This window comes from Diuraphis noxia, unplaced genomic scaffold (genome assembly GCF_037042655.1).
Source record: "Diuraphis noxia isolate RWA-SAM2 unplaced genomic scaffold, SU_Dnox_SAM2 contig0001, whole genome shotgun sequence".
NCBI classification, from domain to species: Eukaryota; Metazoa; Arthropoda; class Insecta; order Hemiptera; family Aphididae; genus Diuraphis; species Diuraphis noxia.
Window position 1 is genome coordinate 45,209,447 of NW_028301711.1, and position 72,089 is coordinate 45,281,535.

Consider the following 72,089-nt stretch of genomic DNA (forward strand, 5'->3'; position numbering starts at 1 on the left):
GGGAGCTTCGATCTCACACAACTAAAAAGATTTTTTTTTTAGCAGGGGGGTGGAGGTAATGGAATATTTAGAGGTTCTGCAAGCATTCCAATTCCATCCTATGGAAATTATTTACACTTCAATCACTGCAGTAATAAGAGTTATCTTTGAAATCTTCTTGCCGCGTTCCATTTGCCTCTTTTCTGCGTTAAAACTTGAAGTAGAATAATATAAGCACACCATTTTTGCAAAGCGCTTCGATGAGTTACATAATATACATACTTAGGCAGTTAGACCTACGTCTACGATTCATGATTTTAGTTATTGTGATTATTATGACTTATGAGTCATAATTTATGACATATTATATACTATAGTGCCAGTTATGTATTCGTAATTTTTTCTATGATATATTATGAGGAGGGATTTGGAGTCTTAGTCCCACTCTCAAAAACAAAATACATCTCTTACCTGACCTACGGTGAGGTATATCCCCGCTTATATGCTGTGTTAATTAATATAGCTAGTCCGCCTCCAGATTATTAAACATAATTACGTATTTGCATTATAGATGGAGTTTAATTTACTTTTTATTACACAATTCCGATCTATTTGCTAAAATGGTAACTATTATTGTAATAAAACGATCGATATAATCTGATATAGTAGAATTATTTTTTATTTAAATAAAATTTAGTATATTAAACTAAACTGATATAGCATTATAGCCGTATAAGGTAAGTAAAAAAACAACACTCTATTTTATAAAATCTACCATAAACTTTTTTTTATGTAACACTGGAGCTGATAGGTTTAGAATGTTTAGATTGAATTTTGCGATAGGTACTCAACCGTAATAAGTTCATAACATAGATTATAGTACCCATATCCGTGATTTGTGATAATAATCGTAAAATTTTTGATATTGATATGATAAGGTTGATTTTCATTAAATAATTAATGATAATTTTCCACCAATAAATGACCAAAGTAAATTTTTTTTTGTAAGTAATTAATATTATCAGGGCCGGCTCTAGCTTTTTCAGCGCCAAGTGCAAGTATTATTTCGGCGCCTTTCGCCCTGTTTTTAAATATATAAATAGGCAACCGCGCGCACTTGATTTTGGCACCCCTGTGCCGTCGCCCACCTCGTATCTAAATCCGGCCCTGTATGTTATTTTACTTTTGTCTTTGATTAGTTTCGAAGCTTGTATACGTGTGATGTATCACTAATAATTGTATTAATGTTTGAAGTATGAAATATTTCATTTTAAGATAAATTTCATTATGTGATGTAATATTTCACAGAAATGTGAAACATTGAAATATTTTTTAATACGTATGTTATAATATTATGATTATTTATCAATAACCTAACTAAAGAAAACAACCACTAATGAGTTACTATATTCTACAATATTTTATAATTATATACTTATCATAAACACCTCAATATGAAAATTAATACAATTTTATTTGTATAGGCCATAAAATTATACATAATAAATAAAATCCTATAATAATATTATGAACATAACTAGGTATAATATTTACTATTTATCTACATCAAACGTATTCTTCTTGTTTTTATGGCTAATTTATTCAAAACGTTTTCCGGCTGTAATATTATTTCTCTATAAATATTCAAAAGTGCCAAATCATTTAATCTATTTTCGCAAGTCGTGTTCCGCAAATAAGTCTTCAATCGTTTCAATGGAGAAGACCTTTCACTACTGGTAGTAGTAACTGGAAGGGTTGCTATAAGATTTGAAGCAATTTAGTTTTTTTTTTTTATTTAATTTATCATAGTATCACACAACCAAAAATAATAGATAATAATAGTCTCACTTTTGAATATCGTGATATAAATTATAAACAAACAGTTTTATCAAATATTTTCATAATTCACAACCATAAATAATATCTTTAGTCGTGGTCATATCCACACAGTGTTGTTGAAATCCCGTGCAGATAGTATTATTAAAAATATATCATTATTATAATTATTATCAATCAGCTAGGTTTCTGGACGAGGAACGGCGCTAGGATTTGCGGGGCCCCGGGCAAAATAAATAACAGTCACATTACATATTATCCAAACTAACTAATCTCTGAACAGTATAAAATATCATTTAAGAACTGCGGAGCCTTGATTATAATTTTAAAATCGACGGGCCAGGGGCAACTGCCCCGATTGCCACCCCCCTCGCGCCGTCCCTGTTCTGGACGAGTTCTCGGAATATTCAGAAACGTCTTATACTCTTATGTCATATATTTTTTATAGATATTAGGTACTAGAATTAATGAAATATACAATAGTCAATAATATAAATAATAAATTTATTAGATGAGGAAAGGCAATGGGGGAAAGGGGGTTTAAACAACCAAAACCCCCACTGTCTACACCACTGTCCTCGTAACATACTCTACAATTTACAGCAGTAATATACACCTCCAATACACACAATCCGCGGTGCATACACGAACAGTGGCGCCGTACGAATATTTCGTAAAGACGTTTATCATCGACACATATTAGTTTAATATTATTATAGGTACCTACCTATACACCTTTCGCATAGGAAAGCGGAGAAATACACCGAAATATTGTTGTACGAAACGATCGCTCCGGTTCGTGTACATAGTGTTATTATTACGTAGGTATAATATAGGTTTGGCGCCACTGGCTCCCAACGTCATGTGCCACCGTACGGGGGAAGGGGGGGGGGGGTTACGGGTTTGAAATGGTGTAGGTCGTCGTATATAAGTATAATATTATATTGTCCGTTGCGTAGCTGTAAACATAATAATAATAATTGGTATTACCATAGAGAGCGACGGTTATTAAAATTAATACGAGTACGGGAACACGCATATTGGAGGTATGCATCGCGTTCATATTATGTGTAGTGACATTGTAGGAATATTATTCACTGTACATTTTTTATGGTGGGTAAACATACCAGGCACCAGCTATTTAATAGTATGCAATATGCATATATATATATATCTGCATATTACGTACCTATATTACATAAATGAGGAAACGAAATACACGGTAATTAAAACGTCGCATAGAACTGCAAATTGCTGCACTCCGTCACTGCAATATGCAATAATATTATAATATTATGTATTATACACTTACTACATACTGATAAAATAATACACTGAGGTTAGGTTAGGCAGTATAACAGAGCTCCATGGAGTATATAAGTATGTGCCTATAATATGATATTATGATGTCTAGAACTTGTAAATATACGATAATGATAATAATATAATAATAATATGCATTATAATATAATAAATATATATATGATATTGTTGCTGATGTAATTGTAATACAATATAGGTACTATTATTGTTGTTGTATTGAGCGTCCCATCAGCCCACATAGGCACAGAGGAACGACAATAAGTGCATGACGCATGTATATGTATATACGTATAAAAAACAACGTTTTGTTGAAAAAAGTTATTTGAATCATTTTTATTTAATCACAATCACACATTCAATATTTTGGGCATACAAAAAAAAAAAACCATAATAATTAGAATTATGTTAGTGATGTTTCACGACAAAACACTTTAGTTCATTGCCATCTTAGCCCAACCGAGTGAATATATTAACCATAAACAAATTAGGTAATAACTAAGTTATCATAAAATCTGAACAGTCTCTCTTCATTTTAAAAGGGAAACACTGCAAATTTCTTAACATTAATATACCTTAAACTATTTATATAAATTCAACGGTATAACTAAAATTAAATTACAGTTTTGTAGATCAACAAATACAACTAAGAGTATTCAATGTATCGTAATAATATTATATATAATATGTGCGTTTCTTATATAGGTATATCGGATCTCTCAATAATATTATGATCAGTGTTATAAAAAATAAACATTTGTTTCAATATTTTTAGGTCTGTAAAAGAGAGTATGAGGGCCGAGTAACATTTCTTAACTACATAAGAATTCGTATGTATAAACATTTTATAAACGCATGTAGCATGCATAAATTATATATTTTGTCATACATTTATATAATTTTATCATTACAATTATACAAATACAATATAAAAATAATATAACGGCATATTATTAATGCCACATACACTTTTTTTGACCATATTATGCAATACTTCAATGGGAAATCGATAAATACAAGATTTAAGGGGATAATATAAAACGAAAGGAAAAAATACAAATGAAAAATAATGTATAAAATGATAATAATAAAATTGCTCGGCTTCAAGCTAAGCCTCTTCAAAATATTAAATCCGATGATTTTTCTTTTGAAGAGACAGGCAAGTTACCGGACAAAATATACACACATAAATATGAAATAATAATAATCATAATAATAATAAAAATAAAAATAATATAATATTAATAATAATAATGATGATTTCATGTATAAATAATAAACCATTATAATATTACATTATGCACACGGAAGATAATAAAAATAGCGTTTATAAATGCAGAGCGATAGCACGTCCAACAATTACATCATGGAAGATTATTTTTATTTAATATATTTTAAATTTATGTTCGTGCACTTTTGAAATTAAAACAGTTAAGTGTTGTACGTATGGTTTTTTTCGAGAGAGTAAAATATTTATGAATATTATATAGTATAACACATATTATGTATAAGGAACTTTTCTGTGATAAATAAGTCTATAACAAAAGATATGTTATATAGGGGGGGAGGGGAGAAACAATTGTGATAAATTCATAAAATAGAAAATATTATTATATTCGTTCGTTTCGTGATTCTGGAAATAAAAAGAACTTGATCGACTAGCGTCTCTATACACAATTCTTTTTGTTCGTAAAATAGATTATTATTTCACACCACCAACACCCCTGCTAAATGTGAATAGGTCAACATCTCTTTTCCGTATGCAGACATTACACACAACAATGGTAAGCGTGTTTTTGGTAGTTATACCTCATTGTCAGACCGATTTATGTAGCATTATAAATATAATAATATTTGTGCACAATATCTTAATAAATAAAATAGGAGGGACATGATGAGGGGACGAAAAACAAAATATATGATATTCAAGGTGAATATGCCAAACGCTATAAATTCATAAGTTTGAAGTATATGTTATATTCACTTTTATATCGAATAATTTGCATTGAATAAATGGGTGGGAGAGTGGAGGAATTGTTATAAACCGATTGATGTGTTTGTGAGTTTGTCTGTTTACACCGTGTAGGTATATGTGTAAAAACGTATACGATATTTTTTGCTTAAGGTAAACGGCTGATTTGAGTTAAGAGAAATAAAGAGAAGAAGAGCATGATGATGGGGACCGAGCGGGAGGAAAAATGCGGGACTTGTGGAGGCGATGATGGCGGGCTCAGTGGTAGGAGGAGATGGTTGGCGGGGTGTGGGTGGGTTTGGAGGCCTAATGTAGGCCGAGGAATTCCGTAATACCATTTTGAATCCACTGGGAAAACGCCTGTCGCTTGGTCGACGCTCCCGTCTTGTCTAGGCCGGATGCGCAGTCGGCCAAATAATCTTCGTTGCGCACGCAGAAGTAGCTCTTGATCGGACTGCGGCACATCGGGCACGTCTCCAGCTTGCCGAAGCACGATGCGCATATGCACGTGTGACGGCACGGCAACAGGGCTCTGGACAGCGGGTAGAACTGACACACGACGCACAATTGTTCCTGACTGGTGATCAAGCCGCTTCCGCCGCCGTTGTCCAGAACGACAGCCCTCTGTGACGCGTCATCGCTGCAGGCGTCGTCTTGATAACTGAGAGCGTTGCCGGTGGCCAAATAGAGTTGCTGTGAGGACAAAAAAATAAAATCACACACACGCTCGTATTACATTTTAAGTTTAGACAAGCGGAGTAGTGGACAAACATTTTGCGGGGTAACCCCGTACCACTCCACTCTGCCAATCTAAACTTTAAATACCTATAACTCATAAACTACTAGCGCTAAATTCGAAATTTTAAGTATAGGTTACCATTTGAAAATTAAAAGTTGATAGTGGTTTATCTAATAAATATAAGGGTGAAAAATATAAGAAAAATAAACAATTCAAGAAGAGTATAAATCTACAATTTTGAAAAAAAAAATTTGAAAAAAGTCAATACTTTTTTAAATAATGAGTGTTGTTTGATAAAAGAATCACCCTTTATTATATAGGTATCAAAACAATCAAATCGCTCGTTAAATACTTGTTATTGTTTAATACATAATTATATATGCAATTTTTAATCTTATCTATTTAATTAATTAGGGGATACATATGTATTTTCATCTCGCTGATCCGACAAATAGCGCCAACATTGCTAACATCACGTGCGTACTTAACCGCGACATGTACATATCATATATAATATTAAGTAAGTACCAACCTTTAATGATGACAGTTGTCCGTTCGCTTGTTTCAGGTACTGCGCCAAAATGTTCGTAGGCAACGTGCACACGTTATCCTGGATATGTACTACATTTATCAATGCCACCTACGAACCCACAACAAACAATTAAACACATACCAATAATTTATGGACATTAACCTGTCTATTATGTATATAATGTAATAATGTATATATCGAGAATAATAGTAGGTGCCTACTTGCAAATAATATTAGATTTTATTGTAGCTACAGTTATAATAGGTATTATCAGTCGATTTTCGACAACTTGAATTTCAAGGGGAATAAAATTAAAATCAATTAATGTATTTTCGAGTCTTATACCTACCTCAAACATATTTCAAAAACAGTTCAAGGACAAGAAAAAAATCCATATCGAACATATCGAAACTCGTCTGCAGTATTGTAGCTAGGTATACCTACGAATTAAAGTAAGACTGTAACTCACCGTTTCGTCTGGATGTAAAGTGGAATTTTCAGGAATGTCGCGTATAAGGAATATAACCAAAGGGTAGCAATGCCGAGGGGGAGTTCCCAAATCCAATTTTCCCTCTGGCATAAACATCTGAATGGTTTTTTCAGTATGGCTTGTTTCGCTAAACATTAAAGCAGTTAAGGATATTTTCAACTAATTTAATTTCAAATATTAATAGACAGATATTATATTCATATAATCGAAAAGCCGCTAAATCTGTCAAATATGTCAGTGCCAAGATAAATATTGGTATTAATCAGAAGGATACTGCAAAGTTAATCCACAATGTTGGTAATGTCCACGGAGTAATGAATCATCCTTGACGGCTGTTTGAAATGAGCTCCATGCCTTCCACAGGAAATGATGAAGTTCTCGGATGGAAACGCCCCAAAATGCTTGCAATGTATATGGTACTTGGCTTGAGACCGTGCATCGAAGATCTATAAAAATAAATTTAAATAAGACGATTAAGCGAAATTACATACATAACACTACCATATAAATTATGATAACTATAATTATAAATTATGCTTGATTACCATTTACGTTTAGTGAATATTATCAATATTTTAAAATACATCCTTAAGATAACATCATATATCGCATATGTGTGCGATTGTGTGTGTACAGATACTTAAAAAAAATTTTTTTAAATTTTTTAAATGTATTGGTCACCAGTTATCAGTATTTAATCATATATTAGGTATACCTATTAATGCAATAATAGCTTCACGACAATGGTCTCAAGGGCATGTTTGTTGAGACTATTATTAATGGCGAGTGCACAATACAATAACCTCGAACTAATATATAAACTAGAGTAAGAACACACAAATTTGAATACAAATTCAGCATTTCATATCTTTTTAAACGAAAAAAATCTACCTACTCAAATAGTAACCTTTGAAATAAAATAATATTTTAGTAATGTTCTTTCAATAAAAAATTATGAATTTATAAATCGAGAAGATTATTATGTCTGATATTTTATTTTAATAGGTTTATGCATAACCTTCGTTAACATTAAAATATGTTTCATAAATATTAACAACAATAGATCCAATCAATATTTATCATAAAAATTGAATGATTTAATTTGTAAATTATTTATATTTACGGAACACATTATATTCACATATATATATATATATATATGCACTATACATAATTTCAAGCCGAATACTATTAAGTATTTAACCAATTTTTCATTTAAATTTAATTATTACAACAACAGCATAAACAATATGATTATATTTAAGCTATAAATATCTCACAACAATAATTGTAGGTATAATAACAGGAAATCAACATACAATTTGTTTGGCAATTTGTATAGGTGTATAATGTTCCTGGATAAGGTAAACATATTAAATACTTAATACTAAAACTTTGTGTCATGTTGATGTTGTTCTATTGACCATTTAAAATGAACATCTGGCGGAGTATTATTACAATGAAGATGCCAAGAATAACAACTTAAATAGCGATTATTAGCAAAAGTAATTTATCACATCGGATATATGATCTTAAAATCGATTACGTTTTATTCTTGTTGAAAGGTTTGGCTCGAGTTCGGCACTCGTCCAGTTGTATTTTTAATATTGGATAGGTACCATTAGGCAAGATCAACGAACGAAAAACATGTCACACTATTATTATTATTATTGGTTTTTACACTGTCTTCATATAATATGAAACTTTCATCTGAAAAATTTGATGTTAATGAATGTTATGAAAGATTTCGTCGTAAGGTGAGATTATTAGGCACGATTTATAACTTATTTGAATCATAACGGCAACATAAAATATAATGTATCTTATCTAATTAAGGTTATTTAACATATTTCATGTATATATATATATATATATATATATAACCATATAGCACTGCTTTATATTTTGACAGATGTTTGAACCACAGTCAAAACGTATTGATGAATATTTTTAGGAACTTCTCTAAACTCATCAAACAGAAATGTCAAATGGATTTTATACAATGCAATCTGTTAAAGCTGAGAATGTAAATGTAGTACGCGTCAATCAAATAAGCTATTTCTGAAAACATAAAGACAAGCTAAAACTTTAAAGTTTCAGTGTATAGTTAGAAAGCTATTAATATATTATATTTAATCAACTTTGTAATTATTTTACTATGTTCATTATATTCCTTGTAAAAAAACTATACATCTTATACACAATTAATTTGTACTATATACTATCATAATTTTATAAATTTGTCATAAAATTAAAAAGAATAAGACTTGAAAAAAGTTATCCCGATCTGTTTCATAATATATTATACTATTATTGTACATAATATGAAATATAATGGGGGTTTGAGACTTAATGCTCCTAAAATATTCGAAATATTAATTTAAAACACCGAAAAATGCGCACTATAATATGCATATTATTTTTTATTTATTTAACAATTATATGAACAAAAATGTGTGATTTAATTTAAAATAATTATGATTTAAATAAATGAATTTATTTATTTTAAATAATTAGGACTAGCGACTTACTGCACTAGAAATTTTCAAAATAAGCAATTCAAATTACAAACAATTTTCTAAAATATGTGGTTAATTTAGGATGGAAAAACGAATAAACAGCATATTATTATAAATGAAAATATGTTTCAATATGTGGGAGTAATAATTAATAAAATAATGCTTACATTTTGTAAATATACTCTTGTTATATAATGTTATATATATTTTCATATTAATCTATTAGGAAAATGTAATTTTGAAATAGATTGCATTATAAGCTTTGTAAAAATAGTCAACTTTTTTCAAAATTAGTTTGTACCTATATGATATTAATTATTTTCATTAACACATTTCATTGTTACATTACCTACTTAGACATTTGAATAATGCCTTGAATTTAAAATCATAAATTCAGTATTAAAAACGAAACAATTGTTATTTCTTATCTAAACATTTAACGTTATTTAAATTAATTAAAATTAGCTACATTATATAGAACTTAATTATTTATAATAAAGATTAAAACAGATATTAGTGAATTTTATAAGAAATTATGAAGTATACACAATATTTATAAACAAGAATATTGATTGTTTTTTTTAACATTATATCGATGATGTATTGATCAATTAACATTAAGTTGCTGTAGTAAATTCAATTTTTAAATAAATTGATAATTGTATTATTATTATTATTTTTTTTTTTTATCAAAAACTCAATAAATATAAAATTTTTTCAAAATATGACGATGATTTAAAAAAAAAAAGTTATGCCTGACCAAAAAAAATCAAGCCTCGAGGTCACCATGAGTTTTAAGCAAGTGTATTATTTGTATAACTTGTTTATTAGTATTCTTTATTTATTATTTATTATTTTACCGGAAAAACGAATCTTTCGAGGTTATAATACTTATACATATATAACATAAAAAACTATTTTATCAAAACTCTTATATTTGTTGAACTGTAACTAGAATACATTTTATTTATCATAATAATATAAATTAGAAAGTGTTCGATTCCAAGTAGGTACCAACATAAAAAAATTCATGATTTAATGAAGTTTTTTAAAAACAAATAGGTACTTCTAAATATTTATAAATAATTTAAGATATTTATTTTGAACAACGTTATTTTAATTTAATTATAAAACATACTTAAACTTGTTTTAATAAGAGATCAGGGTAAGTTTTTATTCAATTATTTTTAAAAACACTCACAATATACTTTCTTTCATAAATTAATTGATTGATATTAAAAAAAAATAAGTATTTAATTAATGAGTGTCTTTATTCAATTATTTTTCAAAGTAGGTAAATAATATTAATAGCTGAAATGAATCAAATCTAGTTTAAAGTTTCTGTAGTTATTTTACTCAAAGTATAGTAGTATTTACAAATCAAGTACATTTATGATCCTATAAGTATCGTGGTGGTAACAAGATGATGGGGAGTTGTGTAATTATCAAAAAAATTTTTTCAAGAACTTAAATCCTACGTCATTAAACAAAACCGAAATAACATCTATTTACCTACTTAGTTTGATCCAATTAATTATTTGCTCTAGATTACATAAACTAGGCATATATGTATAGTAATTAGTAATTACAAAAATTATTAATTATGCCACCACCAAGTGCTGATATTGAAAAAGATTCTCGAGTTAAAAAAAAAAAAATCCTACAAGAGACTGGATGGTGAGTATAAAATTATAAGAAAGTTGCAGTTCTTTATTGAAAAAAATATAGATTTAATAGATGTACCAAATTAACAAGTTTAACTGCATGCCTGCAACCTGCATGTTAAGTAACTCGAATAACTGCTTTAAACAAATAATAAAATTTAAAAAATAAAAATCGAAAGATCGAAATTAAATCATATTTATTTTAAATACGAGGTACAATTTGATTTACGTAAGTTGGACTTTTTTTAAAGGTGAATGAACCCCAGCTTTTAAGTACATAGAACAATAAAATTAAATAAACTTAAATAAAACAATTAATTTCCCGACTAGGTGTGCTAAAAATGACATGAAAAGTATAATAATAATAATATAGACAAATATCTTGTTTAATGTATTTTCAACTACTTACTAAAGTAGGTATACCTTGCTGAAAAATATTATATTATTTTATTCGCGTTTATTTACTAATCTGTCTAAATAATAGAGTAAAAATGAAGCTTTATGTTAATTTTGTTATGACGAGATTATTAATCATATATTGTATTATAATGTTCAGCATATTATTCATTTGAAAACTTTCCAAAATATGTTATATATATATATGTTTTTTTTTTAAAGCGTGGTAAGAAACAAAATATGAGGGTTATATCATAATAATTATAAATCTATAAATTTAAAACTTAAATTCTTTGAGTTTGAAGTAATATGCATTCTATATGATAATATATTGTATAAATATTAGCTATATTGCATTATTATGTAGGTAATTTTCGCATGATCGGTTGTCGTGAGAAATTATTTTTGAAGGAAAACGTATATAAAATTGTATATAATTTCCTGTTGTCATTAATCAACTTACGCCCGAAACTTATAAGATTTGTTCAAAGACTTGAGTTTTATCACAGTATAATTATAAAGGAAATATTCAAGACAATTTTTAATCTATTCATAGGTACTTAAAAATACGTAAACTGTAAATTAGAATCGTTAAAATAATGAACTTCCCTAGCTACTATTTTATAATAGATACTCGTATCATACATACTACGGTAAATTCTGCTATATAATTTGTCATTTAAGTATCAGTGCTGAGGTCTATCTAAAATATATAAGTATATACAATATACTCTTAAGATAGGCCATTAAGTGTACCTAATATTTTACAAGTAGGAAAATACATTTTAAATTTAAATTTAATGATTATTTTACGATTATTAAAGTATTCATTCTAAATAAATACCAAATATCTTAGAAGAATTAATCAAGGAAAAGTATTTTATTTTGTATTTTTTTATTAGAGAATATACAATCTATACACAAAAGTATAATAAGAATATGTGCTATATTATTTAGAAAAACATGAATAGGGCGAAGGAAGAAACCATCCTGTGATCGCACTTCCTTTTGCTTAAATATATATATTTATTTTTTATTTATAGAAGACCACATTCTACAGCAGTAATACATGTACAGGAAAAGTACAGTAATTTCATAATATTATAATAACAATATTTTCATGATGAGACAACAAAATACATTATAAGGACTTAAGGTTAACAATTAAAATGACATAAGCGGACTGCTTCTGTAATAGGATTTATACCACACGTGACACATAGAGTTTTGGCCAAAGGTAAATTTAAAATATAATTACATATTTTTAGGAAGAAAAACGTTTTCCGAGATCTGGTTTTAAACACGCAGTTAGAAAATAAACCTTCTTCAAGAAGATTTAAACCACAAACAAACATTTTTTTTTTAAAGGTCAGTAAAATAAAGTAGAAAAATGCCAAATATGAAAAATTTTAAATAGGTTCTAAAAATTGTTTAAAATTTAAATATAGGAAAAAAGGGTTCGTGTTGTTGTGCCGTGGAAGTAATGCGAAAGCAGTTCCTACGGCGTCGTCAGTTAAAAATGAAAAAAAGGGTTCGTGTTGTAAAGTAAAAATATTATTCTAAAGTAAAAATATAGGTACCTAATTAAATTATATCATCGATTGTATGAAATACAATTATTATTTATATGAGTCATTTTAAGAGGCACTATCAATTAATAGGCACATGTACTTTTCAGTCTTGACTGCAAGTTATAACTTTAAATTTAAAATGATTCACTCAATACATTACAATTAAGTTAAAATCATGTATAAATAATACATTTTTAGTAACGTGTTTCTCAGCACAATAATTACAACAGGTTCGGGCGTTTTAAAACAAAAATCATTATTCTGATAACTATATAACAAAGGAAACATGTTTCGAACTTTAATAAATAAATACTAATTTCGTATAAATATTTTAGTTCACTTAAAGATTAATTTTAAGTTAATAATTGCAGTTCAGATATTTTTTATATATGAATATTCTTGTGAAAATGTAAAATATAAGTATCATCTTAAGGAATTTTTCAACTTAATCTCCATTGGCAACTCGAAACAAGAAATCTCCTTTGTTCTAATCGTTAAAAATAAACTAAAGTACCTACCTAAGTACTATAATACGGCATGCCAACAGGCATCAACCAATCAACTCGCCTGACGTTAATATTTTCTACATACAACACCAACCAACTCACAATAATCTGATTAGACCACTAAAACCGGTTGAAAAAAACCAAATATTCAAGTTTAAATCCTGATCTCAAAATGAAAATGTATATTACACACGCCTTCAATCCATTACCGCTATGGATGCATCGTGTACGTTTATTCTGTTCTTTGTTACTTGTAATGAATTACAAGGATGCTAAATTGTTTTACTACTAGCAGTTATCGCTTTCGACACATATTTTTTTAAGGACATTCTTCTTTGTCACAAAAAAAAAAAAAAAAAAATTAAACATTTTGATTGTATTGTATGTGCGAGGTCATTATCAAACGTTTTTCTATTTTAAATCTTTCTAGTGTGTTTAAAGGAATTAGGCATCACATTTTTCATTGAACAACTGTCAATACATTTTTTTCTCACTTTTGATGGTGTGGATACAATAATTATACAAACAGCTATTCACATATAAAAATTCAATAAAGTGAATGAGTGTCAGCACTCTTCGAAATTTACTTAAAACTAGTGACCAGTTGTTTTCTTTTTATTTGAAATTTGAAAACAGAATACATTATATTTCACTTAATAAAAGTGAGCGGAGGTTAATATTTTATTCAAAGAACGGCCTACATTTTGTAAAAATTTTTTATGGCTTAGTCAACTTTTAGTTATTTATTTAACTCGTGAATATAAATTATTTCAAAAAATTGCTTATTCGTATTTATAGTAAAAAATAAAATAAAATAAAACTAAATTATCATTTGATTTCAATCATCAATCAATTGATAAATAAGCTAGGTACTTATATTAACTTACACCAATGTGATACAATTTTTCTACCAGAACGTGTTTTATGAAAAAGTTTATGCTGACCGTCCTGCAGATTCAGTTCATCCTTGTTCAGGGTCTAAAAATATAAGTAACTACAACGAAAATCATACTTAAAAAATTATATAGTAATAATCTAATAAATTGGCAAAGATATGTTTTCTCCAAATATTTTAATTAACATATTATATAAATCGAGTTAAAAAAAATGGGATTTCGCCAAAATTATAATCATTATTTATTTTAATCAAATTTCAAAGCGTAAACAACATTAGTTTATATTTTTGAGAGTGAGTATAGTATTCATATATAAAGAAAAATAATAACATAATAGGAAAGACTTATAAAACAATTTCATCTAGTCGTTTTCACGTATATGATAAAAAAAATTATAATCTATGTAAATATATTCCAAAACAGATTTTCTGTGAAAAAATGTGTTCTTCAAATAATACATACTGTAAATGCATTGAAAAGAAACAATAAAATCAAGATTTCAAATCTTTATTCTGAGTAGGTTGTCTGTATAATAAAAATAATTTTAATTTTGTTGGATTAAATAGTAATAATATATTTCGTACGTAAAATACGCCAATACCTATACGTAAATTATTTTACACGTGTGAATAAATAAATATAAATATACCTATGTATATAATAATAATATACCTATTACATGCTCATTGCTCAGTTGAAAAACACTTTTCAAAAAAATAAAATATTTTCACTTAAACAAATAAAAACATTTAGGTAGGTACTTATATGTAATATATTATGTCTAATGGTAAACGTAGGTTAGACATTGCAAATTTTTTCAAAATTTTTCGTTGGACAATTCATTCGACATATCCCGTTTAATATAATAATTTGTAAAACTATTATTAAGCTTAAATAATGTTTTGCGGGTGAACCGATATGGATAACAAGATAACATACGAAAAATGAATCGTCGTTTAAACTTTAGAAAAAATAATTTCTTCAAACAATGATTATAATCGTATAAACAGTATACGGTTATGTAAATGTAGATTAGATAATTAGTAAAGGATTTAATACTTAAATTAAAATACAATTTTTTTTTTGAGGTGGTGTGGGTTGCTGAGTTCCTCCAAGTCCCTCCCCCCCTAATTGCGCTTAAGCCCCGTAGCAATAGGGCGTAATTATACACACTTTAGGATATGGAGATTTGTACTTTTCAGTGGCAAGTAATCTAAATAGGCCACCTCCTATATTATGTTTTAGGCAAGTATATAAAACGTAACGCAATATTTTTGGACCATAAATTGACAAAAATCAATAATTATATTATTATATAGCATCATATTACGAATACGAATATACGTGTCTAGCACACGTGCGATTAGAGGAATCGTTAAGGTTTTATTCGACCTCAGCTAGACTATAAATTAGAAGAGATGACGTCCGTAGGGATGTTGACATGTTCGCACGCACACATAATATAATAACATGTATTTATACTTGGTGAAGACATGCCTATGCGCGTGATCCAAGCTAAAGAAATATAAAATATATAACAAAGCAAATAATTACGGACTGGTTTTTAGTCTTGGGTACATGTAAAACGTAATTTTGACAAATTATTAAAATGTATTCGTACGAATCCGAAAATTAAAAAAAACTATACCAATAGGTAGATAGATACCTACTCAAAGTTATTATTTTTTTCAAATGTTGCACGGTTTTTCATTTTTAACTTAGGTGGGAGACGAACTTCATAATTTTGGCTTCAACACTTTATAGTCTCATGACATATTATAAATATATAATGCATAAATATATATATTACACTGTCAGGTACTATATAAATATAAGTACATAACATAATTATTGTTTATTTCATGCCACTTATAAACCTTGAAAGGGAACCATACTGTAAAGCGTAAGTAATTATGAAATGGGACGTGTCGTCATGATGTAACCTTCAAAGTTATCGTGCAAACCCCACCTACTGGGTTTACAAAAGCCCGTCGTCTTATGGCCAAGTAGATATTATAATATTAAGAAGTACGTTATTATGATTAAAGCGGGTGCACAAATGATCAGAAAATTACATTTTCTTTTTATTACCTGTATTATAAATAACATTATTTGAATTTAATTTGTTAAATTGATAACAAATATTTTAATTATTATTATATTTTAAAACTTTTAAAAACTAACCCACTAATTAAATACTATATTATATACTTATAATTTTAAATTAAAAACGATTTATAAAAATATTCAATCTTGTATTGAAGTAATTTTACATTAATAAATTTAAATGAAAAAACACATTTTAACTGTTATTATGGGCCATAGTATGTGATTGATAACAGAAATGTATTAAAATAAATAGATGATAAAAATTAATAACACAATCATTGAACCAATTATAATTATATGAAGTTTGACCAATCTAAATTGCTTCTATAAAATTAAAATATACAGTATACGCCACATTAATCCAAATACTTTGTAAGTAGGTAGTATGATGGTCGATGGACACGAAGAGATAGGACTTATTGAACAGAGAACTAACTTCAAACCTATACATACTTGAAATATTATATATTCGAAGACGCCCTTCAAATTTCTAGTGTCGATTCTTTATTAGAATTGTTCCGATGAGTGATTGTCGTGAACACAGTGACCGTTAATAATTTCAATGTCAAATAATAATTGTCATAAGAAAATGCACCTACTCTTCATTTTAAATATCTCGTCAAAAGATAAAAAAAATTGCGGTGGGTAGATTTTCTAATTTATGCAAATCACTAATCATTATTATTTTAACTATACTATGTTTATATACTTAAAAATATATTCAGACTACAATATAATGTAATTAATATTTAAGTATCCCGATAATATTGAAAGGTTTGACGAACAAAAATAATATTTAATGAATAAGTATATAGAATAGTCTTTGAAATCGTTTCGATGAAATGTGTCCAATAATGTTCTTTTCTTAAAAAAATATTAAGTATTTGAAAATATTAAATCTTTAAGGTACAACTTTTGCAAAATCAATATGGAGTGGTGGAACTCCTTAAGATATTTAAGTAGTGGTATATCCTCTCACCGATTGGGTTTACTTCCCCTTTAAAGAATTGTTCTTTGTTAAAAATAATAATTACCCACGCAGATAATAAATAATAATTTATGTTAAATGATATATAAACGTATGTTACTAAAAAAATGTAATAAGAATACATTTTTCGATTGATAAAATCACACTTTCCTTCCTCACCAGAGAAAAATCATTGTGCAAATGTAAATATAATACGCTAAAAGGAGCATAATATATAATATCAATAAACATACAATTTCTTATAAGTAAGGTGGTAATATAAGTAATATAAGTGCAATAATTTCTAACAATGTATGAAGCTATAAAAATTATGAAATATTATGTTCAAATGACAAAATACTTCCAACCCTCAAAATATAACAATATATACATCCGGTCTCCACATTATTAATAATCTCAATAATTTATTAGCTTAGCAAATAATATTAAATTAATAACTAAATTATAAATTATCAACCAACTAAAGTAATTTAGTATAAATACAGGAAAAATTAATGATTTAAATTTAATCGGACTTTGACTTAAGAAGAAAATTGTCGATGACTCATTATAATAGATTATTATTAAACACTATCTATACAGTTATTTACAATATTGATAAATGTAAAGAACAATAAATTATTTTAAATTATTTCCGGACTATAAATACATAATATTTTTAAGTGATAAGATATTTATTATTTACACACATACTAAACGATGTCTTAAACTTTATCATTTTTAAAAAAAAATTAGATTATTTTTTTTAACCGTGCTCGGCTGATTCATCGTTTCCGCTTAAAATAATTTTTCATGAACTTAAACTTGAAATATCTATTACAATATTATAATTGACAACTACTGCAATGGTACCCACTTGTCCACCTTTTGTACATATTTTGTTTATGTTTATGCGTTTTTAATTCAATAACGCATCTACGATATGCAAAGATCAACGTACCTAATATAATGAGCAAACCAATGTAATAAGAAAAACCAATATCATAATAGATAGAATGATCATGTTTCTATTTTCTCAATATAAATAGACTTAAATCGAAATTACCAAATTATATGCTTAATATTGTAAAATAGCTCAAGATATTTTTATCAAAGATTTTAGAAATTAAACTGAAATTAGACAAATCCAAACGAAAGCGGTCTTAGGATACCAGAAAATTGCCTTATTTAAATGTTAAAATTATAACAAATTTTAATTTTATTTCTCGATTATTTTAAAAAGTACTACCTAGTGGACCAAAGATCCAATTTTCTACAAAAAACCTCCATCAAAGTTGATAATCAAAGTATTATTTCTTCAAGAAAAGATTTGAAGTTTAAGTAGTTTTGTGAAATAAAACTCTTTCAAATACCTCTTCTAAATGTCAGAAATTATTAGACCTGACAAAATTAAAATCAAATTGTAATTATGAATTTTTAGGCATCCTCGCCACCATAGAATTTTGCGTTAGCCATTGGCTATACTAATATATTTGTTATATATATGTTAATGATCAGTGGCGGCGTGAACATTGTTCGTTCATGAGACCAAAACAGTCTTAGGGACCACCCACCCCAGAAAACCTACCCGTCCGTAGGTATAATGTGTACCAACACGACATCAAGCTACGACCACCCACCCACCCACCCAAAAAGTCATGAGACCCGGGTCTCATAGAACCCTTGTCACGCCGCCACTGTTAATGATTAACAATAAACTTTATGAATATGTTATAATGCATAAATTTAATGTCATTGTAATTTTTTTGATACAGAATTGTATTATTATAATAACGCTTAGCTCGATTGAAATAAGCCAGATTAATTATAACGTAATACTGATGATAATTCATATTACAAGTTAAGCGATAAATAGTAAATAATATATCCTATCGCTTCACTCAGAAACTAAAATGTGTACATTTTATCGTAGAAACTAATAGTAGTTAACATTTAATATATTCAAGAAAAGAAAGCAATTGGGTCGTTGGCCGTTGTACTTTTTTTAACATTTGAACATGCATTTAATGCATGTTCAAATGTTAAATTTTAGTCGTTTAAAAAAAATTATTGTTACAACGAATTTGACTACTTTCGTTCACAACTATATCTTTGATTTGTTTAATAGTTTATATATAATATTTGTTTAAACTTACAATCAGTAAAATTTTATTTAACATAGTTTTTCCATTTTTTTTCTTCATATATTCTATGTTACTTTACATAATATTCATAATTTATACATTTAATTAACAATTACCTATCAATTTCGCATTTGTGTTTATAAATTGGTTATGTAAATTCATATGATTCATTTACAAGTATTATCATGCCATATAGTTATTATTGAATATATTATATTATACTTCAGTTATTATAGATTCTGATTATATGATATATCTCATATCATAAGCATAATGTTAACTATTATTTATTACAATCAAATTGCATACTACTTAAGTATTTAATATTTTAAAATTTTAATATTTTTAATTCATACTTATACAGCAATTAATAATAGTTAAATGATTAGTTTTAATAATTTTGTTTGGTGATTATTTAGAACATAACGTTTCAATATAGATAAATATTTAATTTTCTAATTAATCTTATTAATTTTGACTAACTGTATATAATTGTCTTTGTATAATACGTCATAGTAGTGTATGGTGAGTACGAGAACTAACAACTAACATATAATAAATATGATATAAATAAATGTAGAATATGTAGGTAGGTACTTTATTTTACGTTTACGTAAATGCAATCTTGAATATTAAAATATAAAAGAAAATTAAATAAGAACATTTAAATACTAAATAATAAATTACATTTAATGAGTACAATGGCTAAAATAATACGCATTAAAATATTTTAGTAATGTTATTTGTTATTTATTTTACTATTGCAGGTTTATTGTTTTATATATATTATGTTATATTTATGAATGTTATTATAAGTGATAATCAGTTGTATACAATTACACAAGTAGGTATAGGTACATCGATTTTACGTATATAGGTGGTCTAGTAATTATTCTCACGCTCAATTCCTTTGTTAATAAGCATAAGTCGGTGTTACAATGTATAAAATAATAATAATCTTTATTACGTTATACATTATAGTAAAAACTATTTTCGTCAAAATTCGTCATCATCAAAATTTTGGATTTTTATGTTGGTTTCCTCATTCCCAATAATTAGCATACAAGTCACATTTTATATGCTTGATACAATTTTAAAAATATTTTATATTATTAAGTTATTTACAGACATTTGAAACTTTTGATCTTTTTAGTTTATTTTTTATAAATGACAAAAAAACTTTATTCGTATGGTAAAAAAGCTTTAACGTATAATACAAGGTTCCTAATATATTTTTACAACGTTAGTTAAAAAATATTACAATTTTTATTAATTGGCATTGAAAGTTCGAATTTTGACAAAATACGTAAAAATCACAAAAATTTGCAATTTATTTTGAGTTAGAAATTCATAAAAATGCGAGTAAAAATGTATCTTTTTAAATTTAAGATTTGAAAATTCATTACAAGATTCTTCATGAGTTTTTCTACTTTCATCAAATAAAAAATGTCTACTGGGAAGTCAAATTTAATTTTTATGAACGCTTCAATTACAACATATTAGATATTCAAAAACGAATAACTGTATAGAAACTTAAAATTTACACCAAATGTTTATTTTATCAATTCCTATACTTGATAAAATTTTCAAAAATGTTCAAGTTATTTATAGACATTTGAAATTTTCCGTTTTTCTAGTTTTTATTCATATTAAAAATAAAATGGCACGTCTTTTTTATATCCATTTAAAATTCAAATTTTGATAAAATTCGTTTAATTGAAAATTTACAAATTCTTTAGTTGTTAACAATTCATAAAACGTTCAACTTTTATATCTAAGGAATAAAAATTTGAAACAAGGTTCCAAGTAAATAGATAATTCTTCGGCAAAAAAATCTAAAAAGCTATAAAAACACAGTTTTTTTTATAGTTACTTTAAGTTCAAATTTTGTTGAAATTACATATTAAATAATCAAGAATAACAATTTTAGTTAAATTGCTGTGATATAAAAATATTATTCGTGGATACTGAAAATGTCTAGAGTATATTTTATATTCTAATATTAATAGTTAATATCGTTAATGACTTATATGTCTTACATTAATACTTTATAATAAATTGTATATACTTAATATGAATGACTGAGTGAGTCGGATATATAATGAATCTGATTTGATTAGTTTGGAATTTTTGTTTATAGGTACCTAAATTTTTTTTTTTTAAATAATAACGATATAAAAAATATTGTATAAAATATCCTAGACTAACAACCCGTCTCCGATCAGAATCGTTTTTTGAATCATTGAATTCAAATTTAATACCGTACATTACAGTGACCTATTATACTGCAAAGCAACATCTACTTACCCGCTTTTTTTAATTGTATTATGGGATTATTCAGGTTACCTACTATTAAATGCGCGAAGAGTCTTACTGCAGGATAGTCTGTTCATATAATATCAATGCCCACTCAGCAGCGAATGAATTGAATAATAAAATTTCTAATATTGATTTATTAAATAAATTACGCTTTTAAATGATTTAAGTTTTTATTGGTTAATAGTTTTTTCTCAATTATTTCTTTCTTCCCTTTCTCTATAATGTTTTAACAAAAAATATGTAAGCTTAACACATCCATGTGAATTTATCTTGACATTGTTCATTTTTAAATACTTGATAAAGTGAACGCATGTATTAAGTTTTTAGTATCGTTTTATTTAGAACCGATATAGCTTAGGTATAAAAAATATTATAAAAAATGCATTAATAATATATTAATATTGATCTAAGTACTTAACTAATAATGATTAAAAATTCTTTTTGATTGAATTTCTTTTAATATGTAGTAAAACATTAAATTATGAAAATCAGTATTTTTAAAAACGTATAAAATTCTCCAGATAATGAGTATTCAACTGTTGAAAGAATCACACCATTTGTTGATTTATTAAAATTTAGGAAGAGACAGAGGAAGGTACCTACTTACCTCTTGTATCTGTATTTTTTCTTACTATATATAACTAAATTAATTAATTATTGATTTCAATTAGGTACAGTTAACATTATTATATGATATCATCATTGACTATGATGTTGCCATTGTATACAGATTCTTCTTTTGTAATAATTTTAAGCCTTGATAAAACCTTGGGATAGGTGTGCCGCAAAGAACACCTAAGCTTAACAAAATGAATGGTATATTATGAAGCCGGAAGTTATGTTTTTAATCAATAAAAAAGCTGCTTATAAAATGTGTTTTATGTTTATGAAGTACTTCAACAAATATAATATTTACATAAATTGGAAAATAATACAAATAATACTTAACTTAAAAGTAATTTGTGTATCCTTTTTACAACTATATACCTTAAAACTTACCTCCATCGTATTAAAAAGCGTTTCATTAATTCTTCTTTTAAAAATTACAAATTCAGTTAGATATTATTTAACATTTTATTATATTCTATCAATTTATTTCATGATAAAACTCACGTTTATAATTTATGTGTACTAATATTTATCAGTACAGTTTGATTTTTTTAGCTTTACAAAATATGTCTGGTGCGTTAAATTCATTGTTTTAGTCAACTTTTATATTTTGTCAAAAAATACATACAATTTTCCTTGTTTTTAACATTAAAATCTGTTATTATTTTTATTATTTTTTCAAATAACAATCTTTATTTTGTAATTCTTATTTCGATCGTAGTAGTCATGCCACATATCCGCTCAAAAATCGTTTATGATATAATATTATTAATCGTATTCAATAATCGGTTATAATATTATGATCATACAGATTACGACTGACGTAGCACATGTCTACACCGGTGAAGATACACGACAGCGGACCGTATTTATCAAGGTGACATTTTTAATAACACGATTGCGGACGATTATAGTTTAACTACGGGCCGCCGAAAATTACACATGTTGACACATGTTGCCTAGTTTATAAATAATACTTCCATAATGAGGGAATGTAAGAATTCTTAGCGAATTAAAATTATTTTAATTAAATCAATTATGCAGAGCTATAATGATTATAAAAATCACTAAAACGTATCACAATATTAAAAAAAAAAAATAGCTATCATTACAGAGAAAATATATATAAATGTTAGAATTTTTGATTTTTAAACTTTAACTTTTTACGTACTTTTGTAATTGTATTAATATTTTGGATTTTTATGAATGAATACAGTAAGCGCTAATAGTTTTAATTTATACAACACATATATACTACTAATCGAAGTAAACATTGTGTTATCAAATCAATTTAAAAAAGCGGGTAAGTGGATGTCGCTCTGCTGTACATTAGGGGGTGGGGTGGACCTCTGACTAGGGTAGTTAAAACTTGAATGCAACGATAGGTATCATTGTATACGAAAAACGATTCTGAACAGAGATGATTTGTCAGTCTAGGATATATTATATTAAAGTATTGTCATATATTCTATTTTGAAACAAATATTTTATTTTTCAATTAGGACGCATTTTGTATAAGGCTAAAACATTTTATCGACAGTTCAAAAAAAAAAATTTCAGATAAATTAAAAATTTCAGTTGTCTATAAATATCTCAAAAAAAGGTCAAAATATTTTTAAAATTAAATGATGTGAATAAAATGCCAACCTAAATAACTGGTAAAATTTTCAAGTATTTACGACTTATACTTTTTGAATAATAACAAATATTTAAAATCGTTTGAGAATAAATCGTTATGGTTATGCTATTTCGTAAACATTAAAATTCAAACGCACTTAAAATTTTTCCTATAATGATGCTTCGAGTTTTCTCTATAGCTACTTGAAGTAAAACTTATGGAAAACTTAGTGTTGTATTTTCAATCCTTAGTTATAAACTCAAAAAATTTTATGATTTTTCAACTTCAAAATTACTTGCAAATTTTCGCGTTTTCGACAGATTTCGTAAAATTTGAACTATAAACGCTTATTAAAAAAAAATTGTGACTAACGATTTTTAATTTTTTTAGCTACAATAAGAACAACTCATAAGGAACCTTGTATTAAATTTTCAATTTTTTTTGGTCGTCCAACATTTTTTTACCAACACTTCAAAAACAAATTCTCAAAAAAATTGAAAATTTCAGTGGCCTATAAATAACTTAAAAAAAGTCAAAATGAAAATTAAACTGTGTATAGATAACACTAACATAAACATTTGGTGAAAATTTCAAGTATTTGCAGTGATTAGTTTTTGAATTACAACCATATAAAAAAATCGGTTTGGTCGAAAACTGGTTTTGCGTACAAATTCCCGTTTTTCTGTCATTTTTTTTTTATTTTTCTCGATTTTTTTGAAAACTTTTGGAAAATGTTTACTTTTGACCTCTATAATGCACCAAGGATATTCACTTTTCCATCGGAAACCACCCCCAAAGTTTGAAATTGAAACATTATTTCGACTAGTTATGCTGTACACAGACACAAAAATAAAAACACATAATTTTAAAATCAATACATTCATCACTCCGTTCAGAATCTAAAAGGTGGGTACCATTCTGAATCTGAAGTAAAGTTGTAGTTGTCGAGTATGCCATTGTAATAGAAGGGTTAGATTTGAATTTAATGATAAATCAGTGCATACGAAAAATGATTCTATGCGAAGACAATGTATTAGTATAAATTATCTAATTTAATAACTTAAAAAAACTCGTAAATATAATCTCATGACTACAACAAATAATGTTACTTCTTGTAAATTTTTTTTAGTTAAAGGTAGAAAAACTAGAGGGCAGATTTGTATGCATATGCATATTTATTCTGGTTAGTCGTATGATATGTTAAGTGAGTACAGAATTTATTTCACGTCATAATGATTTAAAAAATGAAACTTTTTTGCGTAAATTTGCATATTTCGACATTTAAAATTTTGAGCGGAGCGAAGAATGAACTGATTTTACCATGAAGTGTGTGTGTGTATTTTTTTTTGTGTCTGTTATCACGTTTTAGGGCAGTAAGTGCTTCGATTTTCGAATTCAGTACCTCGTTTGATCAGAAAGTGAATTTAGTTGGTACTTTGGGGGATCAAAAGGTTAGGCTAAAAATTCCTAATATTTTTCTAAATAACCAGGATAAACAAACTAAAAATTAAGGGGAAAACGATAATTTTGACGGACTATCAATTTTTGACAAAATCGATTTTGGATTTTGATGTAACTTTAAACAAATGACCATGAATACAGGAAGTTTTCACTAAATGTTTATTTAAGTATATTCTATCCACATGCAATATTCAAAAAATTTCGACTTAAGTTCAATTATTTATAGTCATATGCAATTTTCGATTATTATTAGTTTTTATTTAAATTAATATTGATAAAAATTTATTTGTTGGGTAGAAAAGCTTGAAAATTTAATACAAGGCTCCTAACATATTATCACCCTTAGGAGTTTAAAAATAAGCATTCAAAGATTGAATTTTGACAAAATACGTAAAAATCACGAAAATTCGCAAATTATTTTAAGCTAGAAATTCATAAAAAATTTTTTTTTAAATCTAAGATTTGAAAATTTAATACAAGATTCCTTATAATTTTGTCAATCTTTATCACAAAAAAAAGGGCCACCAGACATTCAAATTAAATATTTATGAGCGTTTGAAATTTAAATTTTTACAACATTGGATTTTCACTAATATCTCATTTAGTGATTTTCTTATTTTGGTGTATCTCTAAAACAAATGACAGATACTTGAAATTTTCACTGAATGTTTATATAGGCATTTTCTATATTTGACAAAATTTTCAATTCAAATATTTTGATTGGTTTTGAGCTGTCTACTGATATTTTAATTTTTCAACTTTTTTAGTTTTTTTTTCTATAAATATCGATAAAAATGTATTTGTTGGGTAGAAAAGTTTTAAAATTTAATTCAAGACACTTAACATATTTTTATAATAGCAGTTGAAAATATTAAAATACACAGGCACGATTTTTTTTTACAAGCATTCAAATTTTAATTTTGACAACATACTTAAAGATCACGAAAATTCGTAAATTATTTTATGCTAGAAACTCATAAAAAATTTTCCTTTTATAACTATATTAAGATTTGAAAATTTAATACAAGGCTTCTAACATATTTTTACAATAGCAGTTGAAAAATAAAAGTAATACATACTCACAATTTTTTTTACAAGCATTCAAATTTTAATTTTGACAACACGTAAAAATCACGAAAATTCGCAAATTATTTTAAGCTAGAAATTCATAAAATAATCGTTAATATATCCTAGACAGATAAACCGTCTCCGCTCAGAATCGTTTTTCGTATACAATGATGATATAATATCATTGGATTCAAATTTAATTCCATTCATTACAGTAACTCACTTGTAACCTACTGTACACAGTGTCGGCTTGGTACTTAAAGGGCCCCGGATACATTTCTTTAGAAGATCCCTCAAACATGTTATTAAATAAAAATGATTAAAAATGCTTAGAAGTAGTGAAATATTATATTTTTAGTAATATCGGGGCCCCTCGATACAAATACGACGCCGGGGGCCCCGAATGCGTTCGCGGCCTAGCGGCCATGACCAGGCCGACACTGACTGTATACAGCAGAGCGACATCTAAGACTTAGCCGCTTTTTCTATTTTATGAGCTTATTTTACAATTTTAATTTGAATTGCATATTTTCATCTTTCAGTTTATATTTCGATGTTTTTTTTTAGAAATTTTTAAAAAATATAGTATTATAATATAAGCAAAAATATCATATTTTTATAGTTTCGAATATCAAAATATATTAATTGGTATAGTCTTATAGGTATAAACGATTTTCCCAAATATGGCCTTAGATTAATAATCAGAGAAATAAAATACGTATACAAATATACAAACGTATTTTTAAATTAAATGTTTAAAAAGTAATTTTTTATAAACACACGTATTTGATATTTAAATGCTAAAAAAATAATCATGCCTCTGTAATATCTTCAATAATTTTAACTGAATGTAATTGTCATATAGTTTAATTTTCTAGGCTAGAAAGTTCAATACTGACAAAAATGTAAATCGATATCTTTTACTAAATGCCGCTCTCTCCTGTTAAATCATACTCGATAAATAACACTTATATTCATGTGATTGTAATAAAAAAGACCAAGGTATTTTATTCTGCCTAAATCTCAATTTTCATCCTCAAATTGAATCTTTATCTTGTAAATCGTTGAAGACCCTTGCAGGTTTTGTAATTTGTACGTAATTCGTAAAGGGCTTTAAACTGTCATCCACCTAGCTCAAAGCATTATATACTGCAGTGCTCTTATATTATCTATATTGGAAAACACGTCAGTTTTTTGATAACTATCTACAGCTACCGATTAATTGCTGTTGGAACAAGTACAAATCATCAGTTTGTATCTTGAAAGTTGAAAATTGAACATAATCTACACGATTTACCCCCCGGTAATAGAGCATCTTTAACTTAAGTCATTAACAGACAGACGCATGTCGACTAATTTTATTTATTATTCTAGAGCAAGTTGATAGATGTACGAATTGCCTATATTATGCTTCCTCTCTCATCTCTTATATTAACTTAAGTGTTCCTACTCACTACACTAGATCACACTATCCTTTTGTTATTTCGCTTCACAATAGTAACTATGATACGAATGATCCAATTGACCGGATGATGTGATTGGCCAATGAGCACCCCACCATTTTCGGTCTTTAATTTTAATAATTATATTTAGCTATTGAAATTGTATCATCTAGCTAGCCTATTAAGTTTTTCAACTTCAATATTTTTTATACTAATTATTATGTCATAGTGTACCTTTGTCCGTTTGTCCGTTAATATATATACAAATGAAATAAATAAAAATAACCGTACAACACATTTGATCGAGCGAGATATTATTTAAAAATTAATAATTGAAAAAAAAACCTTAAAAAAATAATTCTCATTGCTATGAATAGGTAGCTCAAAAATAGTCGAGATATAATGATGAAAATTTTATCATGCATTGAAAATAGTAATATTAAAATTTGGTGAAAAGTATTTACAGTTGTTAATTTTTACGTTACACTAAAAATATAAAATTAATTTTGTCAAAAATTGGTTTAGATAAAGACTTTCATTTCTCCGGTTTTTGTTTTTGTTTTCCGTATGCTTTTAAAAACTATTAGGATTTTCAATTTTAATTTCCCGAATGCACTAACTAGATTTACTTCCCTATCATAAATAATGCTGACATAGAAAATCGGATCATTTTTATTACCTCAAAAGTTGATGATAGAAAAAACCCATACATTCTTTCAATAAGCCCAGATTCTAATAATAAATTAAACTAAAAATTCCTTTATTTATTTTCTATTAACATAGAAATAATTAATTACATACGACATGTATATTACAAGATCTAAGTTAGAATAAACACCTACCTAACAACGTCTAACTTTAATGTGAAATATCTACAGTTTTTCAGATTAATTATTAATAAATAATAATAATAGTAATAATTAATTTAAACATAATAATAACTTTCACGTATTTATACTAAATATATATTAACTTCTCAATTACTAAGAATAAAAAAAAATAACACAAACGTGTTAGGTACAATAACAATTGCAATAAAAATGTCTCTAATTTATGAAACATTAATAATTATTTTTTTAGAATGAAAATCTACATATTCAATGTTAAATACCCATGGTTATTTTATTGAGACAACTATTTAACACTTTCTAGAATTTGAATAGTTATAGGTTTGTACGGGTAACTACGTAACATACACAGCTAGTACTATAATAATATATTGCATTAACAAAAACCACTTTCTTTTTACTTTCTTTTCTTATGTTTCTGTCTGATCACTATCAATTTATTTTTCGTTGGATACCTATGCCATAGATTTTATTTTTAATATACCTTTATGGGTACTATTATAAAACATAGACAATACAATAATACCTAATACAGGAATGTACAATAAATAATAAACTATTACACTAGGTTACATTTAGATGTTTAAATATAAATGTATTACATTTATATAGTTTAAAATTGTTATGAATACCTAAGTAGTATAATAATGGTTTTCTGTTAGAAACAAAATATTCACAGTTCGTACACTTCTATTATTTCAAACAACTTAAATCAATAAAATAATATAAAAACAAAACCAATTTTATAAATGATTATTTAATCATTTAAGTATTTGATTTATCAAACGGGGAACATTTGTACCTAGTAACTATTAAATGTTGTTAAGCGTTTTCAAATGTTCAAAAAAAAAATTTATTTTAACTTTGTTTGACAATCATTTATGACAGTTTAAATATAAATATGGAGTTAAAAGTAATTTTGAAAATGTAAATTTTATATAATATATATATATCTGTAGGTATAAAGATGATTAAACCAAAATCATATGGAAAGTATAAAATCATTTTTTTGAGGTCAGAATATGTTTGGATATCAAAGAAGATGTTAAACTATATGTTAAAGATTTAAAAAGGGGCAGTATGTAGGTGCGTTGTGGTAATATTTTAGGGCAGTTTAAAATCGGTGGAGTACGATTGCGCGTGTTTTACCTTTTTGGGCATGGTACGATTGCGCGCGGTGACGGAATAACAAAGAACATGCTTTTGACTATTCAAAAGCGTACGATTGTGCGTGAAATTGGATGCGACGTTGCCAACTTATTATTAAAATTTAATATGATAATTATTATAAAAAAAATTGTTATTTGTCGTAAATGTTGTTATTGTATTTATTTCTAATAACATAATATGCGTGCGTTATACGACAACTAATCAGTCAAAAATAGTACATAAAGTTACAAATATTTACAACAAAAAACAGATACTTTATATTCACACTCAGCCTACCTCATAAGTAAAAAAATATTCAATAAAAAAATCGTTTTAATAAAATAATATAAATAAAATAATTTAAATTGTAAAGCCCTGATACCTATTTCCAGCTTTGACTAAATGTTTAAATAAGTTTTCTGGTGTTTTATTTTTTAGATGAGGGAATTTACAATAAAGATAAAAGATCCAATATAAAAGTATGATCTAAAATATAATTTCCTGCTTCTTAGTGATGGAAAGTTTGTATGGTAACGGCAATAATAAATAACGAATAACGTAAGGATAGCCACAATCGGAACCTTACCGGATATTTACCGTGCACCTATAATCTGTATATTTGGCAACAGCAAAAATAATTTAGGATGCGCAATCGTACACCTAAAAAGGTACCGTTGATAAGGACCACGCGCAATCGTATTGCAGCCTTATTAAGATAAAGCATAGACAATGTTACAAACCTTAGGTATGTTGTGTTGTGTGCAGAGGGCATGTTATTCAATGAAAGATTGAAGGAATGAGAAGGATACAGTTTATATGTGTACGGAGACAGTTATAGGTGGACGCTAGAGATTAACAATTTTATGCATTTTCTAGAGAGATTAAGGTTGTGAAACTAGAGTTGTTATGGGATGGTCGGGGTATATATTTCTATAACAATTACCAAGTGGCAAAATTAAAAGGGAGATTTATCCAGTGTTAAAGACAAAATACAATATAAAGCCACACAGCAATTATATAAAATCTAGAGTTGGGGATGAATTCAAACCACAGCACTTTTATATAAAAAAGGTATCCAAGAGAAAGCGTCGATTTGACTTGTTTGTGAATGAATTTGTTACCAGCTATTCTTGAATGACTGGGTACTCATCAAAAAATTGAATGTCAAAGCCTGATTCTATTAAAGAATATAAAAAGTGTCTGATATTGATACGTCATATGCTACCTAAAGATTAAGAAAAATGTGTTACGTGTTATATTTTGAACTTTTAATGTGATTCTTCATAAAATAGGTACTAGGAATATAAATATCAACATCATGAGCACAAATTATGAATTTCAAGATAGTGGAATTATTATAATGTGTACCGTCTCGTATCTGTAGCTAGTGAATAAAATAAAACTTGTATTATAGACAACAATATCAGCACTTATGTCATGCGTAGTAGACATGCAAGTTGTTACATATTCTTTATATTTATCTATTATATCGAAAGATAATTAGGTAGGTACTATTTCTTTTAATTGGTAGAATGACATTTTTAAAACTGATTGAACATCATCAAATTGATTTTTTCGATAAAAAAACTTGGTCACATGCCAAAATAAATAAAATAGTGCAGCCAGTAAGAAGCTAAAATCATTTTGTCAATGGAAGCTGCAGGTACATGATTGTATTAGAATTGTTATGTATTCGAAATAATATTATCCTGTAGCCAACAGGATACCAAACGCATTTTCAAACACGCGATGAGTTTTTGAGAGGCAATAATTAAATATTTTACTTATCTTAATTTTTAAAAACTATTCTAAATTGCTTTACTATATGGATGTAATAAATAATTTTCCATTCAATATATCCATTATCGTATGACAGAGGTTCGTCATTACCCCTCTACAAAATAATGTTTGTCAAGTTTAGTCTTTGTTAATTATACATACAAGTAATAAATTATTTATGTCCTCATCAAAATACTAAATTATAAAATTGAAATATATTGAATTAATAATAATAATTCTTAAAAATACTATGCCTTAATGTTTAGTTGTCACAATTTATTTTTAGGAAAATATATTTACTTGCGTAAACTTTACAAAACATAGATAAACTATTTTATTTTTTAAAGGATAACTCAGTCAAAAAATCACATACGCCAGATATAAAAAAATAGTAAAATTTTTGAGGAGTACAATTGAGCGAACACAACCATATAAATTATATAAAATTATATAGTTACTTGAAAATACCGTCGTTACAATTTAAAGATCAATTGATAATATTCAAACAACAAAAATATTGTAAACTTAAGATTTAAACAAGTTTAATTTTAAACGTCAAAAGTAAAATAAAATTGACCAACCATAATTATACGATACATAAACAATAAGTACAAATCGCGATTCACTAACCAAAAAAATACCTTAGCGTAAAATACATTATCATATCCCAACTTCAAATATTTATTATTAAATCACTGATATCATAATAAGTCATCAATATTCCTGTATAAATGTATCTTTATACAATTACACGTCTTATCTCTGGTCAATATTTTTCAACTTTGTAGATTTAATGATCTAATTTAGAATTCTGAGTGAATCAATTTACTGAATTAATCTTACGATGTGTTAGAAAAAAATTCTTTAACGTGTCTGTCGTTATATTTTGGAGCTAAAAAAACTGATGTAAAGTCGCATTAATTTTTTATGAGTGTTTGAAGTAAAAATGTTGATAACATTGGATACCTATTCTGTATATATATATGTGTGTGTTTTTCTTACAGGTACGCAACGATTTATCATTGAATTCTAACTTAATACTTCCATAACCGTGATTTACTCAATGACAATGTACAACCCTAATATTATGTACTATCCACCAGAGCCTTCCTACGCTTTTTATGCCGAATAATAAATAATTTAAACAGTACTTCATAATATGATTCGAAGGTAAATAATTACATGTTTCTTAGCAAAAAATACATATAGCTTTATTGGCTACATGTATACCAATAGGATAGCATTATTACGTATATCATAATAATATTACCTACATTAAAATCATTAAAATATGTATTGCATTTAATATCTTTTTATTTTTTATTTTAATCATTGCCAGTTGAAACAAAACACAATAATTCTTACGAAAATTTAAAAATCAACAATTTAATATGAAGTTTTAAAAATATAAATAAATAAACACTGCAAGTTAAAACTTAAAAGCACTACTTTATATTATTATACTTTTATCCTGGGTTCTTGTGATCGCATTAATAATAAACATCAAGGAAACATACATCCGTTGTATACCTACTTAAAAAAAACGGTTTATAAGGTCCGGTTATGTGCAGAATAGCTGCCCCGACTATTTTTAAACATAGTGGAAAAACAATTTTTTAAATTGGTAATTATCACACAGGAGATTTTACCAGCTGTTAACTGAATCTAATTTGGTTACGACTTAAGAATAATCGTATTTGAAATGTTCTCTTATGCAAACCTGATAACTATATAACAGAGTAGTGGGTATATTCAGAAAATTATTTGTTTGATTTCATGTGCTGTTAGTGCAAAAACGAGAGTACCTATTCAAAAATATATAAATTAATATTCGTGATTGTCGTCAAATTGAATAGTAATAAATTAATGATAAGTACAGTCCTAAAAATTCTCTAATAAATTATTATCATTTTGGAATAAAAAAGTTAGATAATCATACTAAAAACGCCTCAATCCAATAACTCGCTAAGTTTTACTTACGTAAACAAACTCGAATTTTTAAGTTAATATACTCGTTTTAGTCGTTTGTACTCTGTGGTAATAATTCATATCACTATCCAATGAGTAGAATAATAATTTATAAAAATAGCATTGAATAATAGCATGATTTTTGGCGTCCTATATTATTCAAGTAATACTATTTCAGTACCTTCACGAGTTGGCATTCAAGAGATATTTGATGGGTATATAGAATTTTATGGAAGAAAATCAAATTGGCAATGATAAAAATAATTATTAATATTAGCACTCAAAACAAAACAAACATTTTGAAAAAGAATAAGTTTCAAGAATACTTTTAAAGTATACGAAGTATAGGTACTGTAACTGTTTCAAATAACATTGCAATACCTATTTATCGCAAAAAAATAGTTTACCTAGTTTAAATCCTTTGATACTCAGTAGTATGGAATAAAAACCACAAGTACTTTTATTTAAAATTAAATTCCTCCACTACAATAATTTAATATTATAACTTATTTGCGTACACCGAATTATCATAATATAGAAATAATATCAACATCAAAAACTTTACAGTTTATGTAATATAATTAGTAAATAAAAATAAATAAATATTCACAAAAAAAAACATATTTTGAACCACTAAATGCTGCAGTAGGCTTAACAATCAAACAAATCATCCACATTTGGCAAAGTGGTTCAAAATATTCAAACATCAAAATCATATTAAATTATTATTATAACACGATAAATAAGTGGAAATTAAAGCATTTATGCTGGATTGCACAAATATTGTATTGCATCAAGTTAAACGAATCTTTGAGTATTTGCCCGTAACTTGAATACAACGTAAAATCGACCATTGATTCATTCAATTTCAGTGAAACGTAAACAAAATATTTGTGTAACCCAGTATTAGAATAACTTAATCATTAAAAAAATTGTAACGATGATTATTGTATGAAGAAAAGTCGAACTTTACCACAAACATTATACACGCAACAGCGGCGAATAAACTAGGTAGTAAATAATATATCAATTTAATTTATTTTAAAAACAATAAAATTAAAATTATTATCAATTAGCTCAATAAAAGCTCTACATCATGTATGACTACTTATAAGTTATAATGCTCGTTGGTTTCTAACTAATAAACAATATTTAATTAAAATTATGTAATGCATATTTTACTCTAGTATTATAAAAACGTATAAATCAAACATAGAGTCCCTACCTCAATATTATGGAATATGATAATTCAAGGAAGCACTTACTTACAGAAAATATATTTTTTTATAATTCTGCATTTACATCATGAGGGTCGACAAATACTTTTGAATAAGTAATATTTTCGTAATGACATAGACTTTTTTTTAATCAAAATACTCATACGTATTGTTGTCTCTAGCTGTCTTGCTAATGCATAAAGAAATACACTATGAATACATACCAAAAGGTAGGGTCAGTTAACTTAAACATACGAGTAAATCGATCTATTATTAAACTTAAAAGCAAAAAAATTTTACGTGTTTTTTCATTGTTCTAAGAATATTTTAATATTTAAATGAGTTATAAGCGTGTAAATTAATTAAATTTTAAAAATTTTAAAACTCACTCAAAAATTAAAGATATTAAAAACCAACGAAAGAACACAAATAATGTTTTTACATTTAAGCTTGAACACAGGATTAAAACTACTGAACACAAATTTGCTGTTATCCGTGGTAGAGAAGAGATATGCCGGTTGTTAGATGAATTAACACGTAACATAGTACATTTAAGATAAAAAGAATCTAGGTAGTACACTAATAAAAAAAACAGGTTATAATGGATTCTTCCAAACGTAAAATTGTATGTGTTAATGTTAGTTAACGGAGACAATTCATGCGTGTACAACACGTCTTCTAAATTTAAATTTAGTTAATTTATGAATTATTTACTAAAGCGTTTAGCTTTCTAATAATATACAAAATATATATAGACGGGGAAAAAATATGCTTAGGGTTGTTTTCGTTATAAATCTTTCATTTTTTGAAGTCTAATATTATAAACTGGATGTAACAAAAGACGAAAATGATATGGTTAGTAAATAATTTAAGATTTAACTTTGTTAGAAAATTCCCCGAAAGAATAATTTGAAAAAAGTTTTGAATAAATATACTTCAAATGAAGTTGATACTTAAAAAAATTGTATTAAAAACTTGACTAGACTATGTCTTTTCTAAAAATTATAATTACAAAACTTATCTTGATAAGATATCTTGATATTTTTCAAGTTAAATATTTCTACAGCAAAAATTATTTACTATTATAAACAATATAAAATTAGCTGATGGACATTTTTAAAAGCTGCACATAATAGTATTTTAGTATCCTTTGATTCGAATAAATTCAAAGTCAAATTAATGATAAAATGTAATACCTATGTTATATACGATTTTAATACAGTATGTGTAACTTACGTAATTAATGTAACTTTTAATAATTAAAACTAATTATTAGTTTATCAATAAATTGATATTTAATGATAGTATCGGACTTGACTAATTGCATTCCACTCATTAAATTGCTGTTGGTATAAATATTTGCAGTAAAAATCGATTTTTAAATAGGTACCGTATATATCTAATTGTTTATGAAAAAAACAAAAAAATGTATAATTGGATGGTAATCAAACGTTTTAAAACTTCTAATTACTTAATGTATAATAAACAATATTTACCCGAGTAAGAAGAATTAGATGTTTCATGTAATTTAAATGTGAACGGTATGTGGACTTTCATCATTTTCATCTGTGGTATTCTTTGTTGTACAGGATGTACTGCGTTACCACCAAACATTAGTTCTTCGCCGTGCAGCCAAAATACTGTCATATTCCTAAAAATTAAACAATACAAATAAAATTATTAAATGATGACAAATTTAAATCAAAAAAAACTTTATTAAGATTTTATAAAATATAAATCATAACTTGCTGATTTTTTGTCTCTAATCTAACGTTTAATACAGAACTAAGTTCACTGAACGTTTATTTGCTAGTGATAAATACTAGTTGCTAAAGTATAAACTAGGTACTAATGAGGTCAGTGAACAAAAATCGAATATAATACTTCCAAACCTTATAATTTACTTAAATATAAAATATAATACGACTTGTCGTAAGTAATAAATTGTTAATTAAATTTATAGAAGGTACCGACGTTAAAATATGTTAGTACATTAATTTTTATTTAATTCAAGAATTTAATGAAAAAGAGAATAACTTCATATATTTTATTTTGTTAAAGTTTTAAAAATGAATTTCTGAGAAACATTTATTCTGTTATATTTTTAAAAACAGGTTATGGCTTTCTGGTAATGGTAGTACCTACACAAAATGTATGACACGTTGTATACCACAAGGTATAATATGGATTGTGCGAAAATTTAAAATGTAAATATTTTTTACAATCAAATAATATCAATCTACATCATGTACTTCGTATACGTTACTGTTGATTCCTTTAACAGCAAGTACATTTTACAACAGAATACTAATATTGTTGAAAGTTATTATTAAGGTTCATTTGGTTATATATAATTTAAAGCCATAGATACTACAAAAAATAATTTATGAAGAAAAAAAATGCTTATAATGACAACATAATATACCTACATTTTTAACTTCATATTTCATAGCAGAATATTTTCCGAAAATTTCCATTTATGAAAATAAAATTTTGATTAATTAGTTAACAAGTAATAATTATCTTAAATTTAGGTGAACAAAGAAGTGGACTAACAATTTTCAGATCACTCAGCTAAACGATACCTTAAACACTTATTACAAGATAGTACTCGTTTGAAATTACATTTTTTTTAAACATTGTTATGATTTCAAATTATGTGAAGAATATTATATATATATTTAATAGGTATACTTAATTTATACACTTATGTATCTATTTTCTGAATTAATGAAATTAACTAGTATTACAATTTTCATTTATATAGATATATCTACATTTAAAACATTTTTATGGGGGTCACATGGTTCACAAAAGGTTCCTAATCACTGGTATAAATATGCCTCGCATACGCAAATATGGTCTAGATATTAAAACACTAATGCCATTATAATTTCGAAATGTCGTACTTATTTAATCATTTTAGGTAGTCCTATTTATAACTTACAATAGTAAATAATAAACTAGATATGTATTTACTTAATAATTTACTATTGTCCATTTTAATTCGTAAAACAGTTCGCAACTATTATACAAAATATGTAAGAGTTTAATAATTAATCCAAAAATCATTACAGAAATTACGTGGATAGCAAATTAAAACGTAATTTTAACTCCACTCATATTGGCAATTCAACTTATTTATTGTTTTATTACTTCAGTGAATATCACTTTATAAGTTATCAAAGAAAACGTTATTAACACAAATAAAAACAGACAAAATAACTGGATAATTAACTTTGCTGTACTCAAAGCTGGTCAAATTAGTTATTTTTTATAACTAGTTGAAATTAAGTTAATTTAATACAAAAGCTAAGTTAGAATATAAGTAAGCTTCTGAAATAAATGTCTAATTTGTTTAGTTAGACATTAGATATAAGTATTTTTTTATAATTTAAAATATAAATTTAAAACCAGTTTGCTTAAAATATATTATTAGGTACATCAAATAATTCCTTAGTGTTTCGGTAACTAACTTAAATTATTAGTGGCCTAACTGATAATTTGATCAAACATCACAACTTTTAAGTATGCAGGTGCTAACTAATAACCTCTATTTCTTGGAAACTAATTGGAATAGCAATCATTAGAACACAGAACGTATAACAAAATAAACAATATAAAAATAATATGATACAAATGGTTGAAATATACAAGTTTATTGCATGATATACAATAATTATATTATAATTAATTAATATACTTCTCAATCAAATAACAACAGAAATTTAAACAAAATCAAAAACTGTATTAGGTACGAATTTTTATCTATAATCATATTATATTATAAAATATCCATTGAACGTGTCTTAAATATAATATTACCAATAATCTTTAGTATCATTCATAATAATCTGCGAACGTGATTTACCTAATAAATATTACTACCATATGATAGTACACAATACGTTGTTTTTAAATAGATTATTTGTTAATAATTTTTTTTTTTGATTTCAGTATTAGTATTTAAGTGAATAGGCTATATGATGTATATTTATTTTTTAATATAGAATAAAGTTAGTTTTAAACAAAATTATCTAAAACTTTTCATTTATAAATAATAATTATATACATTGACATTATAATTAAATATAAGGTCTATGCTAAAACATATATATTAAATGTATAATTTTTAAGTTTGCCTTAACTAATTATTGAATTTTATGTATAACACATAAAAACTATAACGTATATGAATAACAGATAACAAATAGGGTTTAAAAGACCACGGAATTGATTTAAACTTTTTCAAGACAAAATTACGTAAACAACATTTAATTCAGTGAAATAACTAATAATCAAAATTTCGAAGTCATTGAAAACCACATAAACTATTTAAAAACGTGTTAAAATATACACCAAACAAACTATATAGATATGTCATTAAAATATAAAAAACAGTTTCCTTGCTTTCCTTATAAAATATAAAATTACATGGATACTTCAATGAATTTTTTGTCGTGACAATTAAAATCCAAGAATTATGTTATTTGGGATCATTAAAAATAAAATCAAAAATATTATTTCCAGTTTTGATTATCACAATTTGCTGAAACTACATTAACTACTACCTAATATAATTAATACAATATTAAATCGTTTACACTAATGGACAAAATGTAATACGTATTACTAATGTAAACAAAATAAATATAGCTTATCCAATTAAAACGCAACTATCAGAAATAAATTAATAAAGAACATCAATATTTAGTTGGGCTGTTATTTAAGTGTAAATATTTATGTTTAGTCATGATCAGATGTTTTCAAGAAATATCTTAAAAAATTAAAAATTTCCTTTCAATATCTTTCTTTTTTATCAGTTAATACTTTAATAGAATAAATAAAACAGCAGTTCATTATTGTAAATATTAACAAAAATTAATTGACTATTGATACCAAAGAGATAGCCTTCACATTTCCTCGAGGAAATTCAACGAGAAATTAATAACTACTTAAAAAAAAACATAAATATAATGAACGTTCAAATTAAAACTTAACATTAATTCAATAAAGCTACCAATTTACAAGGTCACGAAAATATTTGATTCTGTATAACTGCCTGCAGGTTATAAAAACTTAGTTGGTACAAAAAAGAACCAAATATCCACATGTCAATACAATAACATAGATCTGTATTACTTAATTGTTTACATTTAAACATCGAGCTATATTAGAGTTTTAAAATAACATTACATAGGTACCTGATAAAAAAATATATATACGTAGATTTAAAATAAAAAAGCGGTAAGTGAGTCACTATAGGATCTGCTAAATTTGTATTTAATGGCATAACATTAAACATTGTATACCATATGAAAACTATTCTGAGTGAAGACCTATTATATTTCAAAGTATATTTTAGTATATTGTTGTGATAAAGTAATTAATTTTACTATAAGCATTACTACTACAGTAGATTAAATTCATTTTTTCAAAAAAAATTGCATTTAAAAATATTATTAAATGTATAAAATATAATAATATACACTAACAGTTCCAAAATTCCACCCAAAAATACACATGAATAATATTTTTAAATTAAATACATCGAAATAACTATTCTATTGGTTTTAATATGTAATTTCGTCTAAATTTGAATTAAAAATGTCTGTAAAAAATAACTATTGAGTTTAGATTTTTGATTAAAGTAAGAAATATTTATGAGATTCTGTGTTTTAATTTTCAATATAATAGGTATTTTAGCTATAAAAATTGAACCTCGACCTAAACATATATTGAAATAATTAAATTATTTATAATTATTTAATATCCACAAATTCTTATAAATAAATGAAAAATTTAAATAAATATAATAGGAAAATGTTTACAATATAGAACAAAAACTCTTATCAAATTGTATTAAAATGAATAAAACTATATATTCTTCACTTCATTTTGAATTAGTAATATTATGAGCACTAAAAAATATCCCAAAATAAAAATATTAAATTAAAACTTTGCAGTTCAAATAGTTTGATCCACCCACTCACCATTCAAATGACTGTGAAACAGGTTTAACTAATTAGAAATATATAATTAAATTACATTCCTATGTTGAATACAATTATACCAGAAAGACTAGGAAGTATACTCTATTATTTTACCCACCCAATGTTTAAAGCAGTTCGATTGAACCTTCATGAAGGTTGAAGTAAATGTCTGGAGCTAATGGCGTCACGCTGTACCGGGCGGACAGATCTCAAGTTCAGTATTTCAGATACCTACTCCCGAGCCTACTCCATAGCGTGGCATAATCTATTCTATAATAATATAGTTCAATTCGTTTCTACAATGGCGATCGGATACAGTTTATATTAGGATTTCACATTATATCATAATATGACCTTATTATTATGTCTATACTGTCTTCAACGAGGGTGTACAAGCCTCCATACAACTCTATTAACTCGTCAGAAACACGGCTTTAAAATTACTACGATGTGATCACCATCGGCTGTTAGCGATGATCAAATCAGTTATGTATAAATACCTAAGAATCAATCAGAAATAGAAAGTTCACGGTTAATAACACACATGGGAGGGTCAACGTACTATACCAGTTCAGCCGGTATTGGTATAGCATATTATAGTCATGTGGTGTACTGTTAACAGTTATGAAAAGAGTTGTTTAACTTGACTAACAACTGTCTCGTCTAATACTAATATATGTTCGCGATCGATAAAAAAAGTACAAACTACATACTGTATTCATGCATTTTGTAAATAATCGCATTTCTTTTGACCAGCACAGGAACGTCTATCGGGAATATGGGTATTACTAAAATTAAAAATTTGATAAATTTTTAACAACAAGATAATTTACTAGATAATTTAAAAGTTATCGCGGTGTTGACGAATGTTGTCAAAGTGATTGAAATACAAATGTATTTAAAAAAAAAACCATGCATATTGCATATATAATTTCTTATATTACCTACTACATATTAAGGCATCTTATGAGAAATTTCGTATTAAATTTCAAAAAAATTTTACTGAGAAAAATATGTATATACTCGTAATTTTGTCGTTAAAAATGTATAAGATTTTATATAGCTAATATAAATTTAACAATTTATTATAAGGTTTCTCACAAGTAGTATTTATGTTGAAATATAAAATTCTGAAAAAAAATTATATAGGTACCTAAGCATAATTTTTTTATGAAATTCGAGATCTAAAATAAAAATAAATTTTTAATTTAGCTATTTATTTTAATTCAAAAATATTATTCGCGAGTACACGAAACTTTTATGTTTATTATTATATTTTATATATTTATACTTACAGTTAACCATTTAGATTAATTTTTAACTATTGTCTATTTACACCACGGACCTATACACAACATTATATAGCGGTATTGACTCAAAAGTCAACTGATATTAATATATTAGGTATCTAGGTAGTAAGATAGTATACTATTATAATAATTTAATATTAATAATAGGTATACCTATAATAATGGTATAGTAAATGTAATATTTTCAGAAAAATCAATCTACCGTAATGCATTCCTACTAATTGTATTAACGTACTTCCAAGCGACCAAGCACCTTAGTAATAAATAAATAAATTGTAAAATAAATACTTTATGATACCTATCAATATTAAAAAACATATTATCATGCAATACACTTAGTAAAATACGAGTATATAGTCTGACGACTATCTTCGTTCATAATCATTTAAGTATAAAATGATTAATCATCAAATTAAATTTAAATTTAAGACATACATTACAGTGACGAGGCACACTCAACACTTAGGTAGGTAATCGCTCAGTACGGTGCCTAATTTCTCCCTTTTTAATCTTATTGTCCTCCTATTACTTTGAATGAACATTTTTTTACTTTTTACCATCAAAGCACCAATTAAATATATACATCATAGTAAAACCAATATATTCGTCGCCCAGTTAAGAATTTAAAACGACCTGTGCCTATGAGATGTAGTTGCAAAATAGAATATGATCCAACTATGTTCTTGTTTTTTCAACTATGGTATTACCTACAATGATCTGTTAATTAAAAAAATGTTGTCTAAAGGAATTTTTCAAAAAAAACAAATATATATAAATTAATATATTTAATACGATGTTTAAATTTCTCATAAGTCATAACTTATAAATTTTTAAAGCAATTTAAAATATCGAAGATTTTACATTGACGAAAATCCATTTAAAACTTTCTATACGCAGCAGAGTAACTTCCCAGGTTTTTGTTGGACTGGATATTGCTACTGGACGACTCAAAAATAATATAATATTACGCCGCCCGCTATTTGTTTACAATCGAACCAACATTGACGAAGTCAACGGCATTCAACACCCATGAATAAAATAAATAAACAAACAAAACTCGTAATTCCACCGGCGCGAAACAACTTTCTTTCCGATCCCGTTGCAAAAATTTCAACGACGGCTTAACGGCTGTTGCTCGCGTGCGTCGCAAAAATAATCGAGTGACGTGTCGTTTTTCTCGAAGGGTGATGTCCTCGCCGATTTAAAAAATAAAGACATAAAACAGTGAACCGTTCCGTCGACTTTGTACTCGTCAACATAATACTGTTTACATCATATTACATTATTACGCATTATTATTATACTATTGCACTCATCACACGCCGCGACTGCTTAACAACGATATAAATAATAATATTATAATAACATTTTCGTTTTGAAACTTTACCTCAGCATCATCCGCGAGAATATTATCGTATAATACACGTATCATTATTACACGCACATGCACGCGAATACGTGTCTTTCGTACGAATTACGCAACACAACACACAGATTTTGCATACAAATTTAAGGGGGGCGGACGGCCGCCGATCGGTCGACCGTAGTCGTCGGCGGTATTATTATTGTTGGTTGGTTTTTTTCCTACATTTTTGTTCCCTACTCGTGATTATTATTTTGACCTCGACGACAACGACGAGCGAAAATTATTCTTTTTTCAAAACGTGCGTCGTCGTTGTCGATTCATTGGACCATTGCCGCCGTGCATCGCGATGTATATTGTATATACGTTATAATAATAAATAATAATAATAATATTATAGTGTATTAAACATGAACACGGATGGCCGCATGATATAAAATTCGTGACGATACAATAGAGTAAAATATTTCTGTTATTGTTACCACCGATATATATTTTTTTCGGTCCAATCCCGCAGAGCCGTAAGGCATGAATCCTCATACTACCTATATTTTATCCTCTGTAAATGGAATTGAATTATCGATGCGAAGAAATGTGTATACACGATGCTTTTTCGTTTAGGGATAGTCACCCGCCGATAAATAATAATAATAACAACAATAAAAATGATATACAATATCATGGCAAGGGGATGGCAGACAACTACATAGTATGCATATACACAATACCTGTGGTCGAAATAACACTCTCTTTCTTTGTATATTTCACGATCAGATTTTCGTAAATGCACCATAGGCATTGGGCACCTTCATTTATTCCTCCCTACATTGGAATCCACAAAATAATCGAAACTAACATATTCTCATGATCTACTTTATTCGCTATTAATTTATTGTATACTCAACAAAAATGTGACAAAAAACACTTCATAAATAGAAAAATAATATTTTCTGGCAATTTTTGATTCTATGTTAATCTACATAAGTAGTAATATAGAAAAATACTGAAATGGTGTTGTTTGGAATAAATCTTTCCAATTTATCTATCGGACGCGATGATACATGAGAAAATCGACCTATATCAAAACGACATTTAATTTGTGAATTTTTGTCTCAAAAAATATATATAAGTAGGTATGTGTTATGTGTAGGTACCTATTTCAAACAAAATTCTGGATTCTATTTTCAAATTTGGAAGAAATATGAGAACCTCAAATAAAATATATCAATGGCATATTATTATAGGCAGATTATAGGTTTGGTAGTTGGGTAAAAATAATAAACTATTAAAACAGCTATCAAAAAACGAATTAGCCCATACTAGTAATGGCCCACGGGATTTTCTTAGTAGGTCGCCGGTCGTTGTCAATTAGCGATAGTAATTTCCAACTAATTGCTTTTCCTCCTTCTCAAGACTTATTTTTATGTTTCAGTATTTATATTATATATTATATCTCTTATTATATACTTCAATTTATATTCGTATATTATTTATTTAATAACTATAGTTTTTTAAACTTTAACGAGTAATCTAGCGAGTAATATATCAATGTTATGTAACATTTAACCCTTGACTCCTATTACTATTATAGTCTCTTATAATTTCGGTCTGTTTGAAAATAGAACAAGTATCTTCTATGTTAATTCATTTTAAATAATAATACGTAAATGCAAAGCGAGGTTTATTTACATAATATGTATCTAACCAATGATTATCAATATATATATTACGATATTACGGTCTTGTAGATCTTGAGTCTAGAGTTTAGAGTTTAAACTATTTAGAGTCACTCTAATAGGGTGATAGATTTTGAAGTCTTGTAGAGTACACTTGTAAATATATATATGTGTGTGTATCTATAATACATTATATATTGAATTGTGGCCGAAATACATTATAGATCTAAATAGAAAAAGAGGTTATTCTCAATAGACTAAGAATTGGTTTAAACACTTTCACACAGGGACACCTTATGGCTAAGACAGATACGCACTTATGCTTAACAGCAACAGAAACAACTCCATCAAGCACATCATCGTATTCTACCCTAACTTCTACGAAGCCAGAAATGAATTTAACATGAAAATATATATGAAGCAATTGATCAATTGATCTAATTGCAAACCCCTTTAACATAATTTCTTATCTCAATAAAATTTTAATGTGCTATTTAAAGTAAAAATGTAATATTTTTGTAAGCTTATAAAAATAGCGGATTTTTAGATTCTTAAAACTTTGAAAGCTTAAAATATGATGCTAATACGTTCTAAAAAAACCCATAAAATATTCTCTAAACATTCTTTAAGCTTGTAAATGTGCAGATGATAATAAGATTTATTTTATAAAATAGTTCAAAAAAAGAATAAATAACTGTTATGCGCCATTCCTTAGGTAACAGGTAAACTATTAAAAATACAAAATATAAATAGTAATTGAATGTTTGGTAATTTATATAATTCTTAAATAAAATTATTTTTTGGCCTAGAAAAAATTGTTGCTATAAAAAATCAACAACATATATTATTTTGAATGAGAATATATTCTAGAATATAAAAAATAGGCAAAAAATATTCTCTTATAGTCTTATATACATGCTATGATTAAATATATAAAATACATTTTTCCTACGAATTCTGTGATGCATAAATCGTCCACATTTTTCATCCTCGTGAAAGTGCATAAAGCCAATAAAAATATTTAAAAACCTAAAGATCCGTTCTCTAGAGTTATAACTATTGAACATATACCTATGTCGTATATATTAACTATAGTTAATGCTAAAAATAAAAATAAAAAATATGCATATCAGTTTTAACATTATCATTCTAGCTTAGCAGTACGGTACTAATTTATTTGGTCTTCTTTATGATTGTTACTCATTTTACTTAGCTTACACTGTGAACGTTTGAAATAATAATTTTTTCCCCCAATTCTATGCAATCTCATAACATTCAGTTCATAAAAGGACCGATTTAGATTGTTGCACAACGTTGTCGGACAACTGGTATAATATTATTTCAAGAAAATACCGTTAGAATTAACAATGCTAGCAAAATCTTGTTTTATTTTACCGTATGAACACCACTGGTCTCAAAAAATTTGCATTTTAACCCGTTTGATAAAAACTCGACCGGTGGTTCACAACATTGAAAATATTAACCTCGTTCCACTACTTGTTTCACGAATGACAATAAACTTGAGTTTAATCTATAATACTTTTAGTCCTCTTTTACCATATGTTTTAAATACGGTTGGCAGGATAGCTATAAACATTCGTGATTTACCTATCTATTCCTATTTTAGTTTTTCTAATTTTTATCCAGATCACAAAATTCCTTAAGGCAATTTAGCACAACTGAGTTATCCTTACTGTAAATAAACCGTTATTTACTAATTAATTTAGAAATGTATATCTAAACAAGTGCCTTATTCATTTTACAAACTATACCTACCTAACAAAATTATATTATATTTGCAGTTTACATAAGTATTTTATTGAGTAATTTATTTAGTTACCAACGTTTTTATTTCTTTTTTTTTAATGGATATGAAATAATTATAAACTCATATATTTTTATACAATTGTACACGTTTATGGTTTATAATTCTTTGTTTGTTTAAACCTATTACTTATAAACAATTTAATTTTTGGATTAGATTATTTATTACTGATAATATAAGCATTGATTAAATAATTACGGAAATATATTTTATACTGATCTTCTAATACTACCTATCTACTGTAGAGATTATTCTTATTGCGGCTACGTAAGCACTGACATTGTAACCACAAACTACTATCAGAATATATTCAAACCTACAAAACACAAATACGATATCTGTATTTCTATATATAATATTATCGTTATGAACACGGTACCTAAACAACACACAATTTTATCTTGTGTTTTAAAATATCGTATTATAAGAGGTACATCGTCCACACGTTTATGCTTCCTAAAATCAAAAACCGAACGGAAAAGAATATGCAAAAACATGGTCGCTCAAAATATTAAAATATACAGGTACATAGGTATTAAACAACAAGATATTTTTATCAAAATCACACCATATACATTGCGGAGTGTTAGTAGTGTTACACTAATACACTGTGTGAACGTCGTAAAGTCAGGTCTGTCCATGAAAAGTGAATGCAACCAGAGAGTGTAGGTAGATATTATTATACTTAATGTGATGTTATTGAAAGTTTAGAGCTATATCATCTTAACATATTTTATGGTATGGAAAATATTGTGGCTGATCGATAACTATTTTTTCCCAACAATACAATATCGGTAGGAGGTAGGTTAGGTATTCATTTTACGTACCTTATTGCACCTACATACACAATACACAGTCATAACACCTTATTGTAAATACGATGATCGGAGCGAGCTGTAAACTAAATATCGTGCCTACTGCCTACCACTTACATACCTATATTATTAAGGCTGTCTAATCACTATCATTACTTGCTGTAATAACGCGACAGCAGATGACTTACCTCATTATCAGCAAGAACATGGCGCAGAAGCACATGAGCACGGCCAAAACGGACAGAATATTTGAGAACTCCGCCACGGACACGAGCATCGCAGTCATGGCGACCAACATCGCGCGGCCGATGAACGTACTAACGATTGACGATGGCGGTGTGCTATGCGGTGCCGACCTGTGGTCGGGCAAGACGAAGCCGAAAAATCCAAAAAAAAAAAAAAAAAACGCACCTGGCGCCTCGTCGGCGGTTTGCTATGCACTATATTGTATGCCTCTCGCGACTAGACGGATGTGGTTAAAAAATCCGTTCGGGGGTACGGGGGAACCCCGTGTTCCGATCAGTCAAACTCATAAAAATCGCGATAAACGGTGAGTAAAAAACCTCTTATGACGAAGGGACGGGCACGCACAATCGAGAGAAAAAAAAACAAAATGCCGCAGTTTGAGTAACGCGGAAAAACGTCTATTTTCCACCGGTTCTCGATGTGTGTCTGTCGGTCGGAGGCGAGCAAATCGCACGCGACGTACTGTGATAGTCGTACACCGTCTCGTCCGGACTGCGGTAGTGTGGCTGGTGACGCTGGTGTAGCGCTGCACTCACACCTCACACTCACTCGGACGCACGCGCAGACACAGCGCGCGCAGAAACACTACCACAAAGAACGGTGGCGGTGACGGCGCGCGTCGGTTACGGCGATAAGCCGATAGCATATAACACTCGCACGGGCACGACGGAACGCAACGTAACGCAACGGTAACGGAAAACGGGATGCGGCCCGTCCGCGTGCGTTCGGCGTTGGTTGTCTCGATCGCGGGTGTCACGGCGAGCGCGGGGAAATGCGAACGCTGCCGCCGTCGATGCCCGATGGTGGAGAGTTGTAGTGCACGGCGATATATTTACACCGCGGCCGTACCGGTCTATACGTTCCTGGATGGCCGGCGAGTGGCGGCAACCGGTGGATGTGAAAGCATAGCGCCGCCGATGAGTCGACGACAAAAAAACGTCCCACCATCAATGAGCTGATAGAATGTGTGGCGGTCGTCCGTCCCACCACGCGAGACTGCGATTCCACGCGCCGCCGACATATTATGCTACTATTATAATACATCGCGTGACGCACGTGATTCGTATAATATAATTATTGTTATAGACGTTAGAGTGTTGCACTAAACGTGTCTGTCCATGAATCATGGAGGACGAAGGGGGCATTCACCTAACCGTTTGGATCCATTATTTTCTTATTCACCCTGCAGAGTAAATAATAAAATATATGCAGGTAGCGTACATCACATGAACCCTTCTAATCCTGCCTCCATGTGCGTAGTATACATGGGACTATGGAGGCTACCACCCCCACACTACACAGAAATTGTTGTAACCCTCTCACGGTGTTTAATTTCAACTAAAAAATTTATCCCAAATTATATACTTTTTAATATTTTTAGAATTTTCGCTGAAATTCATCAGGGCTTCAAACATTAGCAGTGTTTATTGACAATTATTATAGTAGGTACATACACATATTATATATATTCTTATTTATTTCCATTGTAAACATGTTTATTTATAGATCAACAATTTAATTCTTTTATCTTTTATATGATATTGGAAGATAAAATGTCAGATTATAATAAGGAGTCAAATACAAATTGGTTTTTTCTTGAACATTTTCTCTTTCCCTTTAATTCAGGTTAAATATTGGAATTTTTTGGAATTAATTTTTAGTCATATATAGCCGCCACGAATAATTATGCCAAACTACGCCCATACCTCGTTAATAGCATTATTAGTAATACATCAAGGAATATGAAGCAGATGCAGTACTCAATTAAAAATTAAAAATCGTAAACCTATAAAATAAATACTTAGTATGGTATAATAGGAATATAGGATACTCGACAGTATTTTCATTTTCATCGCATAAATTTTGATTGAGTTTTGTTTGTTTCAGTCCAGCTATCCGCAAATATTTTTTTAAAGATATATACTTTTTTTTAAATTTGATGAAATTGGTTATTTACACGTTTAATATTTATTATGTCAATGTCAATACAATTGTTTTGGTTCGGTTAAGAAGCTTGAAAATTGAATAAAAGATTCCGATAAACTTGCAAGACTACGTATATTCTAATATTATATTTTAAACAATTAATAATGTTTGATTTCTAGTAATACTAAATTTATTACATACTTAAATTTACAGTTTATTTCAAGAAAAAAAAAAATCAATTTTATAAAAAAATATTGATATTAGGCCAGTGGTAAGGATACGGCTTAATTCGAATCAGTTTCCGACATTCCAGGCAACACACATCCGAATTGGTTCCCAATATTCGGAGAAAGACATAAGCACCTAACATAGGCGGAAATGGGGGGGTGGGGCTAAGCCCCCCCCCAACCAAAAAAAAATTTTTTTTGTCAGGTTTCATGTAAAATGCTTATTATTTATTAAAAATATTTTATTTGAATAGTATGTATGTATGTGTGTATGTACTGGGGCTTACACATAAACGCTCAAATGTGTTGACTCAGGGTAAAACGAGCCACAAAATGGTCACATCCATTTCGGTTCTCACGATGGTCTACGTGACCGAAATGGCTGGGTCAGCACATACCGAAGGCCCTGTGACGGACCGTTGCGACGAGCGCGATCGGTGTTAGTCAGTCGAGTAAAGTCTGGAAAGAGTGAACGACCCGAGCGTATCTACACACAGCATCTTTTAAGTTTTATAACAGAGCATCCTTTAAGTTTTGTAACAGAGCGTCAAATATAGTTTTAATCAGAACATTTCATAAGTCGTAATAATATATCAGTGTTAATAATATTAACTTAATATATTCATTTCTAAAGTGTTTAATTTAATAAATCACCAATCATATACCTATAGTAAATCCTTGTGTTATTTCATTTGATGTCAATATCTACCATTTGAATACTGTCGTATACGCCACGCAAAGGCTTGACGTATAAAACAGATATATTTCGGTTTCCAATTCTCTAACCGTCGAACAAGTAAATTATCGACACCTGCTGTATGAGTTTTATTTAAGTTCTTTTGGTGACCACGATAACGAGTGCTGCGCAAAAGGATAATTAAATAGAAGTCCAACAGGATTTACACTATACAACTCTAAGGTTACTTTACTCCCGAACAACTGACCACTATAACGAGTACTGGATATTCGAGGGTGAGATATCTTAAACCTAGACAAAGTTTTACTCTTTCTCGACTGACCACGATAACGAGTGCTGGACGAGAAAATAAGTACTATAGTGCAGGGGCGTCTCCAGACCTTGGCTATGGGGGGGGGCGAAATAATAAAAAAATAAATATTAATTTACATGAGAATATGGGATTCAGATACTGAGTGATGAACCATTTTTTTTTCAACTTTTGTAATTTAGAACTATAATAGTCTCCTATCTATAAAATATTTATGTAAGCTAAAAGGGTACTGAAAATTATTATCAGGAACATTAGTTGATTCTAAGAATCTTGCCTTTACATGATCAGTTTGACTACCTTTTTCTATATAATCACCAATATCATTACTTATACTAATAGTCGTTGAAAAAGGAGTATTAGTATGTTCATTAATTGGTGGTTGTTCATTTTTATTAGTTAGATCTGGAGATGAATGTACCTGTGTCACAGAAGTTCTTTTTTTTACCCAAGATGATATCGAACCACTGTTTTTTCGTTTGTTATCGGTCATCATACGGAAATATTACAAACTTTATTGTTTTTACTCAACCAAAATAATAATATATAAATAATTATGTATAAATAAATAAATTAATAATTAATAAACACAAGGCACAAGTCAGTTGTAGACTACTATTTAATTTATCATATTATCATAACGACATAACGTATTATCATATTTAAATCTATAACACTTATCAGTTGACTCCACTTATCAGTTATCATGGCCATGTGGAGTAGTTGCAAGGTTTATAGATACTAGTATGATACTATATGATCGCGAATACGTGTTTTGATAACAAGATAATATTGTGAAATTACTGAAATTTCATATTATATAAATGTCAAATAATTTAATATAAATTATAAAATTTACTAATAATTACTATGCAAGTCAGTCACCTTACGGGGGGGGCGATCGCCCCTTTCGCCCCCCCCACAAGGACGCCCCTGCTATAGTGTCTTACTACCTGTTTTTAAAAGTGTTATTCACCACAACGTCGGTGTGTCCACTCGTAAGATAAAATATTCTAAAAAAGGAGTAAAGAAAAACAGTGACACTTGGTTTTTTTTTTAAAAGGAATTAAATATAATACAATATATCAAAAAACAAAATAATAAAATGAAACTTAAAAATACTGCTCGTTAACTACGACAATAAGCGAAACAAAACAAAAGCCCCGTTCCCGCCGCAGACGTCGCCTTATGCAGTATAGTAGCAATTTTGATGACTCGGCTTGATTGACTTCTGCTTCGTATGTTATTTTAATATTTTATAATTTCGTTATATATACAACAATACCATACGACGGTGGAGTACACTTCACAATTATTTTTAAAAAAATCGATAATATCAAACAATGTTTGAACATTATGTAAACCTTGGCGCTTAGGTATGTCATAAGTTGAGTAAAACAAGTATAGAATAGTAGATTGACGCTTTTATCCTACAATTTTTGGCGCAAATGATTTGTAATTTTTGTACCTTTGACACTTACGTCATACAGCCCCAATATTCTAGATTGGTGACATGACAACGATGTGGGCTGAATTTGTCAGTATTGCAAACAAATGCTGTAAATCATTTCATAGCAAGTTCAACAGTTGCTTCTATTCCGCACATACAAATATCTTTCAATTCATCGACATACATCGTTGTAACATCATTACATTCATCGCGCTCCACTTAGAATCATAAAAATACGTTTTATTATTATTTAAATTGTATCGTTCATAAGTAAATATTGGTTTTTATTTTAATAAGGCGCTATCCGCAAACGAATATATGACACGAGCCGCATTATGCAATAAATTACAATTTAAAACAATATAAAGAGGTATATATTCTTTAATAAAATAGTCTTATATAGGTATGTCGTCTTTGTTCAGAATCATTGTTCATCAGGTATATCTATAATTATTTATCATTAATTTCATTTTAAAACATCTACTATACCTATAGTGTCCTTCTCAATTACGAAATACACTGATACACATCTATAGTATACCATAATATTGTAATAACTCAAAAATAAAGAAGTGGTAATAAAATATAAAGTAAATAATTGTAAAAATATAATTAAATAAATATAACTATGGCTCCTGCCAATAGTTATATTAAATGGTGTGTATAGATAAGTTATGATATGTAAATATTGTTGTAAATATTGTTAGGGGTAAGTTAACTATAAATAAGGCGCTTGCCAATATTTATATTATAATGGTAATTATTGGGAGTAAATAGATGTTATGAGTGCGTATCGTTCTCTACTCTTATAAGAGCTGGAGGATGGCACTAGTTATGAATATTTAAATTATCTAAATTTGAGCTATTACCTTCCTCCCGATCGTCGGAAGGTTCTCGAGGTCGTGATTCGAGAACGATCAAGTACACCGTAATAATAAAATATTAATTATTAAATTATAAAAAATTTAATAAATACAATAGGTATAATATATGAAATTATATAAATATATGAATATTGATGCGCATGCACCTACCTTATTCGCAGCTGTGTTTGATATGCAGTTGACGTAATAAGATGTCTGGTGTCGAAAAGTTTTTAGGTGCTCCTGCACTCTTGAGGTTGTTTTAGTCGGTAAAATACGATTGCGCGCATTTTACCTTTTTCATAATACGATTGCCCACGTTTTAATGGGACAATAGAACATACGTTTTGGGTAAGATATATGTACGATTGCTCGTAAAACTTCATGCGATGTTGCCAAACTACGATATGATAAATATAATAATTATATAATAAAAACTCGTATGCATAATTTAATTTAGTAGTAGTATTAAAAAAATATTGAAGGTAATTTAATTTTGCTTGATCTAAGAGTTTTCAATAATAATTTAGTCAAAATTCATACATGCAGATTCAATGCAATTAAGAATAAAATAGACGAACAAATCATAAAATGCATATAAAAAATATCCTAATATGTTAATTAATGTATACCATCAAGGCATCAACAGTCTAAAAATAAAACGAGATTATAATATTATTTTTACAATTTTTTAGGTTTATAAAGCTGGCTTTATTGGTTAGGTTAGGTTCTGGCTAATTTCACTTAAATAAATAATTAATTCGTCAGGGGTCTTGTTATTTTTATAACATTATATTATTATATAAACTAATAGTTTTACATATTATTGAGTAGCTTATCTTTTTTTGCCATTTTATTAGTAGAACCTTGTGAAAATGTGACTCAACTACATACATATGAGTATATGGTGGGAATTCAAAATTACGATATAAGATGAGATAATCAGATAAATACGACAATAATTATCTTAGAATTTGTATCATCGTGTTATTAAATTTGGCAATATTGCACGATCGTGTAATCGTATTTAACACGCGCAATCGTAAACCAAAATGGTACGCGCGCAATAGTAATGCGCGCAATCGTATTGTACCCGTTTTAGTGTTGGGTGGTGCTCATGCACTTACTTAAGAGTGGTGCTCATGCACTGATGGAAGGAGACGACGTGGTCCAGCCAGCCAGGGTCGTAGGTGGCTCCACCAAAAGGCCTCTTTGTAGTTTGTTTCCAAAGACATTAGCATTGTCTTTGGCAACAGAGATCCTCATTGGACCATCCCCTGCTCTGGTGGCACACGAAATAGCTCACACGTGTTGTGCCAGATAGTCACAACTACGTATAAGTTCCCATGTAACCAAATAATATAAATCGTTCCTTTCATCAGTGGACAATGGTGTTTTTTGTTGGATTTTAACTGTTATCTGCGTGCGACAACTTGACTGTTATTTATTTTATTGAATATTTAAACAACATACAATCATGATATGTGAGCATATTGTAACAATAAAAAAGAACGCGCGACTTCTATCGTTTTTTTTTTTTTTTTTGACCAATAAATGCAAGTATAGCGTAATGTGTAACTAACAAGTGACGGCTACTTAACAGATTACTTATATGCTTTATGTAGATTATAGGCATAAAGCTTGCAAAATATATATATTTTAAATGTCAACTTGCTTAATACCTTTATGTATTACAAAAATGTATTTTTTTTAAATATCAAGTTCCAACTTTAGTTACACATCAAAATTTTTGTTGAAAGTATATATTGCAACAATGACCACTAGCGTTTGATAATATAAATATAATATATCGTATATATACTATGCTCAGACCTGTAGTGTTATAGGCTACTAATAGATAGATTAAATTGTATTACAATTTATTTGAATTACAATAATTTATTGAGAGAACATTATACCCGTTTTGACCACATTCCCACATTGTGTTATTGTCTCCGTCTAACTAACGCAAACAGCAAATAATGTGTTCAAAATATAACATTGCATCCTATTATTTTGAATATTACTTATTAGAATGAATGAATTGAATATCTGAAAAAATTGAAAAAAAATTGAATATCTTTTATAATATCTATATCTATTATAAAACTTAAATATTAGAATATTGTTTAAGAATCTCATCCTTTTCTTGGCTTCTTTCGATGTTTAATTTTATAGCAAGTTATCAATATTATTATAAATAATTATAATTCATATATTACTATACGCTTATATACCTATTAATACCTATTATTACATTGATATTTAAATTATTATTTTTCTTACTATTGTATAAAATTTTGATGGTATGAAAACATTTTTAATGCCTGACCAAAATTCTGTCTTTAGAGGTATACTCCTATTTCCTAATCATCAGACTTGAAATAATTGTCCAAAATAATTTGACCCCAAAAGATCTGTAACCGCGCGTGATTCCATCTTTAAAATGTAAAAGGATATGGTCATGGTGTTTATGACGTCGGCAAGACTGGTATGATAATTTGTTTGATGAAATACGGATAATGTTTGTACGTCATTGCACTTGTTTTATAAAAATAAACACAATAAAAACCGCTTATCTAAATGTAGACCACTTCTGAAAATTACAGTCAACGTTTTTTTTTTTTTTAATTAGTAGGTATAATTACTTGTGGGTGACTAGCTGAGTTTAACCTAACCAATTGCGCTCGGTCAAATCAATAATTATAACAATTTGTTGGCTGAAGCCATTGGTATTTAAAATAACTAATTACTTTATACATACATTAAGGAAAACTTTTTTCTTGAACATTATAAGCAAATAAAATTAATAATTAATAATTACAAAAAAATAAGCACAATAGTTGATTAGGTAATACACATATGAGCATATTTTAATATTTTAATTTCATCATAAAGTTGGTGAATTTAACTACCTAGTTTTATATTTTTGATACTAAATATAGCATTTAAAAATTTTATATTTTATTTTTATTGTTATGACCTGAAAAAATAAAATGTAATACAAGGTTAAGTTATACTTAGCTACTAAGCTATAACTTATACAACTCTAAAATACCAAAAATCGTTAGTCACATCTCACATTTATTTTTAAGTATTTTTGCGAAATTAAATATTTTTACAAATAGTAAAACTTTTTGTTTTAAAATATAAGATATTAAATTTTTACTTTTAAGATTTAAAATTGTTAGTATTTACCATATAATATAGGTAGCTGACATTAATTTAATGCGAAATTTGGTTGCGTGATCGGTTCTGATAGTCAAGGTGAAGGTCGTAATTAGGTACTATTATAGTATCGAGTTAAACATTTTGAGATGATTTTTATTTAAAATAAGTTAGGTATACCCAACGGCTTACCATGATTATAATTTTAGACTTTGATATCATAGGATATTATTTAGACAGTTGGACTCTTTTAATCTTGTAAAAATTAATTGTGTTAACCATTTGTGTTAATTTACAAGTTATAGTGTTTGTACCGTTTAATCAGAAATTTGCTATTTAATAAAGGAAAAGTAAAAAGTTTATTTCATATTATGATATATTATGCATAATATTAACAATATTTACATTGTACGTTGTACTCTAATCTTTCGTCTGTACAGGCTAATGTGTACAATGTACATATATAGCGTATAATACCTAATAGTAGGTAGTAAAATCAAATACTACAATACAATAGGAGTATAAATATATCATAAAATATATGTATTACCTCAAAATTGTTTTTTGTATGTTATCAATGAATCAAAATTTAATATATTATAATATAGGTATCTAAACCTAATACAGTGACACATGCACTCGCCACCAAATAACGATAAACTCAATACCTAAGCAAAAGTAGTGGCTACTGGACAATAAATAATCTAGGGTCCAAGTGTTGCTCAAGCAACACTTTAAATATGGGTGGGTGGGTGGATACTGGGTGGGTATTGCTAGAAGGACAGTATTATTACAATAATAAACAAATTAAGTGTTTATAGAAAAATACAATATAAGTATAATTATAGTATTTGAGTAGTGAGTAGTGTCATAGTGAATACCTATACTTATATATCGCTATATAGGTACCTATAGTATACCTATACCATACCTATAGTTTTATTATTAAGAGTACGTCAAACCCGCATGTGTTGTCTCCGTCTTACACACGTACGACATAGGAAATGTTCGTTCGCTAGTTTCAATAGGGTATTGTCAGTTTTGATATTAGAGTAATCAGTTAATCCACCTACTCTTAAACTTTTAGGTAGCAACTTTATCTGTGTTCTCTCGTTGGTTTTTTACGATTACGATATTTTAATTTTTAAGTGAGTTATGGACATTTTAAAATATTCGTAATTTACATACCCATAACTCACTTAAAAATTTAAATATCGTAAAAAACCAACGAGAGAACACAGATAATGTTGCTACCTAAAAGTTTGATAATAGGTGGATTCACTCTAATATCAAAACTGACAATACCCTATGGAAACTAGCAAACGAACATATCCTATGTCGTACGTGTGTAAGACGGAGACAACACATGCGGGTGCGACGTCCTCTTAAAACAAAACGATAGTAGATATATTATAATTTATAAGTTATAACCAGGGTTCGGATTTTATAGCATTTGCTACTTATTATAGGAGAGAGATAAAAATAGCAGAGTGGGCTGTAAATTTGTTTAATGCACCACGGACTCTAAATATGAAATTTTATTTTGCTATTTTTTGCATATTTGAAGAATTTTAGAATTTTAGTGTTACTTTTAAAGTTTTGGTGCTATGTTTTGCTAATATTCTTAATTCAACGCTTTATTTTATATTTTTCATAAATCTCGTGACAAATGGTAATCATTAATGCGAATCAATAAGAATTGAAATTTTATTCTTATTTACTCAGATAATTTTGAATAGTTGCGTACAAATGATGTCATAATTCAAGGTTTCAATAGTTAATCACTACATACAAATTTTTTTAAACTGCACACGGAGATTTTAGTTTTTTTTATATAAATATATGATTTAATAAAGATATAATATGATAAATTGAATAAAATTTTGATTTGTATTTATTTTTATTTGTTGCTATTTTAAATTTTTCTAGGGAATATTTATAGAGCATATTTTACGGGTTTTTTGGTCATATTATAGCGCATCTTTTAGGATTTTTGATGCTATAAAATCCGAACCCTGGAACCCCTAACCAATTTATTATGAGTTAATGAAAAAAAATTTTGAATGACCAAAAATACTTGAAAATTTAATACAAGGTTCCTTATGAGTTGTTCTAATCGTAGCGAAATAAAATTAAAAATCGTTAGCCACAATTTTTTTTATAAGCGTTTATAGTTCAAATTTTTACGAAATCTGTCAAAAACGCGAAAATTTGCAAGTAATTTTGAAGTTGAAAAATCATAAAATTGTTTGTGTTTATAACTAAGAATTAAAAATACAACACTAAGTTTTCCTTCAGGTAGCTATGGAGAAAACTCGAAGCATCATTATAGGAAAAATTTTAAGTGCGTTTGAATTTTAAATTTTTACGAAATAGCGTAACGATAACAAACGATTTTAAATATTTGTTATTATTCAAAAAGTATAAGTCGTAGATACTTGACAATTTTACTAGTTATTTTGATTGGCATTTTCTTTACATGATTAAATTTTGAAAATATTTTGACTTTTTTTGAGATATTTATAGACAACTGAAATTTTCAATTTTTCTGAAAATTTTTTTTTTAAGTGTCGATAAAATTTTTCTGGCCCAATAAAAATACTTGAATATTTAATACAAAGTTTCTTATAAGTTACTCTTATAGTGATTAAAAAATTATAAGAATACAAAAGCACACTTTTTTTTTATTAGCTATTGAAGTTCAAATATTGACAAAAATTCGTCAAAACCATGAATATTTGCAAATTATTTTGTAGTTCAAAATTCATAAAATTGTTTGTATTTATACCTAAGGTTAAAAAATTCAACAATAAGTTTTCCATAAGTTTTGCTTCAAATAGCTATAGAGAAAATTTGAAGCGTCATTATATGAAAAATGTTTTGAGCGTTTGAGTTTTTAATTTTTATGAAATCGCGTATCGATAACGATTTATCCTCAAACCAGGTACCGATATGTATATCTATGATAATATAAGGTATTATGAATTATGATAACTACATGATAACTACACTAATTGATTAACCATGCCTTATGCAAAATGCGTCCTAATTGAAAAATAAAATATTTGTTTCAAAATAGAATATAATACCTATATATCCTAGACTGACAAATCATCTCTGTTCAGAATCGTTTTTCGTATACATTGATATCTATGACCCTAGTCAGAGATCCACCCCCCCCCCCCCTAATGTACAGCAGAGCGGTACCCACATATCCGCTTTTTTTTATTTATATATTTTTTTCAAAACCGATGCACAACTAGTGCAAAAATGTAATTTACTAAATTAAATTAGTATCACATTAAATAATAGGAATACAATTTAGCGACATTTTATCGATAGGTACTAGGTATAACAAAAGTATAAGGGGTAGGTCACCTAAAATTATTTGAGCAACACCAATTTTTTTTTGGATACACGCCAGTACCGGTTAGTAGTTAATACCTATAAAGTACAGCGGAGTGATTACATTTTTTTTTTCATTTGATTTAACATTATATTGTTTAACTATTGTTTATTTTTTATTTAAACTTTGCGGTTACAATTAGTTTCAACAATTGTTTAAAATAATATAGATGGTGCTCACATTAATTATTTTTATTGTGTTATAACTTATAAGTCAATAAATTATTAATTGTACATCATTACAGTATTGTGTAACTATAAAATAAGTAAATTACCGACATATGCTCCTCATTGTTTAGTCGTTTATTTTTTTCTTGATATTTCAATATTTTAAAGCGATATATGAGTATTAAATATAGGTACATAAATATTACAATTTACATATTCTCATACGACTCTTAGAAATTAAATATCATTATGGCATAAATGTTCTAACACTGATAATATTTGTGATTTTAATTTTGATAATAAGTATCAATTCACTCTCCTACTAAGCTATAACAACACAAAATTGACTCTGCAGCTGAACGTAAATTTGCTATGCTGCGTGGTTGTGAGACAGAGATGACAAACGTGGATGTGGTGTTCTCTCAACATTAATTATTAATTAATATTCATGGATTCAAAACGCCGAGTCAATTTTCTGTAATATGATTATTATAAAATAGCATCATACATTCGAGTATCCAATGACCAGACCAGTATAGTGAGTCAAATATCAATTTTCAAGGTTTTTATGTTGACAGAGAGGGAAGCTAGTGTAAGTTTTTAATACAATAGACAACAAAAGAGTATCCATTAATTAAATTACTAAATATATAATATTTTCCCTGAAAAACATTTTCATCAATAATTAGGTTAGGCGTGTCGTTCTAAAAATAAAATAAAATATTAGTTATTAATTCGATTACTAGCAGAAAAAATACTTTATACTTATACCAAAAGCTAATAGTTAATACAGTGTATGAATATAATATGTGGACTATACTCATCGGCGTATTAGCTTTGATATAGGTAATTTAATATATATTATAATGGCTATTATTATTATTTATTTTCATCAAATGTAAAATGTTGAACGTTAATAGTATATTATAACTGGACTGAAAATTATTTTGAATTTTATATTTTATAATATGTACTGTTTATCATATTTAATATAATAACTAATAAGTATCTAGGTTATGAATAATAACACAATACCTAATTAAACATTTACATTTGCATAATACCATATGTAGGTATATTATCTTCAATCTACACGATCTATGAAAGTATGAATTATGTAGTTTAGATAAGTGGTTCCCTGTAAAATTATGAGCCCTGGTCCCTAATACCTACATATATATATAATTTTTTTAATCGTGTTATATATATATATCATTATTGGTGCATAATTAATAGAAGTGTCATGATGCCAATATTTTCTATTAATTATTAAGTACCTACCACATACCTATATATAATATAAATGTATACTACATATTAATATATTTATAACTATGCCACTATGGAGTACGGATTATTTTTAAACTGAAAGGTACCTACATTATACATTATACATACCTACATATTTTTATTTTTATATGATTGATATAAATCAAAATTTAGTGCTTGTATCATTATTCTTCTTTTCAATATGATAGATGATGCAAACTTAAAAGAATCTATAAACTAGGTATATGAAATCACTACTTCCAAGTTAAAAAAAATAAAATAATAGGTATATATCAAAATCATATTTCAAGAATTTATCAATTGACTTTGAAGCACTAAGACATTAGATACCTAGTTAATGTTTCCCAGTTCCTGAAAATAATAATGAACTAAGCAAATTTGTTATAATTTATCAATCATTTAATAATTAATTGTTTGTCAATCTTGAAAATGAGTTATCTCATATACCGTCCCAATTAGAGTTTATATATATAGAAATATAGAATATGACATGTATTTTAAGCTTCTAATAAGCAAAACTACGCGTGAGTAATATGCACGAAAAAATTACAAAAAAGCTTAACTAGGTATATACATAAATCAAAAATAATAAATGTTTTTTTTAATTATTAAATACACATCGTATAGTAGGTACATCTAAATATTGGGTAATCATATATATATATATATATATATAAAAAACCAGTTTTTAAATATTGTTACTTTGTCGTAAGCGTCCATAACTTTAAGTAAAAATATTATATAATGCATTAGTATACATACAAAATACGTATATATAATATACAGTGGAATACGAAAAGATTTTTATGTTAAATTTTACAAAACACTTAGTTCTTACGAGTACAATTTTATGTGCATTAATAAAATACTAAACATAAACTGTATTATAAATATGTAATACATATTTTACTTTACCTATGCAGTACTCTGAGGTAACAATGAAACAAGACTGCGTTAGCACACATATTTAATGTGGATAGAAAGATTATTACTATAAATTTAGTCAGTTAATCACAAATAATTAAAGGTATGATGAGCCTAAATAATAATACAGAGTGAATTGTAATATCACACATTCACTCAAACTTTTTTATATATTTGTTAGTATACGCATGTGTAATGTGTATTATATATAAATATACTTCATAATATTATAGTAAAAGATAAACACCACGCGTATATCTAATATTAAAGTTGAGAAAAAAAAACATATAGGTAAATTAGCACATAATATAAGCTTAATTTAGGTAATTTTAAATAGTGTATAAATAATGTACTTTGTACCTAACCGATGCTAAAGATATTGTTTGATAGGCAATCATTATTTCTACTTTATAAAGATGTCTGATATATTTAATATGATTATTGCTTTTAATTAAAGACGCTAATAAATCAAATATTAATTATAACAACGACATTATTTATGGAATCAAATTCAGTATTTTAAGTTTTAAAGGTTTTCATGATTATGTCTATTGAAACAATAAAATGCTGACAGGATACAGTTAGATTTGGCAGATTTTACCAGAAGAGAATTAATTATTAAAACATACAAATCATTAAATTTGTCATATTATTATAATTAAATATGAATACTGTACATTTAAATACAATCTTGAATCGTTTCTGAGTGGTTATGTACTAAAAATTAGTGTATTATATATTTTATAAGTCTATATTTTTAAATAAGTAGGTAACCTTATTTTCCAAGATTCTAAATTGTATTTATTAATAAATACATTTTAACTAAGTTTAATAGTATTCTTACCTTACTATTCACCCCAAACTTAAGAAAATGAGATACCTATATTGATTGTTAAATGCGAAGTCAACCACCAATTACCACTGTAGAAGTTGTTTGAAGGTCTCCGTCTAACTGACACGGAATTGTAATTAAGGTTTCAACTAGCACAACTAGTGATGAATCAATATAAATACATTTATTCGTGAAACTTATCATAAAAAGCCCATAAAATAAATTATGATACTCGAGATAGTTGACCTATACTGATAGAAATATTCTTACGCTTTAAAGCCAAGTTTCAATATTTCATTCAGTATAATAACCAATAGGAAAGCATTTGTGTTTTGGTTTTTGTAAATATGATTCACTTTTGTAAAACTTTCATTGTACATAGTTAAAGTGGCGGAAAGATTCAAATCCCTTCGTTGAATATTATTTAAATTATAATTAAATGTATTATCTATGTATTATTAATATTTTTTAACTACCATTGTGACAATATATAAGGAGTCTTGTATTACATTTTGAAGCTTTTTTACACAACGAATACAATTTTATTGTCATTTATATATATAAAAAAAAAAAAACTATAAAGATTGAAAATTTCAAGGTCTATAAATAAGTTAAAAAGATTTGAAATGTTTTTTAAAATTGTATCAAGTATAGAAAATGCCAGTATAAATATTCAGTGAAAATGGCATGTATCTATGGTAATTTGTTTTAAAGTTACACTAATATCTAAGATTTATTTTCTAAAAAATTTATTTTCGTAAAGATTCCCGTTTTTTCTTTATTTTTATTTGTTTTTATTTTTATTTGAATTCTAAAATTTGACCTTCTAAATGCACCAACTATTGCAGTGGCGTAACTTGGAGTCAATCTTGAGGGGGGAGGCAAGCAGTAGTAAAACTAAAAACGCATATATATATAACTAATCTTATAGTTCGTATTGTGCTATTGTGGTAATAACTTATAACTCGTCATGCCATCGCTGTCATCTATTTGCAATTCCTCGTATTACGATATGAAGGCGCTCGGTTTATAATGACACTATTAATAAATAATAATCTTAGGCACTCAAAAAGTCAAAACGATAAATCTATTATTATTAATTATTAAACAATCCATTATGCTGTTTAATTTTGCTATGATAAAATAGAAATTGAATTATAAGTTATAACTTTTAAAGGGGGGCAAAACTATACTATTGCCCCCTCAATAAAATATCTGGAGGGGCAGTTGCCCCCTCTTGCCCCCCCCCCCCAGATTACGCCTATGTAACTATACATTCACTTTCAAACCGAAAAAGCTACTGAAGTTGAAAATCGAAACACAATTTCTGTGCAATTATTATAACAATTCTATAAAACAAAATTCTTGTCATAATATGTACATAAACATATTATTAAATAAATAATCAAAACTCAATTAGTACGTGACAAAAGTAAAATTGTGTTTATTGAATAAACTTTATTTTCAGTTTTTAGTGTTTTTGTCTTACAATAGCAAGAAATGCTCAAATGATTACGTTTAACTACATCAGTGCAAACAAATTTAAGTGAATAGACATGTTTTTATATAACTTGTTGGCAAGATATGCAGTGTTTATAAGTGGAGTTATTACCATAGTTCAAAATTCAGCAAGTTTTGTGTATGTCATTATTATTTTTTATCATTTCTCGGTAACAAGAATACTAGGCCCCACTGAGACTCTCTTGTGTGGGCCCAGCTAGGAGTCTAATCTATAACTTAACCATATACATTTTAGTAAATCAATGTGTTTATCATTTGTACAATCTGAAAAATGAAACTAATAACTATTGAAATATAGAAACTTTAACTATATTATACAATACTTAAAGAAACTTATAACTTAAGCTTAGAAATTATTAATAATAATCTCTTAATCAAAGAGTTTGATTACTATTTCTATATTATAATTAATATTTCTTTATAGAAGACCTGTGAAATCAGTATTTATTAGCCAATATGTTATATCTCTGCTAAAATTAATAGGGTTTGAATTTAATATGTTTTCCGGCAAAATGTTTGCAATTTTAGATCCAGTGATTTCAAATTGCAACTTAGTAATTTTTTTATTATTTCGGTTTCTTACACCATATTTTTTTGAATTTCTTGTAGGTATTGATGGTATGCATAGTGTGGTTAAGTAGCTTATGTTTTTTTAGATAAATAACCGTGACTTTGTTATACATTTTCCTTACTGTCAAGACATAGAATCTGTTGAAAAAATCGATAGAGTGTATTATTCCGTATTCCGTATTTTTCAACAGATTCTATAAGGAAAATGTATAACAAAGTCACGGTTATTTATCTAAAAAAACACAAGCTACTTAACCACACTATGCATACCAGCAATACCTACAAGAAATTCAAAAAAATATGGCGTAAGAAACCGAAATAATAAAACAATTACTAAGTTGCAGTTTGAAATCAATGGATCTAAAATTGAAAACATTTTGCCGGAAAACATATTAAATTCAAACCCTATTAATTTTAGCAGAGATATAACATATTGGCTAATAAATATTGATTTCACAGGTCTTCTATAAAGAAATATTAATTATAATATATAAATAGTAATCAAACTTTGATTAAGAGATTATTATTAATAATTTCTAAGCTTAAGTTATAAGTTTTAAGTTTCTTTAAGTATTGTATAATATAGTTAAAGTTTCTATATTTCAATAACTATTAGTTTAATTTTTCATTTGGTGTTAAAGTGGTGCAGAGATTAAATTCTTAACTAACCTGTCGTTTGGAGAAAACAATTACACACTTTGTGGCTGATTTAAATGCCGTCGAATAATATTTTGCACTGAATGGCTTATTCAAATTCTTCATTTTTGTTCAAAGAGCCTGCTGCAATTTATAGGCTTATTGCAATTGTTTACTGATGGTAGTTAGGCTATGAAAAATGTTAATATTACCTGCCAATAAATTATTATCGTATGCCAATGTTTGGTTTATTTATTAGTTTATTACGATAAGTAATACCTAGGTGTTTAAACTACCTATATAATATGTTTAACTCAATCTAGTGTATTATATGTATTTATTGTTATTTAACTAATATATTTTTATCTGTGTAAGCTAATATTACCATAGCTGTTGATGCTTAAACATGAATTTATTACATATATATATATATATATATATATATATATATATATATATATATATATATCATAAGACACAAATGCATTATTTAATATTAATTATTATATTGAATAATATTATTGTAATACAAAATAAAATTTCAAACAATTTAACTCTTACTATACGGGCTAGTATAGAAATATTTCACTGTTTTGCTATCGCTAGAGCAACCAACCGTTCTGTATAATATAGGACTAACGAATGCAGAATGAACACTTAGTTAATAGCCAACAGCGATGTTAAATGTGTTAAGTATTCCAGCTAATAAAAAAATATAGAAATTAGAAATCTAAATTAATCTCAGAAGTTACTACTTACTATTACAGTAGGTACATATTGCATAATATTGGAGCTTATAAAATCTTTATTCAACAACAGACGTGTTTAAGATCAACTAACCAGCGAAAGTTGAATTATGTCACATTTATTATAAAAATTACGAACAGTAAAATACTGTTCAGTGCACCTACCTTCATGTTTTCTCTTTCACTTTCTTTAACAGATCACATATTTTTCAATGATCTTTCTTTCTCCGAAATCCGAATGTAATTATTACATTTACATATATACAGCTTTTTGAAGATTTTTTCGGTTTGTATTATTTTCCATTTTATTTTTATAATTTCCACCTGCCACCCTTTGCTATCACGTTATACCTACTGATGTACATACTTTCTAGGTTTTAATTTAATTTTAGTTTATTTTATATGTACATATTTCGATACTATACTTTACTGATTTCCTGTAAAACTGTATAAATATTAATAGTTTTAATGTTAAGAGGACGCTACACCCGCATACGTTGTCTCCGTCTTACAAGTGCGTAACATAATAAATTTTATGCTCAGCAGATCACGTTTAGCTCCGTTAGTTTAAAATTTAGAGCAAATTGACCTCTTACAAATATTAAAGGTAACATTATTATCGAGGACATGGCGTAGGCTTTTTATTATATTTTAATTTTAAAGTGAGTTATGTGTATTTTAAAATTTAAATTGTTTGTATATCTTAAAATATTCATAACTCACTTTAAAATTAAAATATAATAAAAAGCCTACGTCATACCTTCAATAATAATGTTACCTTTAATTTTTGTAAGAGGTCAAGTTACTATAAATTTTAAACTAACGGAGCTAAACGTGATCTGCTGAGCATAAAATTTGGTATGTTACGCACTTGTAAGACGGAGACAACATATGCGGGTGTAGCGTCCTCTTAAATAATTGTTTTGTAATTTAATTATTCAAATCCAAAATATAATTTAAATCAGACAAATAGGTAGGTATCTACGTTTAATATTATATTTTATTTATAATGATACTTAGGTACGTTAAAAATGTATAAAATGTATAAAACGTTTAACTTTTTTTTAAATTTTTTTTATTGAGCATATTTACATCGACAACAAAGTCCATTAGTTGCACTTATTTATACAGTAATTATATAATATAATATGTATTGATACAATGGAAAGTTTTTTTTTTTTATAAGGAGAACCCGCGGCAACATAGGCCATTGGGTGTGGAGTGGTACGGTAGGGGTTATTTATTTTTTTGTATATTTGTTTGTAGGTTTTTAAGTGGGTAGGGTTGTAACACGTGTTTGTGTATGTGTGGCAAGGATATGTTGCTAAAAATCCAGGGTGGTCACCCATCCGGAAGCTAGCAGCTGTGGCCTGTACGTACGCTCAGTGCGTTTCCGCAGATTGAGCGTACGACCGCGCCTCACAAAGCCACACAATGGAAAGTTATTAATTTGGATAAAACATTTTTTTTATTATTATTATTATATAAGATTGAACAATTTTGTTTCTCTTAAAAAATTAATTATATCTAGGTTTTTATCCGTTTAACTTTTATATAGGCTTATAGCTAAGGATTGAAAATTAAAAACAAAGTTCCATCTTCCATGTAAGTAGTTAATTCTGTGGCAAAAAATATCTAAATATTAAACATACACAATTTGTTTTTTATAGTTATTTTAAGTTCAAATTTTTATGAAACTACATATTAAATAATCAAGAATAACTATTTTAGTGCTATAGGTATTAGGTATACTATTGTAATTTTAAAATATTATTCGTCGGCACTTTAAATTGTATATACCATTATACCAACTATGAATGACTGAACGAGTCGTATGCATAATAAATCTGATTTGATTAATTTGGAATTTATTTATAGATACCTATACATTTTTTTTTTTTTTTTTTTTGAAATAATAGCAATATAATTAATATATTATAAAACTATATAAAATATCCAAGACTGACAAACCGTGTCCACTCAAAATCGTTTTTCGTATACAATAATAAAACATATTCAAGTACAGCAAAGTGACTTCCTTAGTTTTTTTATACATACTTAGAGGTTTAACATTTATAATTTTATAAAAATTGAAAATTTCATTCAAGGTTCGTCATGGTTATTTTGACAGTAATTAATAAATATCGAAAATATAGTGGCGATTTTATTCAAAACCATTTAAAGTTCGAATATAATATGACAAAATTGGATACCTAAACAAAAATAAATAACGATTTCCTATAAATTAATTAAAACTATAATTTAAAAAATAACAATCATAATTAGTAGAGACTCGAGACTTTTATTGATACGTAGGTTATTATCTAGCCGTTCTAGGCATTATATATCAATATTACATTATACAAAATTAAATTTTCATAATAATTTGACTACCCACCTAATAAAACGTTATGAATTTTACTCTAGGTACCTACCTACGTTGATACTTGTTATTGACTTACAACTTTATAAGTTATAAAGTATTATAATAATTTAATACGCTATTATAATATATACTATATACTATATTACTATAATAATTTATATATATCTAATAGTGATTTAAATATAATACAAGATTAACTATAGGTATTCTTATAAATATGTGACTATAATAGATATTTGCTATAATTTTTCACTTAGAATTTCGATTTTCGTTTATACCTATAATTTGATACGTCATAGAATTCTAATCTAACACAAATACACAGTGTCCGTTAAAGAAATTGTGACTAATGGCCATTGCCATCGATGTTAATAAAGAACGATAAAAAAAACAACAATGTAACTACATTACAGTGTGCCAATGATGAAGACCACTAGAAATCTACTACAAATAAACTACAAGTTACAACAAAGCGAGTTGTATTGCGTCGTGTATAATTGATATATTATTTGGTTTAACACTTCAACAGTAACTGTTGAAAAATTAACCGTTTAACTGTTCAACATTCAATTTGATTCTGAGCAATTATTTTCTGTTTTTAAATATAGTTTTTTTAAAACCGATCGATAGTTGGTTATTTGATATTTCAATGTATTTCCTTTAATTTACAGTTAATAATAATAAAAAAAATATGTGGGTTTGACTTGACCCTGACCTAACCGTAACGGGTATTATTATTGACCGCATATATAATTTCACCTATAATAGTTGTATTATTGGCTATTGCCTATATAAGTATTCGGCATGGATATTGTTTATTAATTTTTTAGATCACGTTTTTACCATTGACGGAACAACTACAACTCAATAATTGAACTCGTAAATGCTATACCGTAGGTTTCGAAAGTTTACACGAAATATTTCTGTCTTGTGACTTCGAATTAAAATGGTGTTTTTGGGAAAGGGATGGTATAGAATTAAGGAATAATGTGGTATACATTTTCGACAGTTATACAATTGATGAATATTTAATTGTGCGCAATCGTGCAATATTTTTTTTTATTAGGGTATGCAAACAAGAATATATACAATCTGCAATAAAATGTATACAATTGGTAATATGGGAGGGGGTATACTTATACATGACCAGACTGTGTGAGAAAAAGATGGAGTACAATATTACCCTACCTACTTCAATACCTCATAATTTTAGGCTGTTATTGGACTAATTACACTTTAGATGGCGTGGTGAGTTATGAGGAAATGTAAGTAATAAGAGGTTTGATGTATTAGAGGATTTGAATGATTGAATGTGTTTTTGTGAAATGAATGTCACATGTGAATATGTTGTTAAGTGTTGTAGGCTTGTAGCTAATAGACTTCCCTGAAAACGCCTCCTATTTGAGGTAGTGAATTTGAGAGACATTACCCTTGCAACGAACAGCAAAGGTTTGATTTGAATGATTTGATAGGTAGAAACACCTGTAAAGAATATTTTTAAGAAGTATTTGAGTAAATACTCTAATACATTTAAAAAAAATTTTCAGATACTTAAATTGTACTGAATTTCAAATACTACTCTAATACTTAAAAAAAGTATTTTGAAACTTTTCAAATACTTTTGGTTTTTAAGTAACGTAAGTAAGAAAGTATTATACACATAGTAGGTTTATAATCATTTTTATTTGTTAAATAAATATTTATTTTGTCTTAGAAACATAATGTTTTCAAAATTCAGTATTATATGGTATTATATGGCTAGAATTACTCATATTAAACTATTAAAGCTCCGTGGTATGTCAGTAACCTTACTTTACATAATGACCTTAACATATGCACTATACCAATTCTTGGCCATATGGCCGTATATATTATTCTAATTTCAACATAGACACTCATAATCACCTTAACCCTCCAATTTTTTATCTTTTCACTGTCAGTTGTCACCATTATCAACAATCCTCCTCGGTGCCTAAAACGTTAGTGGTCACATGATTTACTTATATAATCAGCCAAATAAAAAAGAAAATTTAAAAAACTAATTAATTAATAAATTAAACAAAAATAAAGAATTATTATTGAAGTATAGTCATTGGATGCCCATTGATATCACCCCTACATGCCTTGTACATGATATTCTAAAATTAACTTATTTTAGCAATTGCATACAGTTTGAATATAAATATATTTTTTTTCATAATTTTAAAGAAAAAAATGACAACACAAACTTACAAAAATATATAAGCTATAATCAACTCAACTCCTCAATAAAGGGTACAAATTGAACAGAGATTTTATTTAATATTTAATATTTAATAAAGATATTGATATAAATATTGCACAATTCTATAATTAAATAAATAGAATCATTGAAGCTTCTACTACTTAACGGACCACCAAGTATAGAAATGGTCATGCTAAATTAAAAGAATGGATAACTTAAGGATTAATAATATCAATAAAACCCAGAAGAAAATTATTTTATAAAATTAAAAAAGACCATTTGATACCAAACTATTGAACTTTGACAAGAAATATAGAATATTCTGAACTCTTAGCTTAAAAGTGCAAAGGATTCATATTTTATTATTTTATTAATAAAATAAATAATGTTAAAAATGATA

The 72,089-nt window shown here is 27.4% G+C and overlaps 1 protein-coding gene across 2 annotated transcripts; it reads right to left on the reverse strand.

The window, feature by feature from the left end:
• Nucleotides 1-3,441: 3,441 nt before the first annotated feature.
• LOC107166536 (cell growth regulator with RING finger domain protein 1-like) lies at nucleotides 3,442-48,877 on the reverse strand. 2 transcript variants are annotated; one of them, XM_015515249.2, is made up of 6 exons: nucleotides 48,289-48,877; nucleotides 36,615-36,769; nucleotides 7,143-7,314; nucleotides 6,848-6,995; nucleotides 6,379-6,486; nucleotides 3,442-5,800 (listed from the first exon to the last, which is right to left on the reverse strand). In XM_015515249.2, exons 1-6 carry the CDS (start codon nucleotides 48,396-48,398, stop codon nucleotides 5,414-5,416), a joined length of 1,080 nt encoding a protein of 359 aa, XP_015370735.1. In that variant the 5' UTR covers nucleotides 48,399-48,877; the 3' UTR covers nucleotides 3,442-5,413. The 2 variants fall into 2 exon arrangements, with proteins under 2 accessions (XP_015370735.1, XP_089072480.1); XM_089216354.1 differs by lacking the exon at nucleotides 48,289-48,877 and adding an exon at nucleotides 43,809-43,831.
• Nucleotides 48,878-72,089: the final 23,212 nt, after the last annotated feature.

What these genes read in the sequence shown, in the direction of transcription:
- LOC107166536 (XM_015515249.2), bottom strand. Translation starts at nt 48,398, where the DNA reads ATGTTGGTCGCCATGACTGCGATGCTCGTGTCCGTGGCGGAGTTCTCA. An exon ending in ATGTTCTTGCTGATAATGAG is followed by an intron (nt 36,770 to 48,288) that starts GTAAGTCATCTG and finishes TTTAATTTTTAG; the next exon opens with GAATATGACAGTATTTTGGC. An exon ending in ATCTAATTCTTCTTACTCGG is followed by an intron (nt 7,315 to 36,614) that starts GTAAATATTGTT and finishes TTATTTTTATAG; the next exon opens with ATCTTCGATGCACGGTCTCA.